Source organism: Mobula birostris, chromosome 4 (genome assembly GCF_030028105.1).
Source record: "Mobula birostris isolate sMobBir1 chromosome 4, sMobBir1.hap1, whole genome shotgun sequence".
Taxonomy (NCBI): domain Eukaryota; kingdom Metazoa; phylum Chordata; class Chondrichthyes; order Myliobatiformes; family Myliobatidae; genus Mobula; species Mobula birostris.
The window spans coordinates 93752321-93809644 of record NC_092373.1 but is presented as its reverse complement, the minus strand read 5'-3'; the positions used below and the strand labels follow the sequence as shown (position 1 = coordinate 93809644).

Here is a 57324-nt window from a genome sequence, read left to right as displayed (position 1 = left end):
GGAAAAACTTGCACACCATCCATACAGATCTTTTCATCACAGTACATTGAGGTAGTACAAGGGGAAATAATGACAATGCAGAATAAAATATCACAGATATGGATAGTGCAGGGCAGCTAGGTGATGGGTTGCAAAGCTATAACAAGGTAGATTGTGAGGTTAGGAAGGAATTTTATTGTACTAGGGAACCACTCCATACATGCTTTCAGGCTTTTGTATCTCTGCCACTGTAAGAGGAGAGGGGAGAGAATGTCCGGGGTGAGTGACGCACTTGATTATGTTTGCTGCTTTACCATGCTAGTGAGCAGTGCAGACGGAGTCCGTGGAAGGGAAGCTGGTTTCTGCAATATATTGAGCTGCGTCCACAGCTCTGAATTGTGCTCCAATGTACATCGTGACAGGTGAGAGGTGAAGTTCAAGTTGAGGGTTGATGCCCTCTCGAATATACAGGGAAGATGGAACAAGAGTAGAGGAGCAGAGTTTGTATCACCATTATCCTCACTAAGCCAAGCAATTTGTGCAGCTAATATTTCATTAATGCTTTAAAAATACGTGCACCGTGATTAGTATGTTAGTTTTGAAAACAAACAGGTACTTTATCAAGCAGGGATACAACCGCAATGTTGTTACTAGTAATGTCCAAAAGAAAGTGAGAGAATTGAGCTGCTCATAGTTGCTTCAAACCCCACTGATTAACAGAACCAATCACAGAGCTCTATGGAACATAGAACAGTACAGGACGAGAATGTCTCTCTCTTCAGTCCACAATGTTTCTGCTGAATATGATGCCAAATTAAATAATATGATCCTTATCCCTCCATGCCCTGCATATTGGTGTGCCCATCCAGATGCCACCATTGTATCTGCTTCCACTACTTCCCCCGGCAGCCTGCGGAATAGAGCCACCACTCTGTTTATATAAACATGGAACAACTTACACATCTACCCTTAGCTTTCCCCCTCTCCCCTTAAATGCATATACTCTAGTATATGTGACATTTCTATCCTGGGAGAGGCACTTGATATTTACCCTATTTACTACTCTCAATTTTATGAACCTGTCAGATCGCCCCTCAGCCTCTACCTCTAGAGAAAACAACCCATCTCCCAACCTGTCTGTATAGTTAATACTCCCCACTGCACCCTCCCCGAAATCTGTAATGGGACACCCAGAACTGCACAATACTGCATGCAGCCGAACCAAAGTTTTATAGAACATGAAGTGACTTGCTGCCCTCGCCAGATATACTTGCAGATACTGTACCATGTTAAGCTGATTTCTATGACTGTGATTTGAAGTGTGCTAACAGCAATGACTCAACTTTTTGATTGCTAGTCCAACACTAGTACTGCACCAAATTGTCTGCCTTTCTGAACAAAGCAATTTGAATAAATTTGAAGACTAATGATTTTTTCAACAAGTGTTTACCTTGTATCTCTGATACTTTGATCTTTATTCCCAAGCCATCAGTCAATGGAAATGCATTTGTCATTGATACTGGTCATGGTTCTGCTTCCCTTCCTACTGGCATTAGTTGATTAATTGACAACTCCAGGATTGTTGCTCTCATTGTCCTCTGTTAAACTTGCAGCTGAAGAAATACCCTTGAATCAGTGGCTTTCTAGTCTTGCACAGAACAGTGGAAGCTTTATTCCTAGCACAACATCTTAAGTGAGAGAACTAGGGATGACTGACTAGATCATAGGGATGGACCCTAACAAGCTATGTTATTAGCAGTGCAGTAAACCACCAAAATGAGAGCATTGTGTGAGAGAGAAAAAGGCTAAAAGGAGCAAAATGTATCAATCATCAAACTAACACTACTTTTGATGAAACTGATATCTCCAAAACACACAGTATGCCACATACTAGGGAAAAGTAATGGACATTACAGCCCACGTAAAACATTAAGTCAATATCAGGAACAGTATTAAAATGTGGAGCTCTTCAATGCTGTTCTGCTATTTGGTTGGTTGGTCTGAACAACGACGTTCACCTACCTTCCATATTCATTCATGGTCTTGGTTTTTTGAAAAAAATATAAATACTTTTTGAAACTTCTATCTAATTACCAATGTTAAATGTATTTTTCTTGAGTTGATTTCCATTATTGTTTGAGGTTCTTCTTTGCATCACTTGCGAATGGCCAAGGGCAATATCCCCTTATAAGAGATTCTCCTAAAGGAGCCAGAAAATACTCAGTGAGTCAGCAGCATCTGTGGGAGAAAAAACATCTTTCATCAAAACTGCAAAACAGGTGATGAGCTGGCTTTAAGCTGCAGAGAAAATGGGAGAGGAATGGATAGGACAAATCTGTGATTGGTTGAGGTCAGGGTTGCTGTGGGGATGTTGCAAATGAGGTCATCCATTTCATGGTTTAATTGGGGAAGTTGGAGGCTGTAAATATGAACAAAGAAACATAAAATTTTGAAATAAGGACATTTAGAATGAGAACACAAAGGAACGTAAGGCACAAGATGTAGAACTCTGGGACATGCCCGGTGAGACTGGGTGAAATAACAAAGAGACAGTTTCACAAACGGAGGAGCCTTGTGTGGATACAGAATGAGAAAGGAAGATGCCTGAACCTGTAGAATTTGATAATGAGTCCATAAGGCTGTAATGCTCCCAGATGAAAGTAGAGGTGTTGCTTCTTTTCCCAATCTCCCTGGTTTTCTATCCCATAGTTTTTAATCTCTCTGCATTTTCTTCCTATGACTGCCTGGGCGCTTAATGACTTTAAATATCGTTGAAAGCCCCTCACAACCTCCTGTGTTTCAAGGATAAAGGTGTGAAGTCAATTTATTTTGGGATGTCAAATTTTTAAAGTATACAGGGTTAATGACAGGATTCTTGGCAGTGTGGAGGAACGGGGATCTTGGGATACACATCCATAGATCTCAAATTTGTCACGCAAATTGATAGGGTTGCGAAGAAGATGTATGGTGTATTGGCCTTCATTGGTTGAGGGATTAAGCTCAAGAGCTGGGAGGTAATGTTGCAGCTTGATAAAACTGATTGGACCAGAGTTCTTTGGAATACTGTGTTCAGTTCTTGTCACTTCATTATTGGTAGTATGTGAAAGGTTAATAGAGTTCAGAGGAGATGCCAGCTTGCTGTCTGGGCACATTCATAAAGATAGGTTGAGTGAGCTGGGGCTTTTTTCTTAGGAGTGAGGGAGGATGAGAGATGACTTGATAGAGGTGTACAGGATAAGAGGTACAGATCGAGTGGATAGCCAGAGACTTTTTCTCAGGACCGAAATGGCTAATACCAGGGGGCATAATTTTAAAATTGATTAGAGGAAAGTATAGGAGGGATGTCAGAGGGACGTTTTTCTACAAAGAGTGGTGGGTAGGTGGGACATGCCAGGGGTGATGGTAGAGGCAGATAAATTAGGGACACTTAATAAACTCCTGGATAGGCACATGGATGATAGAAAAATAGAGGACTATGTAGGAGGGAAGGGTTAGTTTGATCTTGGAATAGGTTAAAAGGTTGGCACAACATCTTGGACTAAAGTGCCTGTACTGTGCTGTTCTATAACAGCCCCAGCCTTTCCAGTCCATTGACAGAACTAATGCCTCTTGCCTCCTACATCATTCCAGTAAACCTCTCTATACCCTCCCTAACATCTTCTTTCCCAGAAATGGCCCGTTGTGGCTGAGCCAGTGCTATATAAAGGATTATAATGACTTCCTTGCTCTTGTCCACTCTGCCTCTTATAAAGTCAGTCCTGTGTGCCATTGGTAACATTTTTGCAATTTGCCAAGTCACTTTCAATGAGCTCAAGCACGCCAAATGTCTTTGCCCCTGGTTCCATTGAGAACTGTCCCCTGACCTCACCCTGACTCCAATGTTCTTTGTCCCTCACCATTGAAATGTGGTTCGTCAGTTTCCACAATACATTTCATTGGCCTTGTGTCCACGCCTGTCTTGGGCTGAATGAATCCTCCCCATCCTTCTCAGGATTCACTAATTATAAAGTTTTGTATGCCATCTGTGTTGATTATGTCCCGTCTTGGAATGAAGTCTGTCTTAAGTCTTAACAAGAAAGGATACTCTATCTGAGTCTGTATTCCTTTGTGTTTAGAAGAATGAGGGCTGACCTTATTGAAACAGGTAAGATCTCAAGAGGGTTTGACAATTGATGTTGCAATTTTTTTTTACCAGTGGGAGAGTCTCCAATGAGGGGACACAATTACAGCACAAAGGGACTGAGGGTGGTGAAGGAACAACTTCCTGCAGAGGGGAGTGAATATCTGGAAATTCTGACAACAAGGGTGCTGGAGGCCGGATCTTAAATATATTTGAGGTGGATAAATGTTTGTAAGCAAGGGGCAAGGAATTTACAGCTCTGGGGATCTGGTACAGAAGAGATGAGGTCTCCTGAGTGACCACTGGGAGAGGTAAGGGGAGTAAGCAGTCAATGCAGGATTTCGCTCATTCCCCTCAGCAACAAGTATACCTCTTTGGATACTGCTGGGCTTGGGGTTGGGGGGGGGGGGGGGTTGACACAGCAGGAGCAGCCAGCCAGTCCAGTAGAGCAGCAGTGACAGGAGATTATAGGGGCGTGGGTGGGAGATTCTGTGGCTGGACGCCAGGATGGTGCGTTGCTAGGATGTCTCAGAGTGACTGCAGAATATTCTCGGGGGAGGGAAAGCACCCAGAGGCCATGGTGCACATTGGCACTAATGTCATGGGTAGAAATGAAAAGAGGTCCTACACAGAGAGCATAGGAAGTTAGGAAAGGTGCTAAAGAGCAGTATCTCCAAGGTAGTAATCTCTGGGTTACTCCTGGTGCCACATGCTAGTCAGGGCAGCAATAGGAATGGCTGAGGAAGTGGTACCAGAAGACAAGGTTTCAGGTTTTTGGATCATTGAAACCTCTTCTGGAGCAGGGGTGACCTGTACAGGAGAGATGGGTTGCACCTGAACTGGAGGGGAACTAATATCCTGGCTGGGAGGTTTGCTAGTGCTACTCAGGAAGGTTTAAATTAGTTTGGCAGGAGGATGGGAATCAGCAGCAGGTCAGAAAGTGGAGGGGTGGAGGGGGCAGTAAAAACTGGCAGGAGCAAAGTGATAGATATGATGGGATGGATAGTTTGAAGTGTGCATTTTAATCCTAGGAATATTATCAATATGGAACTATGATATTGTAGCCATTGCAGACATTTGGTTGAGAGAGAGACAGGAATGGGTGCTTAATGTCCCAGGGTCGTGATGTTTTAGGAAGGTAGAGAATGGGATGGGAGTGGCCTCACTAATCAGAGACAGTATCACAGATGCACTCAGGACAATATGGAGGACCCATCTGAGTCTATATGGGTAGAACTCAAAAATAGGAAGAGTGCAATCACTGTTAGCAACAGATAGGGATAAGTATGGACCTTATGGGAGAGTATTAAATTGCATCATGGCAAATTATAAGAGCATTTAAGCAGGAACTAGGGAGAGTTCATCAGAACAGCTGTATATGGGCAAGTCCACATCTGACATGTGGAAGGTGTTTAAAGACCTACTGCACACAGTACAGGAATGTTCCAGTCAGAAGGAAGGAGAAAGATGGCAAGGTAAGTTAAGATGTCAAGATAAGTGATGGATGTAGTCAAAAAAGTATGTTAAGCTTAGGAAGCCAGAATGAAACAGCATCCTTGAGGATTATAAATAAACCAGAAAAGAACTCGAGGGGAATTAGGAAAGCCAAGAAGGGCCACAAAAAGCCTTGGCAAGTAGGATTGAAGAGAATCCCAAGGCATTTTATACATGCATCATGAGCAAGAGGATAACAAGGATAAAGGGGGGGGGGGAGCATTCGCTTGGATGCGAAGGATGTGGGGAGGTTCTTAATGATTATTCAATATTTACAAAGGTGAAGGACGTGGAGGATAGGGAGATCAGGGGCTGAGTGTATTCATATGCTATTTTGAGGTAAAGGAGAAGGTAGATTTGGGTCTCTTATAGAGCATTAAGGTGGATAGGTCCCCAGGGCCTGATGGGATACACCCCAGGATATTGAGAGAGGCAAGAAATGAGATCGCTGGGACCTCGACCAAGTATCATGTCCTCTCTAGCCACAAGCGTGTAGCTAATATTTCATAATCAAGAAGGGAAGTAGGGATAATTCTGGAAACTAGACCATTGCATCTCACGTCAGTGATAGGGAAGTTGCTGGAGAGAATTCTTAAGGATAGAATTTGAGGATTTGGAGACCCATGGCCTAATTAGGGAGAGCCAGTATGGCTTTGTGTGGGAAACATCATGTCTTACTAATTTGATGTTTTTGACAAGGTGATTGAGGAAAGTAGAGCTGTGGATGTTGACTATATGGATTTGATAAGGTCCCTTAAGAGAGGCTCATCCAGAATGGGATCTGTGGTGTTTGGATTCGGAACTAGCTTGCTCATAGAAGACAGAGGGTAGTGGTTGAAGAGACTTGTTCGAGCTGGAATGTAATTCGTGTTCTGCAGAGATCTGTACTGGGACCTCTGCTATTTGTGATGTATATAAATGATCTGGAAGAAAACGTAGATGGGTGGGTTAGTAAGTTTGAAGATGATAGGAAGATTGGTGATGTTGTGGAGAGCGTAGAAGACTGGCAAGAAATACAGCTGGATATAGATCAGTTGTACATATGGGCAGAGAAATGGCAGATAGAGTTTAACAAGGCCAAATGTGAGCTGTTGTGTCTGAGTCAAATGTAAAGAGACAATATGCTGCTAAAGGTAATGACTGACCAGCCAACGTTTAGATAGGCACATGAAGGTGAGGGAATACAATATACAATAAAATAGTTTAGGTAGCCATTTGATTACTAATTTAATTGGTTTGGCACAGCATTGTGGGCCAGATGGCCAGTTCCTATGCTGTACTGTTTTATGGTCTATAAAACTGTTACCTGTCTTGGTATTCAGCGATGCTAAGTTGGCAACTACCCTCAGCAAAGACAGACCATTCCCAGCAGAACAATCCCACCTGTCACATCCCCTTTCATCAGTTTCCTAAGCCCCTGCAATCAATTCTCTTTCACACATTTTCCTCAACTCCCCTTTGATTGTTTACTGCATAATCATCAAGGAGTAATTAGAAGCAACAAATTCACCCAGCCCACATACCTTGATGATGAAGGAAACTGGAGCACCCAAACAACATCCACAGCAAAAGCCTGCAAACTCAATACAGTGTGGTGCCTAAGAACAGGACTGAATGTGCTTCTGTGGAGTTCTGAGACAGATATGTTAACTGCCGTGTGATTACTTTGCTCCCCCAGTCTTAAGGTGGGATCTATTTCAGGAAAAGAAACAAGCCCCAGGTCGTCTCTGCACACGGTTACAGTGAAACTGATATGATGGCTGGTTCTGTGCTTGGAGGGAAGAAGAGTCCTCAGGGGTGATGCCACGATCATTGGTGAGTGTAGAGGCCAGTGAAATTATACAAATATATACAACTATTTTGTTGTAAGTGGTGATCAGAGGCCACCTCCTCAAAATCAGAAAATCCCACTTGGGGAACTCATTGCAACACCAGTCCCCTTCTCCCCACCTACCCAGTCCCTTTAGGAAGTCTCATAAAGATGCAGTGGAAATCTGATTCTACAATAATGGGGTGAGCCTGTGTGACTTCCTGTAACGATGCAATGCACCAGCAACAATGTATTGACATGCAGCACCTGGTCGAGTGTACAGTGACCCACAACATCAACGATATACAGGTACCAAGCTACTTATTTTCTGGGGTAAGGTTTGCTATGCACTATAACTAAAGAAGTAATGGCACAGTGGGCTAAAACTGTTGGAATCTGATAAGGAGATGAAAATGGAAGCCATTAAGGGGGAGGTGAATGACAGGTGGAATGGGTAAAGTGTGTGGATGATATGTGAATGGACCAGGAAAGGGAGACAACAAAAATGGGTGGGAAACTCAATATTCATGGCACTGAGTTGTAGATTACCCAGGTGGAATGTGGGGCATTGCTTCTCCAGTCTGCATTGGTCTCTCTTACTGCTAAGATAATGCGCAAGGCTTCAGGATGGACAGGTCAGTGTGGAGATGGGAAAGGGAATCGAAATGGCCTGCAACAGGGAGCATAGGATGGCCGCAGCGGACTGAGGGTTAGATCCCTGCGAATCTATGGCGGAGGTAGAAGAGGCCACGTCGGGAGCACCGCGAACGGTGGACCAGGTGGGGGGAGGTGCAAGTGGATTTTGGGCTGAGCTGGAAGGGGTGTGTGAGAACACCGACTGAAGGCAAGGCGGGTGTGTGACGGGGGAGGACATGGGATCAACGGCCGCCTTCCCCAGCGTCTCAGACGCCGCTCCGTGGGCCCGAACCGGAAATGATGTTTGACGATCATCGGGCCTTCGAAATTTAAATCCTCTGACAACAGCGGGCGACTCCGGACCACCCGGTGACGTTGGTGTTCCAAGATTCTTGACACTCCGCATTTGGATTAAGGGCGTTATCGCTCCCGGCCCCTGGCCCTTCGTGAACTGTGGCCGTAGGCCTCGGGTTGCTGACTCCGTGCGCCTTTAACCTGCCGGGGCCCTGGTACCGTACCGTGTCGCAGTTTGCGCTTCGGCTCCCGGCTCCCGCCCTCCCGCCCAGCCCTAGTCGCGGTCCCGGTCCGCCTGGGGCCTTCCTCCAACCGTAAGCCAGGAGCAGAGTTAGTACAATGCGAGTCTACTCCACGATGTTGTTTTATAACGTAATGGGCGACACTTTTCCTCACCCAGGTTTAACCCTCCCGAACTCCGGGCGCCATCTGTGTAGTGTTAGCACGTTCTCCCTGTCACCACGCGTGTTTTACTCGGGCACCCGGTTCCCCCCACATCCCAAAGACGCGTGGGTTGTTAGGTTAATTGGTCGCTGTAAAATGATGCCTGGTGTTTCAGCCAGTAGCAGAATCTGGGAGCAGAATGGGTATGTGGGGAAAAATCAGCTGCTCCGTATGCAGTAGTTTATTAACAGAGACTTGTGGATCTTGTGTTTGAGCAGGTTGGTGACAGCTGCTGAAGCAAATGGAAGAGGTGAAGATTTTAACTTTTTCTCCACCACTTTACAAACAGCGATACCAGATGGTTGTTGAATTAGTGGAGAAATGTAAAGCCCAGAAGGTGAGGAGAAAATACGAGTTTATTCTGTATATTAGTCAAAAGAAACAATTCATTTCAACAATTGCGAATTAGTATTTCTCCCTATTTGCAAACTGCAAGTTGCTAGCTATAACAGGCTAGACTTTATGAAGTCCAGAATTGCCATGGCACTGAACTTATTCGGTTGGAACAAAGGATATTCACATGAGAACAACCCCTCAGCAAGTGAAGCAGCCCTGCCTGCATGAAGCAAGACACAAGCATTCAGACGTGAGCAACAGCCTTCTAGAGGAACTCCTTCTGGCAGATATTCTTCGCCACAGGCAGCAGTGGAGGCAAAGTCTTTTATTTATATTTAAGGCAGAGGATGATAGATTCTTGATTGGTTGGGGCATGAAGGGATATGGGAGAAGGCAGGAGATTGGGGCTGAGGAAAATTGGATCAGCCGTGATAAATGGTGGAGCAGAAGCGATGGGCCAAATGGCCTAATTCTGCTCCTATATCTTATGGTCTCATATTGTTACTCCAGAGGCTAATGTCTGCAGACATTGGCTAATAAGTAGTAAGTAACATTAAATAATCTGCAAAATTGTTAAATCTAACATCTGAAATTCAGTGATATTGCCGTCAACATCTTAGGAGTCACCATTGACCAGAATATGAACTAGACCATCCAAGTAAATCCTGTGGCTACAGGAGCAGCTCAGAGGCTGGGGATCTTGGAGAGAGTAACTCACCTCCTGACGCCCCAAAACTCTTCCTCCATCTCCAGGTCAAGAGTGTGATGGAACACTCTGCACCTGCCTGGATGAGTGCAAGTTCAACAAATCTCAATCAGCTTGACACCATCCAGGACAAAGCAGCCTCTTGAGTGATATCCCATCCACCACGTTAAATGCTCCCTCCCTCCTCCAGTAGAACAGGGTGGCTACAGTGTTCACTGTGTACAAATGACACTGTGGTTGTTCACTGTGATACTCTGACAAACTCAACCATCTCCAGGTAGAGACATGGAAAGTAGAAGCAAGAAGAGGCCATTCAACCATCAACCTTTCTCTATTGTTTAACACTGATCATTTAACCCAAAACAGAAGCAAGAATGCAATCATCTTGAGTGGCAAGGTGCCACCACCGATGGAGCTGCTACTTCACAGCTTCAGAGAGCTGGCTTCAATCCTGACCTCTGGCGCTTGCTTTGTGGAGTTTGTCTGTTCTCCCTGCAGGTACCGGCTGGTGGCGTAGTGGCATCAGCGCCAGACTTTAGAACGAAGGCTCCCGAGTTCAAATCCAGCTGGCTCCCTTGCACGGTCTCCCTACAGGTGCATAGGTTTCCCCCCAGGTGCTCCAGTTTTCTCCCACATCCCAATGTCGTACAGCTTGGTAGATTAACTGACCACTGTACATTGACCCCAGTGTGTAGGCGAGTGGTAGAATATTGTGGTTGGGGATGGGGCTAATGGGAATGAGGGGAAGACAATAGGTTACTGGAAATATTAGCAGGATGAGATTACTCTATTGTTGTATAGATTTGATGGACTGAAAACCCTTCTGTGTTGTGAGGAAGAGCAGAGTGACCATATTTGTGTGGTCTCTACTCCTGAATGCCTTTTCTTAAACTGGAAAATCAATCTGTGACTTTGAATCTATTCACTGGCTGCCTTAATAGCTCTCAAATCTTCTCACCTAAGACCTAAATCTCTTGCCCTCTTGGCCAAGCTGGTGTCCCCTCATTATAGACTCTCAGCTAGGTGAAACATCTTTCCTATGTCCAATCTGTCCAGCCCTGCCAGAGCTTCTGAAATTTCAGTGAGATCCCTCTTGTTTGTCCAAACTCTAGTAGATACAGCCCTAGTGGACCCAATCATACCTTTAGTGCATAAAGACGATCTCTAACACACTGGTTTTGAAGGAACAGGTAGGTTGTTACTGCAATGGAAGTGACATTGAATAATGTGGAAGAGTTTGGGTCAGATCAATATGCTGATACAAAAGTAGACCATAAGATCAGGAGACATAGGAGCAGAATTAGGCCATTCAGTCCATCACATCTGCTCCACCATTCAATTATGGCGTTTTTTTTCCCCCCTCAGTCCCATTCTCCCGCTTTCACCTCATAACCCTTTACCCTCCCTTCTCATCAAGAGTCTCTGACATCTGCCTTAAATACACCTAATGACTTGGCCTCCACAGCCCTCTGTGGAAAAGAATTCCACAGAACCATCATCCTCTAGCTGAAGAATTTGCTGCTCATCGCAGTTTTAAAGGGACGTCTCTATTCTGAGGCAGTACCCTTGGGTCCCAGACTCTCCTATTAATGGAAACATCCTTTCCACATCCATTCAATCCAGGCCTTTCAGCATCCAGTAGGTTTCAATGAGATGTTCCCATCCTTCTGAACTCTATCAAGTACAAGCCCACAGCTATCCATTGCCCTTCATGTGTTAAAGTATTTCATGCATTGTTTCAACAAAGCTCTCTGTTATTGTAACAAAACATCCTGGCTCCTGAACTCGAGTTTTCTTGAGTGAAGCCCAATGTTCTACTTATCTTCTCAAAGTTCAAAGTAAATTTATTGTCAAAGTATGTATATATTACTATATACTACCTGGAGATTCATTTTGTTGCAGACATTCACAGGACAAAGAAATAGAATAGAATCAATGAAAAACTACGCACAAAGACTGACAAACAACCATTGTGCAAAAGAAGACAAACTATGTAAATACAAAAAATAATAAACAATTCTGAGAACACGAGTTGGAGAGTCCTTGAAAGTGAGTCCATTAGTTGTGGAATCAGTTTAGAGTTGATGAGTGGAGTTGTCCATGCTGGTTCGGGAGCTTGATTGTTGAAAGATAATAACCGTTCCTAAACCTGGTGGTGAGGAACCTAAGGCTTCTGTATCTCCTTGATGGCAACAGCGAGAAGCAAACCTGACTTGGATGATGGGCGTCCTTAATGATGGATGCGGCTTTCGTGTGTTACTGCTCCTTGTTAACTGCTCACTGGATCTGCTTGTTTGTTTTCAGTAGTTGGTATACAATGACACACAAGTCTTCTAGCACATCAACGCTGATCTAACACTGCAAATAATACATCTCTTTGTTTTCCCTTCTGAATTGGATATGCTCACATCTATTCACTGTGTACTTGTTTTTATATACTTGCTCAATCTGTCCAAGCCATCTTGGTCTCACTGAATCTTCCTCAAAATGCCACATGTTTTCGATTGTCTGTAACCTTCAAAATATTTCACAGTTCCCTCATCCAAATCATTGACGCATATTGTAAGTAGCAGGAGCATGCTTGTAACCAACAGGAATTCTGCAGATGCTGGAAATTCAAGCAACACACATCAAAGTTGCTGGTGAACGCAGCAGGCCAGGCAGCATCTCTAGGAAGAGGTACAGTCACTGGTGAACGCAGCAGGCCAGGCAGCATCTCTAGGAAGAGGTACAGTCACTGGTGAACGCAGCAGGCCAGGCAGCATCTCTAGGAAGAGGTACAGTCGCTGGTGAACGCAGCAGGCCAGGCAGCATCTCTAGGAAGAGGTACAGTCGCTGGTGAACGCAGCAGGCCAGGCAGCATCTCTAGGAAGAGGTACAGTCACTGGTGAACGCAGCAGGCCAGGCAGCATCTCTAGGAAGAGGTACAGTCACTGGTGAACGCAGCAGGCCAGGCAGCATCTCTAGGAAGAGGTACGGTCCGCTGGGTACACTTCTTAGAGATGCTGCCTGGCCTGCCGCGTTCACCAGCAACTTTGAGGTGTGGAGCATGCTTGTAGTATGCTGAATGAAAAGATTTTAAAAAAACTGTATAAACTGGAAATAGAAACATAGAAAATAGGTGCAGGAGTAGGCCATTCGGCCCTTCGAGCCTGCATCGCCATTTATTAAGATCATGGCTGATCATCCAACTCAGAACACCGTCCCAGCCTTCCCTCCATACCCCCTGACCCCCGTAGCCACAAGGGCCATATCTAACTCCCTCTTAAATATAGCCAATGAACTGGCCTCAACTGTTTCCTGTGGCAGAGAATTCCACAGATTCACCACTCTCTGTGTGAAGAAGTTTTTCCTAATCTCAGTCCTAAAAGGCTTCCCCTCTATCCTCAAATTGTGACCCCTCATTCTGGACTTCCCCAACATCGGGAACAATCTTCCTGCATCTAGCCTGTCCAATCCCTTTAGGATCTTATACGTTTCAATCAGATCCCCCCTCAATCTTCTAAATTCCAACGAGTACAAGCCCAGTTCATCCATTCTTTCTTCATATGAAAGTCCTGCCATCCCAGGAATCAATCTGGTGAACCTTCTCTGTACTCCCTCTATGGCAAGGATGTCTTTCCTCAGATTAGGGGACCAAAACTGCACACAATACTCCAGGTGTGGTCTCACCAAGGCCTTGTACAACTGCAGTAGTACCTCCCTGCTCCTGTACTCAAATCCTCTCGCTATAAATGCCAGCATACCATTCGCCTTTTTCACTGCCTGCTGTACCTGCATGCCCACTTTCAATGACTGGTGTATAATGACACCCAGGTCACGTTGCACCTCCCCTTTTCCTAATCGGCCACCATTCAGATAATAATCTGTTTTCCTATTTTTGCCACCAAAGTGGATAACTTCACATTTATCCACATTAAATTGCATCTGCCATGAATTTGCCCACTCACCCAACCTATCCAAGTCACCCTGCATCCCCTTAGCATCCTCCTCACAGCTAACACTGCCACCCAGCTTCGTGTCATCCGCAAACTTGAAGATGCTGCATTTAATTCCCTCATCCAAGTCATTAATATATCTTGTAAACAACTGGGGTCCCAGCACTGAGCCTTGCGGTACCCCACTAGTCACCGCCTGCCATTCTGAAAAGGTCCCGTTTATTCCCACTCTTTGCTTCCTGTCTGCTAACCAACTCTCCACCCACACCAATACCTTACCCCCAATACCGTGTGCTTTAAGTTTGCACACTAATCTCCTGTGTGGGACCTTGTTAAAAGCCTTCTGAAAATCCAAATATACCACATCCACTGGTTCTCCCTTATCCACTCTACTAGTTACATCCTCAAAAAATTCTATGAGATTCGTCAGACATGATTTTCCTTTCACAAATCCATGCTGACTTTGTCCGATCATTTCACCACTTTCCAAATGTGCTGTTATCACATCCTTGATAACTGACTCCAGCAGTTATCTGGACTCTGAATTAAATGCTAGAAACACTCAGTAGGTCAGACATCTGTGGGAAGAAAACTGTTACTGTTTCAGGTTAAAGACCCTTGTTAGAATTAAGAAAGAGAAGATAGTTTAGGTCACGGAGAAAGTGGGGGAGGACAATGAGAGGAATAAAGAGAATAGCTCTGATAGTCTCATAAGCTTTTAAATGGTATTTGTGAGCACAGGTAGCCAACAATCTTTCTAATATGTATGACAAGTTCCTCATTGAGGGAACCTTTTCTAAAATATGAGATGCATAGATAGGGTAGATTGTCAGAGCTTTTCCCTCGGTTAGAAATGTCTAATACTGAGGGCATAGGTTTAAGGTGATGGGGAAGGTTTATGGGAGATATAGGGGGGAAGTTTTTTTTTAAACACAGTGAGTGGTAGTTGCCTGGGTTGCATTGTGAGGGGACATGGTGGAAACAGATACCGTACTAATGTCTAGGAGCCCTTAGACAGACGTGAACAAGTGGGGAATGGAGGGGTATAAGCCAGGTTTTGGCACGTTTATTTATTTAGAGATATATTGTGGAATGCCTTCTGGCCCAATGAGCCACACTGTCCAGTAACCCATCTATTTAACCCTAGCCTAATCACAGGACAATTTACAATGACCTGCTAAGCTACTAAGCAGTAAAGCTTGGATTGTGGGAGGAAATCCAGGATGTCCAGTTTAAATTAGTATCGTGATTGGCACTGATATGATGGGCTGAAGAGATTGTTCCTCTACTCTACTGTTCAAATGGTCTAAATCCATAGTGTCTTTCCTATGACGGTCAATCCTCCTTGCCAAATTTCCAATTTCAACCCCATTTTAGCCTACTTTGTTGAGTGTTTGATTAGTTACTATTTATCCATTCTTTCCTTTATGATTGGCCACAGTTTGACTTTGAGCAGCATCGACACCAAAAGTGAATGAATGTGCCTTGATGTACAAGTCTAGCTTACTGACTGTGGTAGCTGGGGGATGGAGTATAAGCACAGGAGGGCTATGGTACAACTTTATAAAACATTGGTTGAGTCACAGTTGCAGTATTGTGTGATTTTTTTTTGGTCTCCACACTGTAGGGGAGACATTAATTCAGATTTCCAGTTTATACTGTTTTTTTAAAAATCTCTTCATTCAGCATGTCTGCTGCAGAGGTTGCAGGGGATGTTGTTGTGATGGAATATTTTAGTGTTGAGAGACCAATCAGATGGGCTTGAAACTGCGATCGTTAAGGCGTGTGACAGGATAGGCGTTGAGGCGTTTCCGCTGGTGGGAGAGTCTCTATAGGGAGATACAGCCTGGAAACGGGCCCTTCTGCCCACTGTCCCCAAACTGATGATTAACCAATCTAAACATTAATCTCACTTCACTCTCCACACATTCCCAACACTTCTCCCCCGATTCCAGCATTCACCTACACACAAGGGCAATATACAGCAGCAAATTAGCCTACCTATCCCCACACCTATGAATGTGGGAGGGAACTGGAGCAGCTGTAGGAACCCACGTGGTCACAGACTCCACACAGACAATGCCCGAGGCCAGGATTGAACCTGGGTCTCTGCAGCAGTGGCTCTATTTGTTGTCCTGTGGTCGTCAGCAGCTACTCTTGCAGCAGTGAGACTCTCAGAAGAATTTACAGCATTTGTAACAAAAGCATACACTTGTATCAGTAATGCAGCAAACAGAAATCAAAAGGATTACTTCTGTCCTCTGGGATTGTTGGGTGAAGTAATATGAGGGTTTCTCATCTTTAAATTGATTAATGATACTGCTCTTTCCTCTTTGCAGGTGGCAGATTTGGGCTGTGCGCAGTGCACACTGCTGTCCCGCTTAAGGTTCTGCCGTTGCATTGAAGATCTTGTTGGAGTAGACATGGACTTGGAACTTCTGAAGGAAAACATGTAATTTATTTTCAATAAATGCTCTTCATAGTTCCTTGTCCAGAGATGCGGCACATATATTGAAGCTGTAGGATCCTAGGAGACGTGGCAGAGTAGATGTTGAGAGATGTTTCCACCAGTGAATTCAATTGACTTTATTACTTACACCCTTCATATACACGAGGAGTAAAAATCTTTACATTACGTCTCCGTCTAAATGTGCAATTCATAATAAATATTACGTACAACAGGATAGTCAATATAACATGGAAATACAGTTGCATCAGCATGAATTAAGCAGTCTGATGGCCTGGTGGAAGAAGGTGTCCAGGAGCCTGTTGGTCTTGGCTTTTGTGCTGTGGTACTGTTTACCGGATGGTAGCAGCTGGAACAGTTTGCGGTTGGAGTGACTCGGGTCCCCAATGATCCTACGGCCCTTTTTAAACACCTGTCTTTGTAAATGTCCTGAATAGTGGGAAGTTCACATCTGCAGATGTGCTGGGCTGTCCGCACTACTGTCTGTAGAGACCTGCAATTGAGGGAAGTACCTGGCAGTGATGCAGCCAGTCAGGATGCTCTCAATTGTGCCCCTGTTGAAAGTTCTTAGGATTTGGGAGCCCATATCAAACTTCTTCAACCGTTTGAGGTGTAAGAGGCGCTGTTGTGCCTTTTTCATCACACAGCCGATATGTACAGACCACATGAGATCCTCGGTGATGTTTATGCCAGGGAACTTAAAAGCTGCTCACGCTCTCAACTCCAGATCCATTGACGTCAGTAGGGACTAGCCTGTCTCCATTCCTCCTGTAGTCCACAGCTAGCTCCTTTGTTTTTGCGACATTGAGGGAGAGGTTGTTTTCTTGACACCACTGTGTCAGGGTGATGACTTCTTCTCTGTAGGCTGCTTTATTATTATTTGAGATTAGGCCAATCAGTGTAGTACTGTCAGCAAATTTAATTAGCAGATTGGAGCTGTGGGTGGCAACACAGTCGTGGGTATACAGTGAATAAAGGAGAAGGCTTAGTACCCAGCCCTGAGGGGCACCTGTGTTGAGGGGCAGAGGTGAGGGAGACCACTCTTACCACTGACGATCTGTGCAAAGTCTCTGCTAATTAGATTGTCACAGTGTGGAGATGGTGGGTTTGGTTCACCAATCCCATGCTGGTTGTCAACCATTACACTAATCTGACACTGATTGTATTTTACTCTTCTTAATCTGATCACACACCTCAGATTCTACCACTAATCTACATGCTAGGGGCAATTTATAGCATCTCGTTAACATATTTAGCATGGCAGCGTGCAACAGGCCCTTTGGGCTATCCTACCCCTGCAACCCCTGTCAACACAGTTTTAACCCTAACCCTAACCTAACCACTGATGAGTATGGTGATGGGATCGATTGTGCATAGGATGTAGGGGGGCAGAGATGTCTGTGGTATATGGGAGGAGGAGTTGGTTTGTGTCTGTGGGTGGATGGGAAAGTAGGTCAGGTGTGCACTGGCTGTCTGACCTTATCTGAGGAAGTAAGTTCTTGCCATACAGGATGAGGAATTTACCAGGTGGGACCTGTGTATAGATTGGACTGGTTGGACATATCTTCATGGAGTATCGAATAATAAAATGGGATCTCATTGAAAAGCAGAAAATTCTAACAGAACTGTGGAAATCAGGTATAAGGGAGATGTCCCTGATGGCTGGTGAGTCCATAACAGCCTCGATTTGGAGAGTAGGCTATTTAGAATTGATTGTAAAGTATTGGTGGAATTCTCTGTCTTGGTCCAACGTTGAGCTTATTCAAGATGGGGACTGTTGGAACTTTGGGCACAAACAACATGGAAATGAGATTGGGAAGTGGATATAAGTACAGGGAATTCCTAAAGGTTAACTGAGTTTTTCAATAAATATTTGTTACCATGGGCTTTTCCATTTGAACTTTGCTATTTTAGCACCAGTGCAGATACTGAAATGAGGTTTTCACTTCTACCAGGTATCGTCTCTCGCCCTTGCCCTATGCTTACCTCCACCCCCAGTCCTCTCCACTAACGGTGAGACTGTACCAGGGGTCTGTTGCTGTGAAGGATCCTTGCATGCTGGATTGTGACTTTGTCTCCTGCATTGAATTGTAAGTACTTACTTTACTGTAACAGATTGATTGCGAGAATGTGGTGAGTGTGTATTCGGCTGATTGCTCACATGGTGAATTGTTTGGGGCCTCCTACGTGCAGGAGGCACTCTCTTCTGAATGTGGGCTTTCAAGTGTATGTCTTCTTGTTGTGGCAGGCCCAATTCGTATCTTCCACACTACAAGTTGCACAGCCTGTACTGTTACTAACATGACTCAGTAAAAACGGTTAATTGTACTGCTCTGTTGTTGTTCTTACCTTGTGCGTATGTAACAGTTTGGCGCCAAGGATCAAAACATGAATGGCCATTCTACTGCAATCCATTTTGTGCTGTAGCTATGGTGAAACCGATCCCTGGAACTTAGCTGTAATGGAGGAAAACCTTACTGGACTATATTGAACTTCTACCAATTTTAACACCAGTGGCAAAGCTAGAGAAGCAATGAAACTCAAGCTGTTTCGCATGCACTTGAACGAACTCGGGCAGAAATTCAGTAAATTTCAGTTAATTGGTCCATCGGTTAATCAGGGCAGCCAGTTATTTCAGACAACTCTTAAAGAACAAAAATTCATTGAGAAAAGAGCCAGGATTCCCTTCGTTTATTTGGGAATAGTGTGCTGCTTAATTCTCCAGCAGTGAGTCCAGCATGACCTGGGTGGTGGGGATCCTTGATGATGGACGCTGTCTTTGTGAAGCATTGCTCTATGAAGATGTCCTGGATACCACTGAGGCCTTTGCCCACGATGGAGCTGACACAGTTTACAATGCTATGCAGCTTGTTTTGATCCTGTGCAGTAGACCCCTCCTCCGCCATACCAAATGGTGATGCAGCCAGTTAAAATGCTCTCCATGGTACATTTGTAGAAATTTGAGAGCGTCTTTGGTGACATACCAGTCACCTCCTTCATACCACTAGTGGTGCTGCCATGTTCTTAGACTTTTAATTCTACCTCTCAGTTATTCTGTTATTGTCACTTTAGCACAGGGGTTGGCAACCTTTTTGGCCTCTGTGGGCCGGATTGCGTATTAATGAGCAGACAGTGGGTCAGATAAATGCCATAAAAAACTTGAAGTATGGGAATTATCCATTTAAATACATCTAGTTATGTTTTGCCTCAAATTAATGAGTAACACATGCTAGGAAATCATTTGTTCTTAACCAAGGATGCCAATTACTAATCAAAGAACTCAGTTTAATTGCATCTTATTTCAATTAAGGCATGTTTTGAATCTATTAAAAGTACACAAAGAATCTTTAAACATAAAATGTATGAACATTATACATTGAATGGTGGTAAATTAAGTATAATAAAAAAAGAAAATTTTAATGCGAACAGTCGATAAATCAATATGAAACTTAATGCTGTTTGTTGCTTGAAAGCTTCTCAATATTGGGTGTCAGACTTGTTGATGCCAAGAGCAAGACATTATCCAGATGGGCATCAGTCAATCTTGTTCTCAAATGGTTCTTGGTGTGCTTCATTTTTTAAAATAATTGCTGACACAGCTAAGTGCTACCAAACGATGATGCCATCTTTTCTGCATGGTGCACTAAGTTAGGATACTTCCCACTTGGATGAATATATTTTCTATAGAAGTCAAGCTGATAGATGCAAATAAAGATTTCTTTTCAAGACAAACAATATCCACCACTGCCAGTAAACATTCTTTGACAGACTCTCCATTTGTAAAAGGCTTCATCTTTTCTGCAATACATTTTGAGACTTCGTAGCTGGCACGGGTATTTCCTTCATTTTCACTGCTTTTCTTGGCAAAAAATGACGTTTGTTTTCCAAAACTAGCCTTCATTCACTCAACTTCATCTTTCCTTGCTTGCCCAGTAAACTTGTTAAAATTTCCATTATGGCGGGTCTCGTAATGTCTCCTGATATTTGCCACCTTCTTCACAGCAACATTTTCTAGGCAAGTGAGACAAACTGGTTTCCCAGCTTGCTCAATGAAGAAGTTATCTAGTGTCCAAGTGTCTTGGAAAGTTCGGCACTCAGTGTCTACCTTCCTGTGTTTTGCATTCATTGCCATTGGAATTTTTTCTTCAATTTTATTTTGAAATGCGAGTTATTCAACAAGTATCGTAGGGTAAAAGAGTGCAGTGCAGGTAAACAATGAAGTGCAAGATCGTAGCGAGGTAGATTGTGAGGCCAAGAGTCCATCAAATCATACAAGTAGTCGGTTCAAGAGTTTGATAACTCTGGGTTAAAAGTTGGTGGTATGTGATTTTTTTTGTATTATCTGCCCGATGGAAGAGTGTTGAGTTTGCTTAGAATAATAGTATAGAAAGCAGAATTGTGTTCCATAAAAATAATCTGATGTAAGTGTCTTTACTGTCCAGATGCTCCAGAGGTGAGTGTAGGAACAGGGAGATGGCATCTGCCATAGACCTGTTTTGGCAGTAGGCAAATTGCAGTGGGTTGAGATTGTCTGGAAAGCTGGAGTTGATGCGTGCCATGACCAATGTCTTGAAGGACTTCATGATGATAGATTGTAGAGCCACATTAAGATACATTATCTTAGCTTTCTTGAATATTGAGATGATAGTGAAGACATTTTCCCCTACAATTTACCCCATGCTAAACCTGATCTAACCCTATCAGATATTCCCCACCTATTGTGCAATATATGTGTACTATATGTTGAAACAACATGTTTGGATACTGTAGGGAGAGTGCAGAAGAGATTTACAAGGATGTTGCCTAGACTGAAGAGCATGTCTTATGAGAATAAGTTGAGTGAACTTGGCCTTTTCTCCTTGGAGCAATGGAGGATGAGAGATGACCTGGGTGTATAAGATGATGAGAAGCATCGATCGTGTGGATAGCCAAAGGCTCTTTCCCAGGGCTGAAGTGGCTAACATGGGGGGGGGGGGCATAGTTCTAAGTTGCTTGGATGTAGATACAAGAGGGACGTCAGAGGTAAGTTTTCACACAGAGTGGTTGGTGTGTGGAATGCACTGCCAGCAAAGATGGTAGAGGCAGAGTACAATAGGGTTTTTTAAGAGACTCTTAGATAGGTACATGGAACTTAGAAAAATAGAGGGCTATGCAGTAGGGAAATTGTAGGTAGTCTCTAGAGTAGGTTACATGGTCGGCACAACATTGTGGGCCGAAGGGCCTGTAATGTGCTGTAGATTTCTGTGTTCTATGTCAGTGGTCCCCAACCACCGGGCTGTGAGGAAACGATATGATTTGGCGATATGAAACGATATGAGTCAGCTGCACCTTTCCTCATTCCCTGTCATGCCTACTGTTGGAATTTGAACGCACACGAGGTCATTACCCACGCGTCATCCATGTCCGCGCGGGAAGGAGATCAACTCCTCGAGCTTGCAAATGACGGCGGGCTGAAAAGTATGTTTGACATAACATCTCTGCCGGCATTCTGGATCAAAGTCAAGGCTAAATATCCTGAGATAGCCACGAAAGCACTGAAAATGTTGCTTCCATTTCCAACATCATATTTCTGCGAAGCGGGCTTTTCTGCAATGAATGCAACGAAAACTAAATTGCGGAATAGACTGGACACAAGGAACCCTCTTCGAGTATCGCTGTCTCCCATCACCCCTCAATGGGACCGTCTTGTTGCAGGGAAACAAGCCCAGGGCTCCCACTGATTCAGCGATATTGGTGTGTTGCAATGATTTTATATGTTCATACGAGGAAAATATGTGCTGTGTGTTTAATATTAAATTTGTTAGATAAGCCCTTTTAGAAACGAAATTGAGTGTATTAGCCACTTATAAGTGACTTAGTTGACTTATCACCTATATTCCAGTCGTGATTAACCCCCCCAACGGTTGGCCGGTCCGCAATATTGTCAATATTAAACCGATCCGCGGTGCAAAAAAGGTTGGGGACCCCGTTCTATGTTCTACATTCTTGTTGTCTTGTTTTGCCTCCAGTTTTGACAAATGACCTTCAACCTGAATTATCAACTGTTTCCCCCTCTGCAGGTGCTGCCTGACCTGTTGAGTGTTACCTTTTACCAAACAATGTATAGATTCTAAGGATAAACTTGCAGGGAGAGATTATGCAAACTCTGTGTATCCTTGGAATTCAGAAGTTTAAGGAGTGATTTGCTTCAAAATTTCAAGCAATTAATATTGAACACTTCAAGTTTGACAACTATTATCAGAACTGTGAAAGAGTTCAGTGGAGTTCCTTGCTGGCTACGAAATATTTCCAGTATTTTCCATTTTCATCTGTCTGTCTGTGGCCTTTAGCATTATCATAGAAAAGGATAGAATCAGAGAGGACAGGAAAATTTTTAATTGGGGAAGGACAAATTATGAGGCTATAAGGCTAGAACTTGCGGGTGTGAATTGGGATGATGTTTTTGCAGGGAAATGTACTATGGACATGTGGTCGATGTTCAGAGATCTCTTGCAGGATGTTAGGGATAAATTTGTCCCGGTGAGGAAGATAAAAATGGTAGGGTGAAGGAACCATGGGTGACAAGTGAGGTGGAAAATCTAGTCAGGTGGAAGAAGGCAGCATACATGAGGTTTAGGAAACAGGGATCAGACAGGTCTATTGAGGAATATAAGGAAGCAAGAAAGGAGCTTAAGAAGGGGCTGAGAAGAGCAAGAAGGAGGCATGAGAAGGCCTTGGCGAGTAGGGTAAAGGAAAACCCCAAGGCATTCTTCAATTATGTGAAGAAAAAAAGGATGACAGGAGTGAAGGTAGGACCGATTAGAGATAAAGGTGGGAAGATGTGCCTAGAGGCTGTGGAAGTGAGCGAGGTCCTCAACGAATACTTCTCTTCGATATTCACCAATGAGAGGGAACTTGATGATGGTGAGGACAATATGAGTGAGGTTGATGTTCTGGAGCATGTTGATATTAAGGGAGAGGAGGTGTTAAAATACATTAGGATGGATAAGTCCCCGGCCTGACGGAATATTCCCAGGCTGCTCCATGAGGTGAGGGAAGAGATTGCTGAGCCTCTGGTTAGGATCTTTATGTCCTCGTTGTCTACGGGAATGGTACCGGAGGATTGGAGGGAGGCGAATGTTGTCCCCTTGTTCAAAAAAGGTAGTAGGGATAGTCCGGGTAATTATAGACCAGCGAGCCTTACATCTGTGGTGGGAAAGCTGTTGGAAAAGATTCTTAGAGATAGGATCTCTGGGCATTTAGAGAACCATGGTCTGATCAGGGACAGTCAGCATGGCTTTGTAAAGGGCAGATTGTGTCTAACAAGCCTGATAGAGTTCTTTGAGGAGGTGACCAGGCATATAGATGAGTGTAGTGCAGTGGATGTGGTCTATATGGATTTTAGTAAGGCATTTGACAAGGTTCCACACGGTAGGCTTATTCAGAGAGTCAGAAGGCATGGGATCCAGGGAAGTTTGGCCAGGTGGATTCAGAATTAGCTTGCCTGCAGAAGGCAGAGGGTCATGGTGGAGGGAGTACATTCAGATTGGAGGATTGTGACTAGTGGTGTCCCACAACGATCTGTTCTGGGACCTCTACTTTTCATGATTTTTATTAACGACCTGGATGTGGGGGCAGAAGGATGGGTTGGCAAGTTTGCAAATGACACAAAGGTTGGTGGTGTTATAGATAGTGTAGAGGATTGTCAAAGATTGCAGAGACATTGATAGGATGCAGAAGTGGGCTGAGAAGTGGCAGATGGAGTTCAACCCGGAGATGTGTGAGGTGGTATACTTTGGAAGGACAAACTCCAAGGCAGAGTACAAAGTAAATGGCAGGATACTTAGTAGTGTGGAGGAGCAGAGGGATCTGGGGGTACTTGTCCACAGTTCCCTGAAAGTTGCCTCATAGGTGGATAGGGTAGTTAAGAGAGCTTAAGGGGTGTTAGCTTTCATAAGTTGAGGGATAGAGTTTAAGAGTCGCGATGTAATGATGCAGCTCCATAAAACTCTGGTTAGGCCACACTTGGAGTACTGTGTCCAGTTCTGGTCGCCGCACTATTGGAAGGATGTAGAAGCATTGGAAAGGGTACAGAGGAGGTTACCGGGATGTTGCCTGGTTTAGAGAGTATGCATTATGATCAGAGATTAAGGGAGCTAGGGCTTTACTCTTTGGAGAGGAGGAGGATGAGAGGAGACATGATAGAGGTGTACAAGATAATAAGAGGAATAGATAGAGTGGATAGCCAGCACCTCTTCCCCAGGGCATCACTGCTCAATACAAGAGGACATGGCCTTAAGGTAAGGGGTGGGAAGTTCAAGGGGGATATTAGAGGAAGGTTTTTTACTCAGAGAGTGGTTGGTGCGTGGAATGCACTGCCTGAGTCAGTGGTGGAGGCAGATACAGTAGTGAAGTTTAAGAGACTATTAGACAGGTATATGGAGGAATTTAAGGTGGGGGCTTATATGGGATGCAGGGTTTAAGGGTCGGCACAACATTGTGGGCCGAAGGGCCTGTACTGTGTTGTACTATTCTATGTTCTATGTTACATCTTGTCTCAAGTTTAATCATTGCTTTAAAAGGTGTCTTCCTTATAGACCATCAGAAAGTTATATTGAGTTATATTCTTTTGGGTATTTCTGTGCAACAGTGCACTGCCCTCAGGTTCTTAAACTGACCTGAAATACCCCAGTACTACCTTGGATTATATATATTTTTCTCTGTCTCTCGTTGCATTGGTGTTATTGTGTACAGTTTGTTGTTTAAAGCTAGTTATGGCGTTTATATACTGTGTATATGAGCCTGTGGCAATAAACTTGAACTTGAAATGTTATCTTTTTTTTGGTCTTTATATGAAAATCTGTTTCTTATTCCTTATTCAGAATTGAGCACTTGGACACAGCTGATCTGGCAAAGTTTCCCGAAGTATTGTTTGGTTACATGAACCCAGCAGTGGTAGTAATAACAACTCCCAATGCTGACTTCAACCCCTTGATCCCAGGGTTAGGCCAATTCAGGCACCATGACCACAGGTTTGAATGGAGTAGATCGGAATTTCAGGCTTGGTAAGTACACAGGACTGTTCTGCTTGGAACTATTTAAAAACTAGAGTCATAGAATCATTACATAAGAAAACGGGTGCAAGAGTAGGCCACTCAGCCCCTTAAGCCTTCCTCACCATTCACTATGATCATGGCTGATCCTCCCCCCCCTCTCCCCCCTCCATGTTTCACAACCCCAAATCTTCCTCTTTAACTACCCCCAGAGATCCAGCCTCTACCATCCCCGGCACTAAGGAATTCTAGAGATTTGCCACCTTTTGTGAAAAGGAATTTTTTTTACACCTCAGCTTTAATTGATCATTTTCTAATCTTGCAACTGTGATCCCTGGGGCACAGGAACAGGGCCTTCAGCCCATTCTATATGTATCAACCATTCAGTACATATCTCTAGTAACTGTTTTACAGCCTTCTATGCCTTGGTGATTCAAATACTTGTCCGGAGACATAAAACGGTATGGCAGAGGACAGGCCCTCTTGCCCACAACGTTTACACTAAACATGATGCCAAATTAAACTCAATCTTTTCTCTCTGCATGTGGTCCATATCCCTCTGTTCTCCAATATTCGAATTGACTTTATTTCTTACATCCTTCACATGCATGAGGAGTAAGAATCTTTATGTTAAGAAGGCGTATGGTGTATTGGCCTTCATCAATCGTGGAATTGAATTTAGGAGCCGAGAGGTAATGCTGCAGCTATATAGGACCCTGGTTAGACCCCACTTGGAGCACTGTGCTCAGTTCTGGTTGCCTCGCTACAGGAAGGATATGGAAGCCATGGAAAGGGTGCAGAGGAGATTTACAAGGATGTTGCCTGGATTAGGGAGCATGCCTTATGAGAATAGGTTGAGTGAACTCAGCCTTTTCTCCTTGGAATGACAGAGGATGAGAGGTGACCTGATAGAGGTGTATCAGATGATGAGAGGCATTGATCGTGTGGATAGTCAGAGGCTTTTTCCCAGGGCTGAAATGGTTGCCACAAGAGGACACAGGTTTAAGGTGCTGGGGAGTAGGTACAGAGAGATGTTAAGGGTAAGTTTTTTTACTCAGAGAGTGGTGAGTGCGTGGAATGGGCTGCTGGCAACGGTGGTGGAGGCGGATGCGATAGGGTCTTTTAAGAGACTTTTGGATAGGTACATGGAGCTTAGAAAAGTAGAGGGCTATAGGTAAGCCTAGTAATTTCTAAGGTAGGGATATGTTCAGCACAACTTTGTGGGTCAGAGGGCCTTTATTGTGCTGTAAGTTTTCTATGTTTCTGTGTCTCCATCTAAAAGTGCCATGTGCAATCATAGTAATTTATAATAATTTATAATAAATAGATATCCTCTGTTAAATAAATAGATATTTATTTATAATAAATATTCTCTGCTAAATTTCCTCTTCTCACCTTAAATGTACATCCTTTACTATCTGACAGTTCTATTCCGACTGTCTACCCTATCTGTGTCTCTCAGAACTTTATAAATCTCTGCCAGATCTCTCCTCAACCTCCAAAACTCTAGAGCACGGGTGTCAAACTCATTTTAGGTCAGGGGCCGGATTGGGCAAAATGCGACTTCATGCGGGCCGGATCAGTTGTGCATGCGCGAATGCTCCCACAGCTTTTGTTGCCTTCATTTTGTCAACCTGCTCTCATGTATCTTAGTCTCTGCTATAACTACAAAGTGTTTCACTTTACGAATTTCGTTTCTTATGAAGAAGGTTGCCTAGCAAGCATTATTTTTAGTCGTAGTCATACTTTATTGATCCCAGGGGAAATTGGTTTTTGTTACAGTTGCACCATAAATAATAAATAGTAATAAAACCTTAAATAGTGATATGTAAATTATGCCAGTAAATTATGAAATAAGTCCAGGACCAGCCTATTGGCTCAGGGTGTCTGACCCTCCAAGGGAGGAGTTGTAAAGTTTGATGGCCACAGGCAGGAATGACTTCCTATGATGCTCTGTGTTGCATCTCGGTGGAATGAGTCTCTGGCTGAATGTACTCCTGTGCCCACCCAGTACATTATGTAGTGGATGGGAGACATTGTCGAAGATGGCATGCAACTTGGGACAGCATCCTCTTTTCAGACACCACCGTGAGAGAGTCCAGTTCCATCCCCACAACATCACTGGCCTTACGAATGAGTTTGTTGATTCTGTTGGTGTCTGCTACCTTTAGCCTGCTGCCCCAGCACACAACAGCAAACATGATAGCGCTGGCCACCACAGACTCGTAGAACATCTTCAGCATCGTCCGGCAGATGTTAAAGGACCTCAGTCTCCTCCTGATTGGTATTAACTTACAGCCATTTGAAATTGAACATTGGCAGACACAAATGTAGACCTAACAAAACAAATTGTAAATGTAGGCTACACAACTGCACCTAATTTTTTATTAGCCTACTTCCAGCAATTAAACTCAGATAATGAACATAGTTAGCCTCTAATTTTTATTGAAGTGATCACATTTACAATAATAGAATAGACAGAAAATGAATGAATCACAATATTATGACACTTGATATTTCATAATGCATTTTGTTTACATGTCGCAGTGCATCGAACCGTGTCACTCATTTTTCACTTGCTGCTTCCAGACACCTGACATCTCTTGGCTGTAACCAGCCTGTGAACATCAGGGACCAGTTTCTGGGCAGTTGTGATTTTCATAATGTCATAACGTCTGTGTTTCAGCTGTGAGTGCAGTTTGGATTTGCTAATGTTCATTATGGAGAACGCCTGCTCACAGAGATATGTTGTCCTGAACATGCAAAGGATCTTTGAGGCAAAGTCTGTCATCTTGGGGTACATCAGTCACAGGTATTGGTAGAATGAGTCCAGACCCACAGTCTCAATTTATATTTCAAAGCGGAGTTAGGCAATTTCATTTGGTTCCATTTGGAGTTCCTCTGGCACATCTGATGCTGCGAGCAAAATAGTGAGAATTCCTTCTCGAGCTGAGTGTAGACTTGGAAATGATTCCGAAACTGACTTTTCAGCTGTGATATTTTGTCCTTGTACCTGTCCATGTTGTCATTATTCCTGTGAGCGACACGCACAGACTGCAAAGGGGGGAAATTATTATGATTATGAGGACACGCAGTCCCCTTTTATTGTCATTTAGTAATGCATGCATTAAGAAATGATAAAAATGTTTTTCCAGAATGATATCACGAAAACACATGACAAACCGACTTAAAAACTAACAAAAACCACATAATTATAACATATAGTTACAACAGTGCAAAGCAATACCGTAATTTGGTAAGAACAGACCATGGCACAGTAAAAGTCTCAGAGTCTCTCGAAAGTCCCATCATCTCACGCAGATGGTGAACCTCCAGCGCCACCAACTTGCCGATGCAGCATCCCGGAAGCATCTGACCACAGTCCGACTCCAAGTCCGTCCGAAAAGCTCCGAGCCTCCAACCACCTATTTGACACCGAGCACCATCTCTGCTGAGCGTTTGGACCCCGGCCCCTGCAACAGGCGATACGCAGAGCCGAGGATTTGGGGCCTTCGTCTTCGGAGATTCTCGATCGCACAGCAGCAGCGGCAGTGAAGCAGGCACTTCAGAAGTCACTCCAGATGTTGTTCCTCTGCGCTTCTCACGGCTGTCCCCATCAAATCCAGATTGTGCACTGCACCCCTAGTTACACATATCGATATTCATTTGGAACGGCTGCGCACGCTGCGTCATGCCACCTTCTCCTCCCATCACCCACCAGCAAATGAGCTGGGTTTCTCTGGAATAGTTGCATCTCCCACAGGCCTAATTTAATTTGAAAGGCACGAATGCTGTCGTAGTATTCCGTAACAAGTTTGTTGCGGCCTTGCATGTTAACATTAAGCACATTTAAGTGCTCTGTTACATCCACCAAGAATGCAAGATCATGAAGCCAGTCTGGGTCATCCAACTCTGCCACTGGCTTCTCTTTCCCGTTCATGAATAGTCCAATTTCCGCACGTAATTGGAAAAAAAATGTTAGAGCACAACTCCTCTGCTCAACCTGCGAACTTCAGTGTGGTAGGGTAGGCCGTGTCCAATATTACTTTCGGACAAAAAAGTGTCAAATTGCCAAACAAGTGTCAAACTCATCTCCTGTGCACTTACACCCAAATCATATATAAATCACGAACAGCAGTGGCATCAGCACCTATCTCTGCGTGACACCATTGGTTGCAGACCTCTAAATAGGATACAGGTCTTGAGCTGAAGCTTCAGATGTTCACTTCCCTCCATAGATGCTGCCTGCACCAGCATTTTGTGTGTTGCCCTAGATTTCCAGCATTTTCCATCTCTCTTATGTCCTCTCCTACTGTCAAATATGTGCAAACTAATTGTGAATCCAAACTGCCATAGTCACCATAAATCAGATGCAACACACACAAAATGCTGGTGAACGCAGCAGGCCAGACAGCATCCATAGGAAGAAGCACAGTCGACGTTTCGGGCCAAGACCCTAATCTTTTGGATCAGCTTATCATTGACCATGTCAATTGCCTTACTACTTTCTCCATTGTTGTGTCACTTCCTCCATCACGTCCCTAGGTAGTTTGTTCCTGATTCCAACCTCCCTCTGGGGAGGGGGAAAAAACCTCTGATCCCTTCTGAACCCCTTAACCCTAAACTTATGCCTTCTAGTGTTGGAAGTCTCTGCCACGGGAAAAGGTTTTGAACAACCTATCATGCCTTGTACATTCCCATTCAAGCCATTGACGTAGATGACAAACAGCAATGGGCATAGCTCTGAGCCCTGGGGAACACTGGCCATGAGCCTCTATGACTCTCAATTCCACCATCACTCTCCACTTCTTAGCACCAAGCCAAACAAATGCGTATCCAGTCAGCCAGTTCTCCCTGGATCCTGTACGATCTAACCTTTCACAGCAGCCAACCATGTGGAACCTTACCAGAGGCTTTATTGAAGCCCATGTAAACCACTTCCACTGCATTGCCCTCATCGACCTTCTTGGTTGCTTCTTCAAAAATTTAATTAAATTCAGGAGAAACGCACAAAGCTGTGCCGACTATCCTAATCAACCGCTGTCTTTCCTAATGTTATATCTTATGCCTCAGAATTCGCTCCAGTAGCTTTCCTACCACTAAAGTTAGGCTTACTGGCCTGTAGTTCCTATATTTTTTTTTGCAGCTGTACTAAAGGCATGAGATTAGTTCTTGCATCTTGGGAAGACAAATGGAGGTAAGACCTTACAGTAAATGATAGGGCCCTGGATGTGTTGTAGAACTAGAGGACCTAGGAGTACAAGTACAGGGTTCCTTGAGAGTGGTGTCACTGATAGATTGGTGAAGAAAGTTTTGACATGCTAGCCTTCATCATTCATGGCACTGAGTATAGGAGTTGGGATATTGTGTTACAGGTTTAAGGTGACACTGGTGAAGCACAGCGACAACTTACTGGGAGCAGACAGAACTACTCCTTTAATCACACTTTCTGGTGAACAATCACTGCAATCAATAGTCTGTAACCTCCCTTTCCAAGTTGAGTTATTGAACTGCCTTTACGACCTGGCATTTTTGCGGTGTGAACTGAAGTCTCGAAGGTGTGGGATGGTTGCAGCATGGCATGTCTGGGCCAAATCAATTTTTAGTGGTGGGGTTCTATCGGGTTTCTTTGTTTTGTGGCTGTCTGTAAGGAGACAAATCTCAAAGTTGTATGTAGTATACATGCTTTGATAATGTATGTTGAACTTTGACGTTTATAAGACATTGGTAAGGCTGCACCTGAATTACTGTGTTTGGTCACTCTGCTATATGAAATAGGTCATTAAGCTGGAAAGAGTGTAAAAAAGATTTACAAAGATATCAGGACTTGGGGGCCCTGAATTACAAGGAGAAGCGTAGGAGACTGATGTGTATAACATCTTGAGGGCATAGACAAGGTGAATGCTCACTGCCTTTTTCTCAGGGAAGGAGAACTAAAAACTTGAGGTTTAAGGTGAGAGGAGGGGGATTCAATAGGAACCATAGGGGCATTTTTTCACCCAGAAGGTGGTGGGTATTGTGGAATGAGCTGCCAGAGGAAGTGGTTGAGGCATGTCCATTAACAGCATTTAAAAGGCACTTGGACAAAGTAGATGGTTAGGAAAGGTTTCGGAAGATATGGGCCAAACACAGGCAAATAGGACTAGCTTGGATGGGCGTGGATCAGTTGGGCAGAAGGGCCAGTTTCTGTGGGGTATGACTCTGTGACTCTGACATCTCTGTCCTTCATTATTTGGATACTTGTTGAAAGTTTAAGAAGCTGGGCATAGGAAGTTAAAAGCTGTGTGTTGTGTGGGTAATTGCTAAGATACATCTGCTTGTCTGTTACAGGTGCCTGAACATTGGCCATAAATATGACTACTCTGTGGAGTTCACTGGTGTAGGTAAAGGTCCTGAGGGTAGTGAAAGTCTGGGATTCTGCACTCAGATAGCAGTCTTCCGGAGGGTGCATCTCAGGACAACCAAAACTGAAATGAAGAACTCTAAGTCACCGTACAACCTGGTGAGTGTTCTGGTCAGAAAGGAGTGAATGTATTAAGAAAGCTGACTGTAACTTCCCAGCCATGATGAGGTCGTTAATGTGATTCTAATTTAATTCTGTGTCAAGCAACTTGCATAGCTTAATCCCAGTAAATGCATAACGTTGTCAGAGGCATTCTGGGCCAGTTAATCACTCTTTCATAACCCATTCCATCCTGTTTCACAATTGCCAGTTGTTTCCAATGCTGCCATTAAATTCTGCAGCTTTCACACTCTCACCTTTCACTCCTACATCACTCTGCCCTCACCTCCATCTCAAACCAGCCACTCCCAGAACACTCATTCTAAACATGGCTCTCCCACTCCCACAACCACTTACGCCCATATCTACCTGCTCCCATTCCCCGTCTCCCCACCCCATGCCCCCTCCGATCCTGGCCTTCGCAGCTCTTTCGGATGTTGTCATTAATTCTCACAGTTATATTGGTGGGAGTTGCTGTTTCTGTGGGTTTCTGCTCCTCCTGAGCCATGACCTGTGGCCCTGGGGGACAGTGGAAGCCTCTGTCCTTGGTTAGTTTTGGCACTCTTGGTGAGGACGCTGCTTTAGAATGGGGAGGATTTGGTCAGTGCTGAGGTGAAACTCCATTCCCACAACGCGTCTGTGTTCTTCCTGAAATCACCAGACCGTTGTAACCTGAACCTGTTAACCAAACAAACGAGCCTCTCCTAAAGCTTGGATTCCTTGAGTGTGCCCAGGGACTGTGCCTGTAAATGTGCTGTGCAGAACAGTGTGATTCTTTGTTGCTCTTTTCTCCCATGATCCAGGTTTATGAAGTTGTTTACCCAAGTTTGAATGATCGGAAAATCTTGCACAATGCTGTCTTGAATGAGGTGATCTTCACTGCAGAATGTGTGAGACGGCGGTTGACTGACAGTGAAAGAGACTGGCAGAGTGAATGGAGGATGTGGGGAGCTGACAGCGGGGAATGTGCACCGGACGGGTTTGGCCAGGAGGCCAGCATAATTGGTGGCCAGCTTCACATCCCCTTGCACACCTTCTTCACCAACCCTAGAGTCCGGCAGCTCAGCGGCTCCATCCAGCAGCTGCAGAAGATACTGCAGGCATCCGACCGAGTGAAGCTCGGTCACGCTGGTACCTCAGTCCTGTATCCAGCTGCGGCCGACAGCAGTGACAACTGATCAGTGGACGGAGCCCAGAATGTCACCAAAATAGATCCTCAGGTCAGATTCCACCATCTTTGCTTGTTCCAGGAAGTCATTGGGATAAGACTAGGAAATAAAGGATCCGGGGTCATATCACCAGCTTTCACTGACAGTTTAGTTTCCAGTTTCTATAGGGCAGGTGTGTTGTCACGATCTTGCTCTAACAGAGCTGTTCATTCAAGGGGCTGTTTTATCTGAAGACTGATCGGTCATTTATAGTAGGTGAACCAATACCTCAGCATTAATGGGGGTCGACACTAGATGATAGAGGAGGTGAAATTTCAGTAAAGTTTATTATCTACAAGGACTTGGAACAGTACAGCACAGGAACATGCCCTTCAGCCCATATTGTCAATTTAAACTACACATCTTCCTGCATATGATCCACATCTCTCCATTCTTTGCCTATCCAAATACCATTCATGCACTGCTATTGCATCAGTTTCTGCCTCCTTCACTGACACCCTCTGTTCTCTGTGTTTAAAAAAAAACACATCTCCTCTGAACTTTCCTCGGTTGCGTATGGAATCACATGGAACAACAGGTCCATCAATTCATTGCGTCCATGCTGACCACTGAGTACCTTTTGGCACTAATCCCATTCATTGGCAGTTGCTATGTAACCTTCTATGCCTTGGTGATTCTAGTGCTTGCCCAGATTAATGTCCCTACCCTCTCAGGCCGAGTGTTCCAAATTTCAACTTCTTCAGATCTCCTCTCAATCTCCCACTTACCCTAAACCTAAGCCCTCTAGTTTAAAAAAAAATACATCTGCTAAGAGAAGATGATTCCTACTCTGTACCTTATCCACATCCCTCACAATTTTGTGCATCTCAGAATCAGAATCAGGTTTATTATCACCGGCATGTGATGTGAAATTTGTTAACTTAGCAGCAGCAGTTCAATGCACTGCATGATAATATAGGAAAAAAAGATAAATGAAATTAAGAAAATAATATATAAATAAGTAAATTAATTACAGTAAACATATATTGAATAGATTTAAAAATGTGCAAAAAAACAGAAATACTGTATATTAAAAAGTGAGGCAGTGTCCAAGGGTTCAATGTTCATTTAGGAATCGGATGGCAGAGGGGAAGAAGCTGTTCCTGAATCGCTGAGTGTGTGCCTTCAGGCTCCTGTAACTCCTACCTGATGGTAACAGTGAGAAGAGGACATGCCCTGGGTGCTGGAGGTCCTTAATAATGGACACTGCCTTTCTGAGACACCACTCCTTGAAGATATCCTGGGTACTTTGTAGGTTGGTACCCAAGATGGAGCTGACTAGATTTACAACCTTCTGCAGCTTCTTTTGGTACTGAGCAGTAGCCCCTCCCTCCATACCAGACAGTGATTCAGCCTGTCAGAATACTCTCCATGGTACATCTATAGAAGTTTTTGGCATGTATTTGTTGACATGCCAAATCTCTTCAAACTCCTAATGAAGTATAGCCGCTGTCTTGCCTTCTTTATAACTACATCAATATGTTGGGACCAGGTTAGATCCTTAGAGATCTTGACACCCATGAACTTGAAACTGCTCACTCTCTCCACTTCTGATCCCTCTGTGAGGATTGGTATCTGTTCCTTCGTCTTACCCTTCCTGAAGTCCACAATCAGCTCTTTCATCTTATTGATGTTGAGTGCCAGGTTGTTTCTGCGGCACCATTCCACTAGTTGGCATATCTCACTCCTGTACACCCTCTTGTCACCACCTGAGATTCCACAAACAATGGTTGTATCGTTAGCAAATTTATAGTTGATATCTGAGCTATGCCTAGCCACACAGTCATGTGTATAGAGAGAGTAGAGCTGTGGGCTTAAGTACACACCCCTGAGGTGCACCAGGGTTGATCATCAGCGAGGAGGATATGTTATCACCAATCCGCAAGATTGTGGTCTTCTGGTTAGGAGGTCGAGATCCAATTGCAGGGCAGGCAATCTCTTTGTCTTCTCTCCAAGGGAAACAGACCCAGCCTATTGAAGTTATCCTTATCTCTGAGATACCCCAGTCCAGGCAACATTCTCCTTATGATTTTGCCCTTTATCATTTACCTGCTCTACATTTTTTGGTGGCTTTTACAATTTATTCTGCATTCTTGTTGTTTTATCTTATTCTCCCTCAATGCACTGTGCCATTGTGTGATCTGTATGAACAGTATGCCAGACAAGATTTTCACAGTATCTGGATACATGTGACAATATGAAGCCAATACATCCTGGTCATTCTGTGTCCCTCTGTGCACCCTCTGCAGAAGAATCATGTCCTTGTTGCAGCAGAGTGCCCAGAATTGTGCATAGATTTCCAAGAATGGGGTAACCAGTATTTTATAAAGTTGTATCACATCCATGCATTTTATTGTTGGTTTATTATTGTCACATGTACCAAGACACAGTGAAAAGCTTTTGTTCTGTATGCCATCCAGACAGATCATACTGTACATACAGCACATATAGTGAGGTAGTTAAATAAAAAAACAGATTGCACAGTTAGAGAAAATGCAGAGATGACAGTGGGGTAGATTGGGAGGTGAAGGAAGAGTAGGAGTAGGAGGGGCGGGTGATCCTCCTGCAGCAGACATCCCAAGGCACAGTTGTTCTGAGCTTAGTCCCTGGGCTGGAGAGTGAACCGCTACACTCCAGTTGTGAGAGTGCTGATGTAGAAGCCCCAGACTCTGTCAGGTGGGGCAGGAGGGTCAGCTGGGACCCCATCCGCCTGGCCTCAGTGTGCTCCTATCAGACAGACTCAGTGCTGAGGATCTCCCTGGTCATTTGCTCTTATGGTCATAAGCCTGAGATTCTCAGTGGGATGAAGGTCCCTACTAACTTATCCCACTCCCTGACAGGACAGTAAAAAAAGAACTGGACAACAGATATGGAAAGGAGAATGTTGGAAGTAAAATCCACCCCATCTTCATGGGACCCATGCTGCCCACAAGCATCTGAAGAAAAGAACAATTGAAGATAGAGCAGTCTGTCCCAGCACTGAGGTTAAAGTCCACTGCGCCAGAACATGCTCGCCCTCCTGCAGGTGTGGGAACAAAACCACCAACAGCCATTCAGAGGGCTAGAGCAATGCAGTCAGGGAACATGTAGCCAGTGGGAAAGGGAGGGAGTGCAGACAGGGTGGGAAAGGGAAGGAGTGCAGATGGTGTGACACAGATGGGGAGCATTGAGCATGGCTAAGGTAGAGATGGTGAAGCATATAGATTTGTGCTACTACTTCTATTGGGTTTGCACACAGAGGCCCTCTGTTCCTCAGTACTCTCTGTATCTAATGTGTCATCAGAAACAGGAGGAGGAGGTGGCTGATCTGACCATTGACTCATCTTCACTTACCTCCCTTTTCCTTATAACCTTTAATTCCCCTACTGTGCAAAAATCTATCCAACCTTATCTTAAATATATTTACTGAGGTAGCCACTGCTTCATTTGTTAAGAGTTCACCGCTCTCTTGGAAAAGCAGTTCCTTTTTATCACTGTCCTAAATTTACTCCCTCGAATCTTCAGGCTATGTTCCCTAGTTCTAGTCTGGCCTGCCAGTGGAGACAGCTTTCCTGCCCCTATCTTATCTATCCCTTTCATAATTTTATATGTTTCTATAAGATGTTCTCTCATTCTGAATTCCAGTGGGTACAGTCCCAGGCAACTCAATCTTTCCTCGTGGTCTACCACACCCACCCCCCAGCCCCCCCCACCAAATCTCTGGAATCAACCAGTATATCCTTCCTCAAGTAAGAAAACCAGAACTGCACACCAGGTGTGGCCTCATCTGTACCCTATACAGTTGCAGCATAATCTTCCTGCTCTTAAATTCAATCTCTCCAGCAATGAAGGCCAACATTCCATTTGCCTTCTTGATAGGCTGCTGCATCTGTAAACCAACCTTTTGTGATTCATGCACAAGCACTCCCAAATCCCTCTGCACAGCAGCATGCTGCAATCTTTTACCATTTAAATAATAATACGATCTTCCATTTTCCCTTCCAAAGTGATGACCTCACATTTACCAACATTGTATACCATCAACACACACAAAAAAAGCTGGTGAACGCAATAGGCCAGGCAGCATCTCTAGGAAGAGGTACAGTCGACGTTTCGGGCCGAGACCCTTCGTCAGGACTAACTGAAGGAAGAGTGAGTAAGGGATTTGAAAGTGGGAGGGAGAGATCCGAAATGATAGGTAAAGACAGGAAGGGCAGGGATGGAGCTAAGAGCTGGAAAGTTGATTGGCAAAAGGGATACAAGGCTGGAGAAGGGAGAGGATCATGGAATGGGAGGCCTAGGGAGAAAGAAAGGGGGAGGGGGGAAGCCCAGAGGATGGGCAAGGAGTTATAGTGAGACGGACAGAGGGAGAAAAAGGAGAGAGAGAAGAAAAAAAAAATTAATAATAAATAAATAAGGGATGGGGTACGAAGGGGAGGTGGGGCATTAACAGAAGTTAGAGAAGTCAATGTTCATGCCATCAGGTTGGAGGCTACCCAGACGGAATATAAGGTGTTGTTCCTCCAACCTGAGTGTGGCTTCATCTTGACAGTAGAGGAGGCCGTGGATAGACATATCAGAATTGGAATGGGACGTGGAATTAAAATGTGTTGTCACTGGGAGTACCATCTGCCAGGCCCTTGCCCACTCACTTAACTTATCTATATATCTCTGCATACTCTCTCTATCCTCTGCACAATTGGCTTTTCCACTCAATTTATTGTCATCAGCAAACTTAGATACACTACACTTGGTCCCCTCTTCCAGGTCGTTAATGTACAGTAGCATGCAAAAGTTTGGGCACCCCTAGTCAAAATTTCTGTTACTGTGAATAGTTAAGTAAGTAGAAGATGAACTGATCTCTAAAAGTCATAAAGTTAAAGATGAAACATTCTTTACAACATTTTAAGCAAGATTAGTGTATTATTTTTGTTTTGCACAATTTTAGAGTGAAAAAACGAAAGGAGCACCTTGCAAAAAGTTTGGGCACCCCAAGAGATTTGAGCTGTCAGATAACTTTTACCGAGGTCTCAGACCTTAATTAGCTTGTAGGGCTATGGCTTGTTCACAGTCATCGTTAGGAAAGGTCAGATGATGCAAATTTCAAAGCTTTATAAATACCCTGACTCCTCAAATCTTGTCCCAACAATCAGCAGCCATGGGCTCCTCTAAGCTGCTGCCTAGCACTCTGAAAATTAAAATAAATGATGCCTACAAAGCAGGAGAAGGCTATAAGAAGATAGCAAAGCGTTTTCAGGTAGCAGTTTCTCAGTTCGTAATGTAACTAAGAAATGGCAGTTAACAGGAACGGTGGAGGTCAAGTTGAGGTCTGGAAGACCAAGAAAACTTTCCGAGAGAACTGCTCGTCGGATTGCTAGAAAGGCAAATCAAAGCCCCCATTTGACTGCAAAAGACCTTCAGGAAGATTTAGCAGACTCTGGAGTGGTGGTGCAGTGACACTTGCACAAATATGACCTTCATGGAAGAGTCATCAAAAGAAAATCTTTCCTGCATCCTCACCACAAAATTCAGTGTCAGAAGTTTGCAAAGGAACATCTAAACAAGCCTCAAACATGAGGAAATCCGCAGATGCTGGAAATTCAAGCAACACACACAAAATGCTGGTGGAACACAGCAGGCCAGGCAGCATTTATAGGAAGAAGTACAGTCAACGTTTCAGGCCGAGACCCTTCATCAGGATGAACTGAAGGAAGAGATAGTAAGAGATTTGAAAGGGGGAGGGGGAGATCCGAAATGATAGGAGAAGACAGGAGGGCGAGGGATGAAGCTAAGAGCTGGAAAGTTGATTGGCAAAAGGGATACAAGGCTGGAGAAAGGAGAGGATCATGGAATGGGAAGCCTAGGGAGAAAGAAAGGGGGAGGGGAGCACCAGAGGAAGATGGAGAGCAGGCAAGGAGTTATTATGAGAGGGACAGAGAGAGGAAAAAAAAGGGGGGAAAATAATAAATAATAAGGGATGGGGTAACAAGGGGAGGAGGGGCATTAACGGAAGTTTGAGAAGTCAATGTTCATGCCATCAGGTCAGAGGCTACCGAGACGGAATATAAGGTGGTGTTCCTCCAACCTGAGTGTGGCTTCATCTTTACAGTAGAGGAGGCCGTGGATAGACATATCAGAATGGGAATGGAACGTGGAATTAAAATTTGTGACCACTGGGAGATTCTGCTTTCTTTGTCGGACAGAGCATAGGTGTTCAGCGAAATGGTCCCCCAGCCTGCGTCGGGTCTTGCCAATACATAGAAGGCCACACCGGACGCAATACATCACTCCAGCCGACTCACAGGTGAAGTGTCGCCTCACCTGGAAGGACTGTCTGGGGCCCTGAATGGTGGTGAGGGAGGGAGTGTAAGGGCATGTGTGGCACTTATTCCACTTACAAGGATAAGTACCAGGAGGGAGATTGGTGGGAAGGGATGGGGGGGGGGAAACGAATGGACAAGGGAGTCACGTAGGGAGCGATCCCTGCGGAAAGCAGAGAGAGGTGGGAGGGAAAGATATACTTGGTGGTGGGATCCCGTTGGAGGTGGCAGAAGTTACGGAGAATTATATGTTAGACCCGGAGGCTGGTGGGGTGGTAGGTGAGGACAAGGGAAACTGTATCCCTAATGGGGTGGCGGGAGGATGAGGTGAGAGCAGATGTGCCTGAAATGGGAGAGATGTGTTTGAGAGCAGAGTTGATGGTGGAGGAAGGGAAGCCCCTTTCTTTTTCATCCTGGAATGAAAAGGTTGGAGGAACAACGCCTTATATTCCGTCTGGGTAGCCTCCAACCTGATGGCATGAACACTGACTTCTCTAACTTCCGTTAATGCCCCTCCTCCCCTTCCTAACCCCTTCCTCCCCCTCCCTTTTTTCTCTCTCTGTCCCTCTCACAATAACTCCTTGCCTGCTCTCCACCTTCCTCTGGTGCTCCCCTCCCCCTTTCTCTCTCCCTAGGTCTCCCATTCCATGATCCTCTCCCTTCTCCAGCCTTGTATCCCTTTTGCCAATTAACTTTCCAGCTCTTAGCTTCATCCCTCCCCCTCCTGTCTTCTCCTATCATTTTGGATCTCCCCCTCCCCCTCCCACTTCCAAATCTCTTGCTATCTCTTCTTTCAGTTAGTCCTGACGAAGGGTCTCACCCGAAACATCGACTGTACTTCTTCCTATAGATGCTGCCTGGCCTGCTGTGTTCCACCAGCATTTTGTGTGTGTTATCTAAACAAGCCTGATGCATTTTGGAAATGAGTCCAGTGGACTGATGAAGTTAAAATAGAACTTTTTGGGCGCAATGAGCAAAGGTATGTTTGGAGAAAAAAGGGTGCAGAATTTCATGAAAAGAACACCTCTCCAACTGTTAAGCACGGGAGTGGATCAATCATGCTTTGGGCTTGTGTTGCAGCCAGTGGCACGGGGAACATTTCACTGGTAGAGGGAAGAATGAATTCAATTAAATACCAGCAAATTCTGGAAGCAACATCACGCCGTCTGTAAAAAAGCTGAAGATGAAAAGAGGATGGCTTCTACAACAGGATAACGATCCTAAACACACCTCAAAATCCACAATGGACTACCTCAAGAGGCGCAAGCTGTAGGTTTTGCCATGGCCCTCACAGTCCCCCAACCTAAACATCATCGAAAATCTGTGGGCAGACCTCAAAAGAGCAGTGCATGCAAGATGGCCCAAGAATTTCACAGAATTAGAAGCCTTTTGCAAGGAAGAATGGGCGAAAATCCCCCAAACAAGAATTGGAAGACTCTTAGCTGGTTACAGGAAGTGTTTACAAGCTGTGATACTTGCCGAAGGGGGTGTTACTAAGTACCGACCATGCAGGGTGCTCAAACCTTTGCTTCAGGCCCTTTTCCTTTTTTGTTATTTTGAAACTGTAAAAGATAGAAATAAAAAAGTAATCTTGCTTAAAATATTAAAGAAATGTGTCATCTTTAACTTTATGCCTTTTTGGAAATCAGGTCATCTTTTACTCGCTTAGCTATTCACAATAACAGAAATGTCTAACTACAGGATCACTAATTTTACCTGTCTCATTGCACGGGACCAGATCCAGGATAGCACGTTCCCTTGTAGGTCCAGTAACATGCTGTTCAAGAAAGCCATTACATATCCATTCTATGAAGTCCTTCTCAGGACTGCCTCGACCAATGTGATTCACCCAATCTACGCGCAAGTTAAAGTCCCCCATGATAACTGCTGTTCCATTCTTAGATGCCTCAGATATTTCTCCGTTTATAGCCTTTGCCATTGTAATGTTATTACTTGGTGGCATAAAGACACCTCCCACCAATGATACTTTCCCCCTTTACTATTCCTAATCTCTACCCAGATGGATTCAACATCCTGCTCCTTAGATTTCATATTGTCTCTCACTGTCGCCCAAATCTCATCCTTAATTAAGAACGCTACCCCACCTCCCTTACCTTTCTGCCTATCTTTCTGTATTACCTGATATCCTTGGATATTCAATTCCCAGCCCTCTCCATTCTGCAATCACATCTCTGTAATGGCCACTAAACCATACCCCTTTATACTGATTTGTGCGACAAGTCCACTGACCTTGTTATGAATACTATGGGCATTCAGATAAAGTGCCCTTACACTCATTGTGACTTTATAATCTAATAATCTTTGTCACTTATGCACTTGACTTTTCTGCACTCCACCCTTCGTCGTTAGGTCGCATCTGGAATTTCCAGTTGGCGGACGATTTCCCTTCACACCGCTCTGACATAATGGGAAATCGTACTCAGCAGCTTATAGCAGTGGTTTGCCTCTGCCTACTGCTGGATGAGTTTAAAGAGATCACCACCTCTTGCAGTGGATGACCAGGACATCTGTGCCTTGTCGTGCTCTTAGCGCTCCACAACGCCTGCTGGCCTGCTTTCTTGACCGTTGGACCATTAGTCAACCTCCTCTGCTCCATCTGCAAGAGCCAGACTTCACACACTGGGATAGGCAGATCCCCTACCTCACTGAGGGTCGAAGACCTGCGGCTACCCTCACCTGGTTTGGCCCGTCTGTCGAGATGGTTTACCGGGGTGTGGCCGCTGTGCATGCTACAGCTACTTGGAGCCACAGGTGAGAGCTGAGCACCAGGTGGGCACCAAAGGTGGACGAGCTGCCCTGAAAAAGGGCACGGCAGGCCCCCCCCCCCACCAGAGGTGCTACCCCTCCCTAGACACCACATACACCCCACTTCACCCTTACTTTGCTCTTTTTAACTTCTGCTTTAACTTTATTTACACTTTTCTCTTTTACTTTATCCACACTTCTTCAATCTGTTGAACCCAGCCCCCTGCTATTTAGTTTAAAGCCCTGGTTATGTGATTCGCCAGGATCCAGGTCCCATCACGGTTCAGGTGGAGCCCGTCCCATTGGTGCAGCTCCCTTCTTCTGCATTACTGGTGCAAGTTTCCCATGAATTCAAACCCACTTCTCTCACACCAATCCTTGAGCCACGCATTTAACTTTCTAATCTTCTTGACCCTGTGCCAATTTGCACTTGGCTCAGGTAGTAATCCAGAGATTACCACCTGTTTGGTTCTGCTTTTTAATTTAGTCCCTAGCTGCACAAATTCCTTCAGCAGAACTTCTTTCCTCATTCCAACCATGTCATTGATGTCCATGTAGACCACGACAACTGGATCTTCCTGCACCTGTCCTATCCTTAGAACCTCCTTCACCCTGCCCAGTTTACAGCTGATTGATATGTTTCTGAGGACTAAAGCTTACCCTCCTCACTATCTACACCACAAATTTTTGTCTCATCTGCAGACTTTCTAATATTACTTGAATATTCACATTTAACTTGGTGTTACAGACCGCATGGGCCCCTGAAGTACACTATTAGTAACAGGCTTCTATCACTAAAGCAACTCTCCACTACCACCCTTTTGCTTCTATTACTGAGCCAATTTTAGACCCAGTTTGCCAACTTGCTTTGGATCCAATGGGATATTTAACCTTTTGGACTAGACCTCCAGTGGGACTTTGTAATGACCTCAGCGAAGTCCCTGAAGACATCATCAACCGCATTTCAAGTCCATAATGGCAATATGGCAATCTAGACAGATAAGGTGGTGAAGAAGATGTTTGCCTTCATAGCTTGGGACTTAGAATATTGGTAACTGGTAATTGGTTTGTTACTGTAACATGTACAGTGATGCAGTGAAAATTTTTATTCTACGTGCCATCCAGGCAGATCGTCCCCATATATAGGTACATAAAGTTAGCGCAAAAGGAAAAGCAATAACTGAATGAAGAATGTAGTGTTGCCGTGGGGCGTCACGTGATGACGTAGAATTGAGACGTGTAAATCTAGCTGTCCCGTAAAAAATCAGCAAAGTACCATTTAAACAAAGTAAAGTTAATAAATACTTTCCGAAAACTACTTATAAACTTCGTAAGACTACTCTACGATATGCCTCGTAAACCGCAACAGAAGAAGTCTGTTGTTGTGCAGTCGCCGCGAGATGGGAAGAAAAAAGGGCCTACTGCAGCGCTGGAGCCTCGGATTCAGGTTGGATCTCCTTCAGAGGAGATGCATTTTATCTCTGGCGTAGAAGAACAGGGAGCAATGGCGGCCGTAGCGGTCTCTCGTTAGAAGATACCAGAATTGCGCATGCGCAAACCAACACAATTTAAACTACAAGAACCGATGGCCACTGCAACTGAAAGTGATTCAGAGTCAGAATTGGATACTGCAGGGAATACAGATGAAGAAGAGGAGGAAGAACTGGAAGAGACTGGAAGTAAAGAAGACGACGGAGACATAAGAGAGGCTTTATTGCAATTAACGGCTGAACTAAGAAAATTAAGAACAGAGCTTAGAGACGTGAAGATATGCTATGATAAAGCTATGAAAAGACAGGATAAAATGGATAAGAAACTTCAGAAGATGCAAAGAACAATGGAGCATATTAACGATAGAGTGGAAAAAACAGAAAATAATGTGCTTGTCTGGAACACGGAAAAATCAACTCTTGGAGAAAGTGGACGTGTTGGAAAATTTTAGTAGACGTAATAACATTTAAAATTGTTGGTCTTAAAGAAGGTATAGAGGGAGATAATCCAATAGAATTTTTTCAAAGATGGATCCTGAAAACCTTGCAAATGAAAGAGGAAGACTGATCAATTGAAATTGAGCGGGTACATAGAGCTCTAAGACCAAAACCACAAGATGACCAATATCCACGATCAATTTTAATAAAATGTTTAAGATTTCAAGACAAAGAAAGGATTCTACAGGCGGCTGCCCAAGCTGCCAAGAAGAGAAAAGGGCCACTGATGATAGAAGGGAAGAAAATTTTTTTTCTACCCTGACATAGGTTATGAACTTTTGAAAAGAAGGAAGAAGTTTAATCCAGTGAAAAAAGCCCTATGGGATCACGGTTATCAATTTATATTGCGTTATCCTGCAACCTTGAAGATTTTTTTGACTGGTGGAGAAAAAAGATTTTTTGACGATTACCGGAAAGCGGAAGAGTTTGTGCGAGATTCTTTGAATATTCACCAGATACAAGAACAAACTTAGGGGAGCAAGATGGATTGAAGATGAAGACTGGATCAAGGATTAGGCCTGTTGAATTTTTAGGCGGATGAATATATAAGTATATTATTAATTATATGAGGGAGGGGAAGAAAGGTTAAAATTTGAGGAATATTAGCTGGGAATAATAACATTAATTTTTTTCTATATATATAATATAATTTTTTGTTATGGGGGAGTTGGAAGAAACACTGACCAATCGCTACGTTATTCATGTGTGCAAGCATGGCAATAGCCACGACCCGCACAATGGAGGGGGGTAGTGTTGTGTATCTTTTCATTCACAACATTAGTGGGGGGGTATTTTGTGTTTTCTTTTTTTGTATCTTATCTTTTTTTTCTTTTTGCCTGGATGATTGGGAGGGAAACACATAGCAACATGGTGAAGTTCAAAGAGATTCCCCAGGGAACTATGAGAGTTGAGAAGCTAAGTAATGTTTTAGATTTTAAGAGATAAATATGTAACATTTTTGAATATTTGGAGCCCTTATTTATAGCTCTGATGATGAAGATCTTGGTTCCTTGGGGGAAAGTAACAAATATATATTAAATTTATTTTTATCCCATGGAGCATGTGCATACCTTCCAATATTCAGGCAGTTCCTTTTTTTTTCTCTTTTTTTTCTTTTTAGGTAGGAGTATATATCGGGCAGGGGGAGGGTTAAGGGGAGGGGGAGGGTAGATTTTTTTTTCTCATGTATCACTTTGCTTAAAAAAAAGAATGTAGTGTTACAGTTTCAGACAAAGTACTGTGCAGGTAGACAAATAAGGTACAAGCGTCAGGATGAGATGGATTCAGAGATCGAGTTCATCTGTATTGTACATTTGTCTTATAATGGGACAGAGCTTGATGGTGTATATTCTCAATCTACTGACCAAAGAAAGTTGGGTGGGGCAGGGGAGAGATTGATTAGGTTTGGAAATGTGGAAGTTGGGATGTTATATTGCAACTTTATAAAACACTGGTTAGGACCCACTTCAAGAATTGTGTGTAGTTATTGTCACCACAATGTAGGAAGGACATAATTGCACTGGAGAAAATGCAGAGAAGATTCAACAGAATGTTGCTTGGATTGGAGGACTTTAGTTATGGGGAGAGACTGGATAGGCTGGGATTGTTTTCCTTGGAAGATAGGAGGCTGAGGAATTTTCTGAGAGTGGTATACAACATTATGAGAATCATGTACTTTGGCCAATTTATTAGGTACATCTGCTTGTTAATGCAGATATCTAATTAGCCAATTGTGGCAGCAAGTCGATGCATAAAAGCATGCAGACATGGTCAAGAGGTTCAGTTGTTGTTCAGAACAAACATCAGAATGGGGAAGAAATGTGATCTAAGTGACTTTGACTGTGGAATGATTGTTGATACCAGACAGGGTGGTTTGAGTAGCTCAGAAACTGTAAATCTGGGATTTTCATGTACAACAATCACTAGAGTTTACAGAGAATCCTCCAAAAAAAAAAAAAAAAAAAAAAAATCCAGTGAGCGACAGTTCTTTGGGCAAAAATGCCTTGTTAATGAGATAAGTTAGAGGAAATGGCCAGACAGGTTCAAGCTGACAGGAAGGTGACTATAACCAAATAAACACATGTTACAACATCTCTGAATGCCCAACATATCAAACCTTGAAGTGGTTGGGCTACAGCAGCAGCAGACTAAAAATACACACCTAGTAGCCACACTATTAGGTACAGGGGAAACCAAATAAAGAGGCCTACCTACAAAAAACACTGTACTTTTCCCTGGCCACTCCGAGAACACCTCTCAAACCAATGCCCTCTGCACCACTGGATCCAAACCCTGGAACTGCCTTCCAAACAATACCATGAGAGCACTTTCACAACAAAAAGTCAAATTTATTGACAAATGCACAAGTACATGCATGCATAGGTGCAAAGGAAAATGTTCTGTTAGCAGCATCTTTTCAGATACATAGCATCATACATAGGCAGCATTTACAAGAAATACATAAATTAATCATGCTATACACAATTTTTACAAGAAAGAACACAATTAGAACAAAGAATGTGAAGTCCATTGTAGTACAAAGTGGCCACAATGTTGTTATACTTGGGTTGTGCAGGTTGGTTCAAGAACCAAATGGCTGAAGGAAAGTAGCTGTTGTTGAACTTGGTGGTGTGGGTCTTTAGGGTTCGGTACCTCCTGCACAGAGATGGTGTAGCCTGAATGTTGGGGGTCGTTGATGATGAATGATTTTTTTTGAGGCAGCATGTGGAAGGTAGGGAGGTACATGCCCAAGATGTACTGGACTGAGCCTATCCTCTAAGCAACTCTTAAGTTCCTGTATTCAGGATGGCAGCTCATCACCTACCTTGCCAGTGAAACGCAGATCCTGAAAAATGAATAAAAAGGTTAAATTCCCTTGGCAATGTTCTAGAGGAGAGCTGCAGATGGATGAGGTTATTGGCTGAGTGCCAGTTGTGAAAATGTGGTAATCAGCACAGTTTGTATCCCTATTGAATTTCTGGATCCTTTTGTCTCAGAAATAATTGCAATTGTTTTCCACTGTGGGGGTGAAATACTCAATTCCTTGGCATATTATAGTGAAAAACAGTGGTGTATTTGGATGGATTTCCTGATCAGTGTCTTAAGATGCCACAAACAGCAGGAAGATAAACATCGGTGCTTAGGAAAAGTCACTGTGTGAGAATTGTGATGATACTGATTCCACAAATGTTAGCTGATGTGCTGAGTGTTTGTAGTTGCTCTATTTTGGCTGATTTTTTTATTGAGAAAACAACACCGTGGATGCGAACAGTGTGGGTGGACCCTATAATACCCAATTATAACTCCAGTTCTTTACAGTGCAATGGGTCATCAGCGCTTCAGATTTGCAGCTTCTCATTTCAGCAGGGTGTGTTGGCACTCTTATGTAAGTTGTGGAGAACGATGCAAGTATTTGTGTCTCACTTAATCTGCAGTTCAGCAGCTGTGTAACAGAGCTGCCTTCCTAAACCAATTCAGGAATGCAAGAAGTTGCTGAGGTTAGTAGGTTCAGTAGGTACCTCCCTACCATTGACATGCTGCCTCAAAAAAAATAACATCCATCATCAACGACCCCCCAGCATTCCCAGAGGCACACACTGAGACAGACACCAAGTGCTGCTGGAAAGTCATGAACTCAGTGAAAGGCAGCCTTTGGGCTGCCCGAAACCTAGCCTTCCAGCACAGTGAGATGTCTGCTGATGGCACCTTCCAGGAGTGTTGAGGGATGCACTGAAACTCGATGCAAAGGCTGTGTGTGGGAAGGACCACACCGTATGCTACCTGACGTGTTGGGATTGGGGAAACCTCTCAGACAATGAAAGGATACCATTGGGTCATATGTGATATTGGTGCTAAGGTTTTAATAAAAAATTGACACCACAGAATTATTCGACTATAAACGTAAACATTTTGTGGTTTATTTTTTGTATATTGTTTATTATGAATATTTTTGAAATAAAAGCAAGTCTGGGCTGTAGAGCAGGAATACTGAGAGCGTGGAGCCACATTAGTGGCTTCTGGCCTGAGAATGGTGCTGTTATTGAGGGATCTGAGCAGCAGAGGGTTCTGTTACACTGCTGACTCTCTATACAGATACTCAGTGGGAGGCTGCTTTGAAAGTTGACTCTGATGTAGCCGAGGAAATCTTTTTCAGAAAGTTTAGGACTAAGTGATTTTGGCAAGATGCCTAAAGATCAGGCACAACTCCAAAAGTAAAGCACTGAGTCACATTCAGTCCGTACCAACCATCGACCACCCAGTTACACTAATCCCACTTTATGTTCGCAACATTCCCACCAACTCTCCACAGAGTCTACATATACCCACACACTAGGGGTAATTTAGAGCTGCCAATGAACCCAGACACCTGTAGGAGGTGGGAGGAAACCAGAGCACTTGGACAAAACCCACAGTGAGAATGTGCATACCCCGCACAGTCAGCATCAGAGGACAGGGTTGAGCCTGCTTTTGGTTGGGGGTGTAACTGGAGATGTGAGGCTGTGACTGAGTTGTGTGTTTCATGTAACAAAGGAATTGGATTTGGTAATAATGTTTTGTAACAGCTGCATGTCTGTTGATGTGGAGAATGGAACCAAGTAGCATTGATAAAGCTGGGTTAGGACTGAGGAAGAAACTCCTTGTGCCAAAAATGTTATGATGTTGGGAAGCACACGGAAACATTTAGTAAATAGCTGAACGAAAGGGTAATGATATGTGGGTAGGGACATGGGACTGGGATTATCGCATAGGCAGAGTCGTCAAGTTGTACTGCACAGAAACAGGCCTTTGGCCCTCTACGTGCTTTGTGCCCATCGACACTAGACCCACTTACACCATTAGGTCTGTAGTATTCTCACCCTGGGCAATACAAGTGCTGGTCTGGATGCTCCTTAAATGTTGTGAGAGTTTCTGCCTCAAACTCGCCCTTGGGCAGTGTGCTCCAGATTCATAAGATCCTCTCTAAACATCCTACCCCTCTTTTTAAATCTCAGCCTTCTTGTCTTAGACACCCACATCAAGGGAAAATAGATTTTTAATATCTACCCAATCTATCTCCCTTAGCATGCTATTTACCCCTATCAGATCACCTTTCAGTCTATCCAGTCTCTCCTTTTAACTGAAAGATTCCATCCCAGGCAACATCCTGGTGACTCTCTCTCACACCCTCTCCACAGAACTTGAATCAAGTTTAATTGTCATTCAAATCGTACATGGATACAGCCGAATGAGACAGTGTTCCTCTGGGGCCAAGGTATAAAACATACACACACATTCAAAATAACAAGAAAGGGGGGGAAAAAAAAGAACACACTGCAGTCACATAAGAAAACATTTTTAGTCCAAGACCCTGAGCAACAAGTCCCACAAATTGGTGGCTCCCGACAGTCCACACTGTGGCCTGTAATTCCACGCTCCTGTGTCAATCAGAACTGCACATAAGATTTCAGATGTGGCCTAACCAATATTTTGTAAAGAGGGGTTGAGCAGGTTGGGACTCTGCACTGGAGAACAGGAGAATGAGGGATGAACTTGCCAAGGTATGTAAAATCACAAGGGATGTAGATGGAGTAAATGTGCACCACCTATTTGCCAGGGTTGGGGAAAGAAGAACGAGAGGGCATGGATTTACAGTGAGTGGGGTGAACTTTAATAAGAACCTGCAGGGTAATCTTTTCACCCAGAGGGTGCTCAGAATATGGAATGATCTGACAGAGGAAATGATTGAAGTGGGCATGTCAACAACAATTTTACAGGTACATGGATAGCGAAGTGTTAGAGCGAAATGGGCTAGAAGTGGGCAAGTAGGACTAGCTGATGAGAATATTGGCAAGCATAGGCCAAGTGGGCTGAAGGGCCTTTTGCTGTGCTCTCCATCTCTATGACTGTGGAGAAGATGTTTTCTCTGGTGGGACAGTCTAAAACTGGGGAGTCACCATTTAACATTTCAGGTTCCTCCATTTGAGACAGAAGAGACATTTTTGCCTCTTTGAAAGTTATAAATCTTTTCAAAGCAAAGTTGAGAGAGAGACTGATGGTGTGTGCTTGGTGGCATAGGTTACCGGGGTAGGTGGGAATGTGTTTAGATTATAGTTAGATCAGTTAAGATCATATTAACTGAAGAAATAGGATGGTGGTTTCCTCCTATTTCCTGGATAGACTAATCTAGCTAGGTGTTTGGCCCCGTATTTATCAACCAAAATAAAGACCAGTTTTCGATAACAACTACTCTGGGTAGTGGCAGTTTTGGGAGAAACAGAAAGTTAATGTGCAATGATTTTGTTGTCTTGAGCAGAGGGATAGGGGCCGAAATCTTGAGGTGAAGCACCCAACCTATGGGGCCGGGGTTTCACTCTCCAGTTTATCCTTGGGAATCAGTACCTCCATTTTTATCGGGTACTCAAGACCCTGTTGGATGTTGGCAATGTAGTATACTGCAAGTCCAGTTCACTGGTTCATTGACCAATGACGGGAAAGCTGTGTTGCCTTGATTGAGGAAAGGACTAGGCCCAAGCCATGAGCTCACCTGTTGCTGTTGCCCAGCAGAGGAGATGCAGAGGTGGAAAGGAAAAGCCTCTGTAGGCCATATTGGAATCTGTACTGGGCTGGGACCCGGACCCTCCTGTTCATGCTGCCCTCTGGTGTTCATTCGGTAGAAAAACAAGCTGGACCAGGACTACAGTCATACCACTCAGGAACTTGGGTTATATTATTTTTTTCTTTCTTTGTGACTATGTTTTTCTGAAATCATAGCCATATGTCCTATGCACTGTTGATAATGTTTGTTGCACTTTGGCCCCCGAGGAGCACTATTTTGTTTGGCTATATTCATGTATGCCTGAATGATAATTAAGCTTGAACTTGTTGACAAGAGGAAGTCACTTCAACAGATCTCGTAACTTCCTGATTAGACTACATATACAATAACAAAATGTGATAATGGGCCATGACTATGGGTAATCAACAAAGATTGAGGCTTGAGAAAATGTAGTTTTCTGTCAGAAATGCTCACACCCACTTACTGAGAGAACCTGGCCCCTGCAGATAAAGCTGTTCTTAACATTCCAGCTGAATGAGCTCAGAGGTCACCCTGTCTACACAGATAGGGTCTCTTGGTTATCCGCCAAACTTGTCACAAGTCCTCACATCACATCAATAGCAAATTCTGCTTCAGCAGGGTGAAGGGGTTAAAAATGAACACTCTGCCAAAGAGTCTCAGCCCGAAACTTCGACTACTTTTTCCCATAGATGCTGCCTGGCCTGCTGAGTTCCTCCAGCATTTGTGTGTGTTGCATCATTCAGGAATCTACTTTCACATCCAGTAAAACTCCTATAATCCAGGACAAGCAGGAATTTGCAGCAGCAGATTTTATGGACTATTGGATGTTATTCAAAAACAATTTTAACTCACTTTTTTAGATATTGAATGGTAGTATAATAAATTTCCCAGTGAACCCAATAATAGCCCCAGAACTAGGTCACAGTAATGGAGGAAAGTGAAGCCTAACCTGTTGAGTTAGTTGCCAAACTACCGGGAATTCAGGAATGGATGGATGATCAGAGTTGTACTGCATCTGTCTGTGGTGATCATACCACTGATAGCTGGATGTCCATGACAATGTTTGCCTGTACTTTTGATCTGGTGAGTTTGCAAAGTCTGATCCTCTCAGATTTATTTTGGCAGGTTCTCTTTTCTGTTCCTCGGAGCTGAGTGACATTCCTGCCAGCCTCCTACTCCCAGATCGTGTCATCTCAGCTGGGACAGCCAGTCGACATCTTCATCAAGTTCACATGCTCCAAAGGAATTACGATCTCCAGCAGAAATCTCTGACTAATTCTCCTACTCCCTAGACAAGAAGAGAAGATTTGTATTTGCTTAATGCCTTTTGTGTTGCTCAGATGTTCTGGAGGGATTCACCACCAGTAAAGCAGTGCTGTAGTTTAGGAAATTAACAGGTGATCTGCACGCAAGGCAGTGCCCCCATTAACCTGATCTTCATGACAATGCTGGATGAGGCTACATATTGGCCTGAACCTCAGGGGGTAGGTCCTACATTCCTGGATCTTTGGGAATTGACACAGTCTTATGTTAACATCTCATCATAAGTGCAATGCCTCAAACATCTGTAGTTCCAGGGGTACAGGATCATAGTCATGCAGCACAGAAACCAGCCCTTCCATCCACATCTCCATTCTGACTTTTTGCCTGCTCAGATGAATCTCATTTACTTACATTTTACTGTGTCGAACTTGCCAATGTTCTTAGAGATTTCATCAATAAAGTAGGACTTCCAAAAGGTGTAGTATCTGAGTTGGACTTCTCTCTCAGAATGAATGGCTTCCTGATCTAACATCTCATTTTGTCCGACAGCAATGATACTCAAACTGTATCTTTTACTGGTCAGGTCCTTGACCTGTCCGGTGACGGGGCTGACGCTGGGAAGGCCCTGACCTGTCCGGTGACGGGGCTGACGCTGGGAAGTCCCTGACCTGTCCGGTGACGGGGCTGACGCTGGGAAGCCCCTGACCTGTCCGGTGACGGGGCTGACGCTGGGAAGCCCCTGACCTGTCCGGTGACGGGGCTGACGCTGGGAAGCCCCTGACCTGTCCGGTGACGGAGCTGACGCTGGGAAGTCCCTGACCTGTCCGGTGACGGGGCTGACGCTGGGAAGGCCCTGACCTGTCCAGTGACGGGGCTGACGCTGGGAAGCCCCTGACCTGTCCAGTTCAGTGACGGGGCTGACACTGGGGAGCCCCTGACCTGTCCAGTTCAGTGATGGGGCTGGGGTTGAGGAGCTTGCTTCTCGAGCAACTGACTCCCCTTTCCGAAGTGTATATCACCATCTGAAGCGGAATTTGTGCTGAACTTCAGGGCTGGTGTTAGACATTTTTCACCCAGTTCGTAATGCTCATATTCATAGAAACATAGAAATCTACAGCATGTTACAGGCCCTTCAGCCCACAATGTTGTGCTGACCATGTGACCTACTCTAGAAACTGCCTAGAATTCCCCTACCACATAGCCCTCTATTTTTCTAAGCTCCATGTACCTATCTAAGAGTCTCTTAAGAGACCCTATTGTATCTGCATTTACCACTGTCCACACACTCACCACTCTCTGTGTGAAAAACTTAACCCTGACATTCCCTCCGTACCTACTTCCAAGCGCCTTAAAACTATGCCCCCTCATGATAGCCATTTCAGTCCTGGGAAAAAGCCTCTGACTGTCCACACGATCAATGCCTCTCATCATCTTATACCACCTCTATCAGGTCACCTCTCATCCTCCATCGCTCCAAGGAGAAAAGGCCACGTTCACTCAACCTATTCTCATAAGGCGTGCTCCCCAATCCAGGCAACATCCTTGTAAATCTCCTTTGCACTCTCTCTCTTATAGTATCCACATCCTTCCTGTAGTGAAGTGACCAGAACTGAACACAGTACTCCAAGTGGGGTCTAACTAAGGTTTTATATAGCCGTAACATTACCTCATGGCTCTTAAGCTCAATCCCACATTTGATGAAGGTCAACACACCATACATCTTCTTAACAACACTGTCAGCCTGTGCAGCAGCTTTGGGTGTCCTATGGACACAGGCCCCTAGATCTCACTGATCCTCCACACTGCCAAGAGTTTTACCATTAATACTATATTCTGTCTTCAAATTTGACCTACCAAAATGAACACCTTCACACTTATCGGGGTTGAACTCCATCCGCCACTTCCAGCCCAATTCTACTTCCTATCGATGTTCCGCTGTAACCTCTGGCAACCCTTCAGACTATCCACAACACCCCTAACTTTTGTGTCATCAGCAAACTTACTAAACCACCCTTCCACTTCCTCATTGAGCTCGTTTATAAAAATCACAAAGAGGATGGGTCCCAGAACAGATCCACTGGTCACCTTTATGCAGAATACAAATCACCTACAACCACCCTTTGCCTTCTGTGGGCAAGCCAATTCTGGATCCACAAAGCAAGGTCTCCTTGGATGCCATGCCTTCGTTCTTTCTGAATGAGCCTCACATGGGGAATCTTATCCAATGCCTTACTGAAATCCATATACAGTACATCCATTGCTCTACCTTCATCAATGTGTTTTGTTACCTCTCAAAGAATTCAATTAGGCTTGAAAGGCACAACCTGCCCTTGACAAAACCATGCTGACTATCCCTAATCTGATTATGTCTCCAAATGCTCATAACTCCTGCCTCTCAGGATCTTTTCCAACAACTTGTCCACCACTAAAGTAAGACTCACTGGTCTAAAATTTCCTGGGTTATATCTACTCTCTTTCATAAACAAGGAAACGACATTTGCAACCTTCCAATTCTCTGGTACTTCTCCTGTCCCTATTGATAAAGCAAAGATAATCGCCAGAGGCTCAGCAATCTCCTCCCTCACTTCTCAACTGTTTGTCTTTCTCAGTGTGCAGTCAACCACAGGACTGAACGTCCAATTCTCCAACTCCAGATAACTCCCTCCTGTCTGTATCTGATCTGGCCATTTTTGTCTGTTATCCCTCCATTCTTTCTTTCAATTGTACAGTGTGGCACCAGCCTGGTAAACCAGATTATGCAATATAATAACTTTACAAGTTTAACAACACATTGTACAGATAGAGTTTCACAGCCACATTTTTTCACCCTATTAGAACTCCCTCTGTTCTCCCATTACCTTTCTCCCACCTTCTCTGCTGCCCAGACAAAGTGGTTTCTCTCTTTCTCAGTTCTGACCTGAAACATTCAAGATTCCTCTCCCCACAGATGCTGTCTGACCTGCCACGTGTTTCCATCATTTTCACTTTTTAACTGGACGTCCAGCATCTGCAGATTATTTTAAAAATTTTTTCACATGACTCCTGTTCCTTCAATGAATAAAAATAATTCCAGTTGAAAGGTCTTTGAAGCAGAGGCTGTATTCAGTTCACGGTAAGTCAACTGGTTTGTAATCAGATTAAAAGGATTAAAAGAGGAGAGAATATGACAGGGACTGGGACACACTGACTTCACAGAGGCCTTCAGACCATCGATCAGATGGCCCTGCTCTCCAGGTGAGTTGGGACAGTGGGAGAGAGAACCTGGAGCAGGAGCAGGCGATTCCTCCGCAGGGCACAGGAATCCACAAATCTGAAGTGATGGGCCTAGCTGAGTGGAAGGAGCCTGGCGACAAGTTTCAACCTCGGGGAGCAGGTATGCTGCTTTGCTTAAACTTTGGATTGCCTTCAGCAAAATCCCTCCAGATGCAGTTCATGTCTGAGGAATTCTTAATGTAAGCGGAACTAATCTGCATGAGAATGTTCCCTTGTCTGATGGCGTTCAACTCTTTAATTTGTTCACAGTCAGATTTTCTGGGTGTAATATGGGATTAGTATGGTTGGTTCAGATTATATAAAAGAAAACAAAGGGATTGAATTCATAGAGTGGATTCCACTGCTTTAGGGAGTCCCAAAGCATTTTACAGACAATTAAGTGTTTTGTTGATGTGGTCATGGTTGTAATGTGGAACAGGTATGTCGATGGTGTGTGTAATGGCTGGCTGTATGGAAGCGGTGCCTGCAAAGAGCAATGCTCAACTGTACACGAGTGGCTACTAATATTTTCCAAGATTAATGTCAGATACAATTAAGTACAGCAGTTTAGAAGCAACCAATGTAGCGGTGTGGATGTTTTAACAGAGAACTGCTCAGTGTTGCCAGTCCCTTCCACTGACTCAACACATCTCACACCCACAGTGCATGTATCATGAACAGTCAGATCTGCTTACGGACCCCACCCCTCCTCACAGCCACACAGTCACACACCAATACACACACTGACATACACATGCATGCACAACACACAGATACATATTTGTGCACCTGCATCTATACGTACTCAGGCCTACACCTGTGCGCGCACACATGCACAAGCACATCCAAGCACACACACTGACGTGTACACAGATGTGCATATGCGCGCACACATCTACGCATGTACATGCAAATGCATACACAAACAGACGTACACATGTGTACACATATGAAAACAAGCATGCAAGGATGTATGTAGACACATGAATGCACTCGTATGCACACACATTCACATACTCAATCTCTCCCTCTCCCTCTCTCCCACCACCTCTATCCCCTATAGCTTTGCTCCCTGTTCTGCAGAATCTTTCATGTTTATGATTTGCCAGTGCCTCTTTCCCTGACCCCTTCCTGGTTTTAAGCTCAACCTACTTACAACAACTGAACCTCTTGACCATGTTTGCAAGCTTTTATGCATTGAGTTGCTGCCACATGATTGGCTGTTTGAGTATTTGCATTAATGAGCAGGTGTACCTAATAATGTGGCCACTGAGCGCACTCCCTGAGCCCACCTTATGACTGACCCCTTGGCAGCACTGAACTGTTGCCTATCTGTCTCCTATCCTGGCCTCTACTAGTGGCTCTGACATCTTGGGCCCCCTAACCCTCTCACAACTCTCCCAAGAGAAACTCTGCCACCTGACACTGTGTAGGGAATTTCCCGCAGATGACCTGCTTCAGGCGTTGTGATCTGGTCATCAGTGTTCCATTCTGGAGCACCTGGTAGGCCTGCCATTCTGTTTGGCTGTGTCATTAGGAAGACACCTTCAGGACTGACTGGGCTGGTCTGCTTGACCCTGACCTCCAACAATGTCTGTGTCGCATTTGCAGGTTTTACCTGCAAATGTATAGTGACTATAACTTGTAACTCATTCAAACCCCTCAGTAAGGTTCCTACATTTATTTCTGAAGTGTAGTGCCCCGATGCAACTTGTGAAGATGGTAGACATCTGTGTCACTGGGGAGAAGGAGCAGTGTACAGTCGTGGTTTGAAGGGCCAGGTGGAGATGGAGTATATGAATGCATGTATAGTACAGTTAACATTGGGAGTGGAATGTGGTATGTGATAAAAGCAACAGCCATTAAGTTCAAGCTTATCATCATAGACAACATCCCCGGGTACAAATGCCATGAAAAATTAGCTTTTGGCAGCAATAGCACGGTACCTTACAAACAATAGGTTTCAATAGGTACATCTAATGTCTGAGATGTATACAATATACATCCTGAAATTCTTTTTCTTTGCAAACATCCATGAAAACAGAGGAGTGCCCCAAAGAATGAATGACAGTTAAATGTTAGAACACCAAAGCCCCAACAGCTCCCCACCACGCACAAGCAGCAGCAAAGCAACGACACCCCTCCCATCAGCAAAAAAGCATCAGAGCCTCTCCGCCGAGCACTCAAGCATGCAGCAAAGCATCAATTAAGACACAGACTTGCAGTACCCCAAA

At 44.2% G+C, this 57324-nt stretch overlaps 1 protein-coding gene across 8 annotated transcripts; it reads left to right on the top strand.

The window, feature by feature from the left end:
- The first annotated feature begins 7224 nt into the window (after window positions 1-7224).
- On the top strand, window positions 7225-52308 carry henmt1 (HEN methyltransferase 1). 8 transcript variants are annotated; one of them, XM_072255775.1, is made up of 9 exons: window positions 7225-7408; window positions 7552-7712; window positions 8996-9114; window positions 16097-16209; window positions 18180-18314; window positions 25086-25268; window positions 31587-31758; window positions 32562-32978; window positions 51701-52308. In XM_072255775.1, exons 3-8 carry the CDS (start codon window positions 9019-9021, stop codon window positions 32934-32936), a joined length of 1074 nt encoding a protein of 357 aa, XP_072111876.1. In that variant the 5' UTR covers window positions 7225-7408; window positions 7552-7712; window positions 8996-9018; the 3' UTR covers window positions 32937-32978; window positions 51701-52308. The 8 variants fall into 8 exon arrangements, with proteins under 8 accessions (XP_072111876.1, XP_072111877.1, XP_072111878.1 ...); XM_072255776.1 differs by lacking the exons at window positions 7225-7408; window positions 7552-7712 and adding an exon at window positions 7989-8038; XM_072255777.1 differs by lacking the exons at window positions 7225-7408; window positions 7552-7712 and adding an exon at window positions 8092-8140.
- Window positions 52309-57324: the final 5016 nt, after the last annotated feature.

Coding starts and splice junctions, on each gene's coding strand:
- henmt1 (XM_072255775.1), top strand. CDS start 9,019: ATGGAAGAGGTGAAGATTTTAACTTTTTCTCCACCACTTTACAAACAG. Junction 18,315..25,085: donor TTTGTCTCCTGCATTGAATT/GTAAGTACTTAC, acceptor TTCCTTATTCAG/AATTGAGCACTTGGACACAG. Junction 31,759..32,561: donor CTAAGTCACCGTACAACCTG/GTGAGTGTTCTG, acceptor CCCATGATCCAG/GTTTATGAAGTTGTTTACCC.